The sequence below is a fragment of the Coffea eugenioides genome, chromosome 2, assembly GCF_003713205.1.
Source record: "Coffea eugenioides isolate CCC68of chromosome 2, Ceug_1.0, whole genome shotgun sequence".
Taxonomy (NCBI): domain Eukaryota; kingdom Viridiplantae; phylum Streptophyta; class Magnoliopsida; order Gentianales; family Rubiaceae; genus Coffea; species Coffea eugenioides.
This window is the reverse complement of record NC_040036.1, coordinates 38,882,197-38,954,285: the sequence shown is the minus strand read 5'-3', so window position 1 is coordinate 38,954,285 and position 72,089 is coordinate 38,882,197. Positions and strand designations below refer to the sequence as shown.

General features: G+C 34.8%; 2 protein-coding genes across 7 annotated transcripts; one reads left to right on the top strand and one right to left on the bottom strand.

Annotated features, from left to right (window-relative positions):
- Positions 1-34,368: 34,368 nt before the first annotated feature.
- LOC113762627 (beta-glucosidase 11-like) lies at positions 34,369-48,513 on the bottom strand. 2 transcript variants are annotated; one of them, XM_027306162.1, is made up of 14 exons: positions 48,223-48,513; positions 48,021-48,090; positions 47,699-47,754; positions 45,662-45,737; positions 45,499-45,570; positions 45,234-45,321; positions 44,851-45,106; positions 43,642-43,757; positions 43,281-43,501; positions 42,989-43,017; positions 42,822-42,909; positions 42,217-42,307; positions 41,654-41,909; positions 34,369-34,550 (listed from the first exon to the last, which is right to left on the bottom strand). In XM_027306162.1, exons 1-13 carry the CDS (start codon positions 48,397-48,399, stop codon positions 41,660-41,662), a joined length of 1,590 nt encoding a protein of 529 aa, XP_027161963.1. In that variant the 5' UTR covers positions 48,400-48,513; the 3' UTR covers positions 34,369-34,550; positions 41,654-41,659. The 2 variants fall into 2 exon arrangements, with proteins under 2 accessions (XP_027161963.1, XP_027161961.1); XM_027306160.1 differs by lacking the exon at positions 34,369-34,550 and having other exon boundaries at positions 41,381-41,909.
- LOC113762628 lies at positions 35,009-38,024 on the top strand. 5 transcript variants are annotated; one of them, XR_003467224.1, is made up of 6 exons: positions 35,009-35,180; positions 36,794-36,906; positions 37,118-37,331; positions 37,408-37,489; positions 37,593-37,705; positions 37,797-38,024. XR_003467224.1 is itself a non-coding variant. In XM_027306163.1 (5 exons), the coding sequence occupies exons 1-5, from the start codon at positions 35,160-35,162 to the stop codon at positions 37,622-37,624; spliced, it is 462 nt and encodes a 153-aa protein (XP_027161964.1). In that variant the 5' UTR covers positions 35,009-35,159; the 3' UTR covers positions 37,625-38,024. The 5 variants fall into 5 exon arrangements, 2 of the variants coding, with proteins under 2 accessions (XP_027161964.1, XP_027161965.1); XR_003467225.1 differs by having other exon boundaries at positions 36,794-36,910; XR_003467226.1 differs by lacking the exon at positions 37,408-37,489 and having other exon boundaries at positions 36,794-36,910.
- Positions 48,514-72,089: the final 23,576 nt, after the last annotated feature.

Sequence of the window (72,089 nt, the reverse complement as noted above, 5' to 3'; positions counted from 1 at the left end):
AGCACTCGGATCTTGATTGACACCCTTGCGTGCATCACCCAACATAAGCGGCAGGAATGAAGTGAAGTTCACCCCATACGAATCACATGCATTCGCGCAACATGTAGTTGAAACAAGCATAAAATCAGGTTGCAACTCTTTAGTCATAGTTGGAAAATTTTGGACAGCTTTACAACCTACAAAAACAAAATAACCGTCAACTTGAAACAATTCAGAAATTGGATAAAAAACTAATGGTACATTATTAACTAAATGGTAAGAAGGTATAGAACAAGATTTAAATGTGAAAACTCCCTTTGACACTTCAATATTTCTTCTACCAATTGATTCAACTTGAGGTTCCAGTACTAGTCCTTTACACTTCTCATCAAAATCTACACAAGAATAACAGGGGTTAGGGCTAGTAACATGCTCAAAATATGGCAAAAATGATGAATGAACCGCAGGTAAAGAATAAGAAATAGAATCTAGAATTTTCCTTTTATGATGAGCTCGAATGAATCCTCTAATGGCGCAGACAGGTTTGAATGGACATTGGTCCATGGATTGATACCAGAGAGATTTAGCTCCTAGGAGACAAACTCCATGGAAACTCGCAAAGTGTCCAAGTGACTTTGGAATGGAACATGCCATGACCAACTCTACTTGACTTTGTGTAATCTGCACAAAAGAAAAGATACTAAACAAAGCAAAGGTAGGTTCGTTAGAAAAATAATAGGCCCTCACATTGCTCAAAATCAGCCCACTTTCTCTCTTCTCTTCTTTTTTAGCACCCATCTCATTAGATTTGTCCATCTCTTTTTCTAGTTCAACAGCTGACCCTTTTATCTCATTGCTTTCAACTCCCTCGGATTTTACCTCTTCAGGATCGATTTCCTCATCTAGCTTTTTCTCCATCCTATAACGCTCAAGCTCCCTTTTCATGTATGCTAGATCAATACAAAGCTAGTCATAAGTAAGTGCTACAAGTACTAAACGACGACCATTAAATACGAAGGAATACTTATTAGTATGTCCGTCATATTTAACTTCTCGCCTCGACATCCATGCTTTGCCCAACAACACATGTGTCACTTGAATTGGGGCTACATCACAAACACCTCATCCACATATTTGTCGATTTGAATAGGTACAAGTGTGTGCTTAGTAACCCAAACATCACCATGAGTACTCTTCAACTTGTACGGTTGAAGATGATCAATGGTTAGAAGATTTAATTTCTCAACCATGATAGCGCTTGCAAGGTTGACTTCACAACTCCTATCAATAGCCAAGCTGCAGATTTTATCTTTGACACCACAACGAGTATAAAACCAACCAAGCAACTGAGATTTGACGATGTCCAATTGCTCATCTACGTCGCGTAATATCACTTCTTTGACTCCCTTAGGATAAGGAAGACAATGTTGTGAGTTAGTTTTTATGGGTCTTGTACTCGCCATGATATATGAGGGAACTTGCAAAAAATTAGCAAAGAAAAGGAATTTTCCTCCCACACACAAGCTCACGCCTATACACTTTTCTCTTGTGTATCACTCATCCTCGTATGTTCACTCAAAGCACTCTAATGATCTTACCAAAATTCCTTTACCTGACGAATTGGGTAGTTGAGAAATGCCGCACAAAGATCCAACAATTGTCACCAAACTTTTCCACAAGAGTAATCAAGAACAAGGACCAATTTGGAAACAATTTAGACACGATGGTATAGGGTTTTGGCAATTTCCTAAGGCGAACAGATTTGGAATACGCGAGAATGGAAAAAGGAAATAAGAAAACCCCTAGTTTCCTAATTCGAATGGACTTGGTAAAGTGGAAAAAGGAGAGTTGTCCAAGCTGTCCACTAGTTTCCTAAATGAATTTGGAAACAAGTTAGATTTTGGAAATCTTTTAGAAAACTTTTCTTCTTGAAACAATTTTTAGAAACTTCCAAATTCCCTCCAAGAAGGATTGAGCAAATCTGATTGGTTTAGGAAACCTATTGGAAAAATCCCTTTCCTTCTTGTAACAACCTTTAGAAGGTTCCAAATTCTACTCCAAGAAGGATTAACAAATCGGATTTGGTTCCAACAAACAACTCTTGCGCAAATCAGATTTGGTTCAAACACACTTCTTGCGCAAATCAGATTTTGTTCCCACCAACAAGTCACACAAGTCGGTTGCAAGAAGGAATGTTCAAATCAGGATTTTGTTTTCTTTCCAAAACAATTCGATTGCCTCTTTCTTTCTTTTTCTCTTGCTTTGTTTTCTTGCCAACCGATTCTTTCTTTCTTCCCTTTCTTTCGCTTCCTTTTTTTTTGGCTTATACGAACAACACAACACTACTTGGCCGAAAGAAACAAGTTCCAGATTTGGTTCGGCTATCACTCACAACAAGAAACTATCAAGATACTCATGATCCTTCAAGAACACCTACGTAGGCTATCAAGAACTTCAAGATTGTGACCAAGAAATTCAAGAAACCCTAAATTCTTGTAGATTTTCTTCAAGGTTCACAAATACCAACAAGTTTAACCAATATCAGATTTGGAAAACAAGAAAACAACTTGGATGACTCACAACAACATGGACAGATCGCAACTTGAGAAACCCTAGCAAGATAAGGAAACCCTAGCAGTCGTCACATTATTGTTCTTGCTGCCCAAGCGACAACCAACTAACGAGACAGATTTGGGAGCAACGTTGAAACACCAAGGATCAAAATTTTTGATGCAACAAACGACTCAATATCAAGAAATAATTTGTGGACAGAGTGGTCACAACAACAATGGACGAATGGGCAGAAATTGGACTCACGAAGACCAAACAAAATTCCAGACAGATTTGACACAACAAAGAAACATGCACGGCAGAATTGAAGACGCAGAACAAACACAAGTTCTAACAGATTTTCGAGCAACGACGTGGCACACCAACGGACAGAATTGGTGACACAACTAATGACTCAAACGCAAGAAACAAGTTGTGGATAGCAATTATTAACAAACTAGACACAAACACAAAGAAGATAACACACCAACAGATTTTGTGTTCGGATGAACAGTAACGTGAATAGTGTCGGTGAACAGTATCGATGAATAGTACAATGAACAGTGTTTGGTGAACAGTGATATTTGGTATAATGCAGCGGAAATAACACCAATCCTTATGACACAACTACGAAAAATAAGGATATAACGAAAGATACCTCCACCTAAGCTCTGATGCCAACTGATACGTTCCTCGATCAACACGTTTCGAGACACGTAGCATGTTGCCCAAAGATCTAGCGAAATTGTCCAACGCTTGGGTTGCGGAATCTAAAACCAACATGGATGACACGAATTGGTAGAAGGTGGTAGAACGATGACTCCAACAGAGGTGACTACTCTAATGGATAGGTCGGTAGAACAATCAAGGATCTTCGCGAAATTGCTCAAACACCCTTGCCAAAGCAAGTAAAGGAACGAAATTCTCACAATAAGAAAATGGAAAAGAACAATTTGATTAATCAATCGAGTCCCTCCTTAATGCTTACAAAGCAAGCCTTTATATAGGCAAACTAACGAAACCCTAATGCTAGTAAAAGGGTAATAAAGGTTCGGCCAGGCCTTGGATTAGGTGGGCCGATTCCATGACTCCGTAATAACTAATTCTAACCAACGACTTAAGATGCATGGCTATAAAGCCCCATACTTGGCCGGCTCTACTCAAGGACCTCGTGGGCTCCTCTTGGTTCCTCATGGGCTTGGAGCAGGGTGTAGATAACTTGGTTGTCACTTTCCAAACCTTCAATGGCCCGGTGGACTCCTTGTTGGTCTTGAATATTTCGCACAAGGGTTTGGAGTGACTCCTTGAATTGCTTAACCCGTACACGTGTGATTGGGCCCAATGGTACTCGAACTGGGTCATTGCGTGGGCCAAGATCCGTGCACACATCACTTGCCGGTTCGACTCAATTAACTAGCCACAAGATTTCTAGAATTCCAGACAAGATACAACTCATATGCATGTATATCAATTCAATTGAAATCAATGAACAAGAATATATCACATTAGGGCAAGTGCGATAAAGTACACTCTTGCCCTATCAATCCACTCATATATCATGCAATCACATTGGTCAAGTATTAAACACAAGTGTCAAGTTCAATCAGGTATTTGGAAGCACTCACCAAAGATGTAGTGCCTTTATGGATCACGTTCAAGTATTACTCCTTGTTTGGAGTCCAAATCTACGATAAAACATCATTTATGAGTTTTGAAAATCAACTAAGGTTCGAAACTTAAACGTTTCGTTTAACGAAAATCAAGTAATTGAAACTCATTTAGGGAATATTCGTAAAACTTATGCTCGCTCTTAAAATTTTGAAACTTTGAAGCGATTAAACTTTGAAATCCCCATTTGAGTCACAGAGATGAGGAAAACGTATTTCTATTAGTCGTTACTTTCATTTTTGCAAAGGTATAAGTTTCGGCCGAACTCTAGCTTATATACCTCTACGAAAGAGGACTCGAATAACCTAGACAATTCGAGTTCAATTCAACCTCAACTCTTTGCTCGAACCACAAGTACACACGTCTAGTCCTCAAGTGAAAATTTAAGCGGCATGCCCTTTGTATTTAGCTATTTTCCAGCCATTTATGGCTTCATTGTTTTCCTCAAATCAGCCCTAAAGTCACAGACAAGCAATGTTACCACAATAGCCTTTCAACTAGGTTTAATGTCATTCAATTACAAGACAATACTAGTAATGCGACCGGAAACCAAGTTTAAGGACAAACAACAAACCAGCGGTTTGACGTCTCTTGGTATTTCGGTCACAACTGAAGCTATGCCTATCGGTTTGGGGTATACTTTATACTGTATCGAAGCTAAGATGGAGACTACAACTCTCATGAAGACATTGACAGCCAATTCGTTCATTTTCAAGGTTAAAATGTGCAATCTCAAAGAAAACAGAAAACTGTCCGCAAAACAGTGCATTTGGCAGTCAGGGGTAATTTTGTCATTTCATATGCTACAATGCTTCAATTGAGCTGAAATTTTACAGGCAGCTATATAACTCCTTTCCCTACAACTTTTATTTTTTGACCTAGGCCTGATTCAGCCTCTAACATGGATGAATTAAACAGGTCAAAAGCAGGACAGATTCCTCTCCAAAGTTGAAAATTTAATGATTCAATGCTTACTAATCACATTCATGTCTTGAATCACTACCCAAATCCCTATCAAAGCTCCTCCACATCATATACTATGTAAACAACAATAAACACACTGAAAATCTCAAACCCTAGCTCAACAATCCAACATATCATGACAAACTAACAAATTAACGATCTCAAGCCTAGAATATAAGACTCTATCCAAACTTAAACAAGATTAAGGAAGAGAAAAAGGAAAGGTAAACAAGATACCTTCCAAAAAGTTCTTGTAGGTGAGAACCACACCCCTTTCTGCAACAACTTTTACCACACAAAGCTTCCTAAGTACTAAAATGAAAGTTTAATCGGTTTGGATTGGGTGATTTCTCTCAAACTAAGATGATTCAAGGTGGAAGTGGAGTTTTCTCACTTGGTTTCTTCTCTCCTCAAGCTTGGCCAAAATGTACAGAAATGAAGAGGAAATAAAGTGAATTTGGTGATAAAAATAAAGGAAATTAGTTGGTTAAACAACCCTTGGATGGTTGCCACTTGTCACTACAAGATTAAGTCTTAAAGTTTTCTTCTTTTTCCTTTATTTTTAGTCAACAATTTCGGCCCTCTCATGGCTGATGAAGAGCTGATATTTATGAAATAATAACAAGAGGATTAAGGTAATAAGGTAGTGGTCAAGTGGTGTGTTTAATCGGTAGCGAACGGTACACGTCGGTTTATACCATTTTTCCTTAACTCGCACGTACTAGGGTTTTCACTTACAATTCACTAACTTATTATTATTACTTCTAATCACACACTTTTTCTTATCTAAAACTCACTCTTAACCGCCAAATTTAGTACACACTCCATACCGAGTAATCACACTACCAAAAGACGTAAAAACCCTAGTTTATCTTAACGAAGAAAGTAAAGGCAAAACCCTTGGTTCTATGATTAATTGTAACTATTGAGGAAGTGAATGAGTAGTAAAGCTATTGTAAAGTAATAAATTCCAAATAAAAGGAAATTTAAGAAAAATATAAGGGATTTTACGAGTCCTCACAGACTACTACTCATTAACACCTGCACAATGAAAATTGAATTTATTGTTTTGTTATTATTATTTTGAAAAATTGAGATTCTGATTTATGTTGACTTGTTATGAACTAATGAGTGCTTGATCCACATACTGTTGCATTTGATTCACAAGTTAGTACCATTTTTCACATACTTGCTACTGCTATTTCATATGAACTAATGAGTGCTTCTATTCAGGGCACTGCTGATATACAGATGGGGGATCCTTCATCTGTTAGCCTATATGACCAGCCGGTAGGGGATTCTCAACCTCAAAATGCATGTCAGTTTGAAGTGTATAACCTTAGGTCTCGAGGAGTTGAGCAAAGTAAATTGTCAGATGTGGATGAAGGAAATGTGCCACCACAGAAATTGAAGCGGAAACGGGAAGCGCCAAAGAGATATACTCCTGAGGTATAGATTGGGTACATGTTTAGGACTATGTTTATAAAGCTAGAGCATACTATGTATATTTTAAAATTGGGCTTGTCTTATGCATAGAGCAAGCCAAAAAGAAAAATGTGAAAGCAAGAGGAAGATCAAGATCTAGACCTATCATTCTGAGGAAGCTTCACCAAACCCTTGCAAGCAGAGAAGCTTTCTTCTGAAGGGAGAGACACGCAAAAGTGGTGTGCTTTAGCCTGACACTTGGTGCGGGAACTCTTGTTCAGATTTTGGTACTATCATGTGCCTTAGTTCTGCTTTGTATACAAAGGGCAATCGCCGAGTTTATTTATGCATGATATAGAAATCTTGAAGTTGGAGGCTGTAGTCTATGATTCCTCCCCGTTTTACTGGTTTAAAACAGTGAAAAGATGCAATTTGTAGAGAGAACTGTGATGGTATGGTTGATAAATGTTGTAAAGCAGCACTGATGGTGGTATTGGAGATGGTTTGCTTTTCCATTTAATTTGATCCAGAAATTTGTGAACAATACTCCTAATTATTCTGTTAGTCAATGTATGGTTTAATTAGAACAAAAAAATGACTAAATTCAGATGATTCCAATCTTGTTTGCCACGTCGAAAGCATCATAGTCTAGAGTCAACCGAACATATATTTTTTTGTCCCATCAGGTCCGATAAAAATATTCACTTTCTTGGTCTGGATGTCATACATCTTTTTCTCTACACGTTTGATTTTCTTCTTATCATCACGGATTAAACTATGAAAACAAAGATATTGTCATCTTCTATTTCATTGTCACAGTAGATTCAGTAGACAAAGGATATTTGAAAATCTGATAATGGTCTCATTTTAGAAAAATCATGCCCATAAAAAGCTGGTACGTTTTATTTGATAAAGAAAACCCATAAAGAGCTAGTATTTCATGAGGATTGAAGGGAGAGAGATGGAAGGGTTTGGAGTGTGTGATTGTGTGGAGATGAATTTGAAGTTTAAGTAAAGGATATTTGAAGTTTAACGACCATTATACAACTTTCAAAACAAACAAATAGGCGCTAAATTTTTTTTTTTTGGATAATTTCATAAACCAAATCGCGGTCACTTTCTGTAAAGTATCACTTTCCCATAAAAGACCAGTTCTTTATGGCTTTCCTCCATTATAAGAATAGAGTACCCATTCTCCCATAAACAAATTTATTTATCGGATAAAATAAAAATAAACCCGTTTTTCAATAAAACACCAATTCTTTATGACTTTCCTCCATTATAAGAACAGAGTACCCATTTTACCATGAATAAATTATTTATCGGATAGCATAAAAATAAACCCATTCTCTAATAAAACACCAGCTCTTTATGACTTTCCTCCATAAATTATTCCGTTTCCCATTTTTCCATAAGCTAATTTATTAGTTGCATAAAATCAGAATAAAATTAGGTTGAATGGCAAATTACCCTTTAGGATACAATGGAAAACAAGAAACTAACCTATACCAAGTTTAAACTCCATTTCCACTACAAAGATATGCAAGAAATTGTTTTTGCAAACTCAAGACACCTAATTTATAAGGTCTCAAGGAATCTTTAGAACCGTTACAAAAAGCAACTTATTCATTCTAAACTTTTGTTTGGGATAATTTCATAAACCTCCATGGAGGTTTCTAACAATTTTATTTGGCACTCACAAATATTGAAAAATGTCACTTGTTTCCCTTTTTTTTTTTGGGGTCTGAAACTCACTTGCCCCCCTTACTTTAAACTTTGAAAACAAAGCAACACAAATGTAACTTTCAAGCGATTTGGAACCCATCTATTTGTCTTCTGCTAGAACTTTCATGCGATTCAGGGAAGGAATATGTAGAGCAGATCATTTTTCTATGGTTGCAATCCATCACAGGACTTTTTGTGACATAATTGAGCAAGCCAATTATACCCGTTTTTCCATTTATTCTTTATAGAAATGCTACCAATTTACGGCTTTGCTGCATAAAGTGCCTATTTGCCCATAACATACCAGCTCTTTATGGCATTCCACCATATGAACAACGTATCCACTCTTTATGGGTATTTTACCTTTACATATTTAATTGATGTTAAATGCATAAGCCACTGGTTTGCCTTTCATAAATGTAGGATATCAATGGATAATAGTTAATACACGTAAAAAGCTGGTAGTTTGGCTATATAGTTAAGGAAGCCAGAAAGAGCTGGTCTATATCTGGATTACCCATTTTTCTACCATTAATATATTTTTCTACCATTTTTCTATACCTACATGCATGTGGATTAACCACGGATGCATAACCCACCAGTCTCCATTTCATAAGTAAAGGGTACCTAAGGATTAATAATTTATTTATCAAATAAAGTCAGAGTAAATGGCGAAGAGTGGTTAGCAAAGCCATAATACGATGAATATCATGCTCTTACAAGGGAATTAACCCATAAGAATTATTGCTTCAATTAGGAAAAAAAATTCCTCTACACTAAATAAGTTGAATTATTTCTGAAGAAAATTAGCACTATCATGTATCGAGATTCGAGACTATCCTTACCATTTGTGAAATGCGGCAAATAACAAATTAATTACCTTTTGAGCTCTAATAAGATGGTGACATGTCCAGATTCTTGATTTTATGTCTTGTGAGTATTATTTTTATGATATCTATCCATATATCTATTTACCAGTTGAGATATTTTTAAATTATTTTTGCGTGTGTCATTTTTTTAGATTATTGAATTATATTAAATTTTTAATAAATTTAAATGATGGGCCCTGGTGGTTATTGTTTGCCAAATTTAAATTCCAAATTCCAACATAACACGGGAACATAAATTTAAACGTCTAAAATATTACTTTATTTTAAAATTTTAAATTATTTTAAATTATTTGTAATTAGTGCAAAGCATGGAACATAAAACTAGTATTAACGAACCAGAAATCTTCTCTTAACTCTCGAGCACATGAGGATTTTGCTAGTGGTTATTTTGCCAAAGATATGGACTTTAGGTGGATTTGAGAGCTTAGAGCAGCTTATACCGGCCCATTTACTCATCCCAACATTGGCACAACATGTTGAATAAACAAAGTCGAATAATAATTAAACCTAAAAACAAGTATGCACAGGATCGACTTAGTCGAGAAACACACACAGAAGATTGCCAACACAAAGAAATTCAAATTCTATGAATTACTCAGTAAGGCAATCCAGAACAGCGAATGATGCATCCAAAATATTAGACTTGCTAGTGAGTATTAATGGAAATTCTGCGGTGGTACTGATTATCTTATCTCTCCTGCAACAGAGAAGGCTATGATCTTTTTTTTTCCCTTTTGTTTAGACTAATACTACTAGAGAACCAGTTGCAGTAATATTTATAAGCAGATTAGAGCGGAAAATTGAGTTAAATGTTGAACAACAAGTATGTGGAGAAGTAATCACTTGTCGGCGTCGGGTGTATGAGGCTCGTCGCAGTACTCGACCGTTTTCTCAGCACTATCGCTAACGTCATCAAGGTCACGAGCTGGATCAGAATTGTCCATGGCCACTCGAGCTCTCTAGAGCCAGGCTTTGAAAGCGAGCTCTATGGTCCGCCACCCCATGGCAAGGGCTCCCAACACTACCGCCGCCAACTTTGCTGGGTTCAAGTTCAACTTCGCCATTGATTAAATTGCTTTCCCTGCCTCTAATAGATATGATAGATACACACTAACCACTTGTCTTACTATTATAGTTTGTGGAATCTCTATCTCGCTCTTCTGGGTTTTGAGCTACGACAACTTGCATCCGAGTATATAGACACATAGATGCCCCTTTCGAGGGGATGGCGCTACCAATTGGCAAATTCCTACATACGCCTCATACTTGGGCCCAAAAGAAATTTGGATCCCATATAGCCAATCTCTCTCTCTCTCTCTCTCTCTCTCTCCACCTTCATCCATACTCACCTATACCCCAACTCCAAGCTCCTATGCATATTCGCTTTGCACATAATCTGATTACAGACAACGTTGGCATCATCCAGAACCAAACACAGTGCTAATTTGCGATGCTCTTGTTCTGAATTGTACTGCACCGATTCATTAGTTACTATCTTCATCGTTCATAACCAAAGACACTGGCTGTTAAAGCACACGACGCCATTCTATTTTCCTTACCTGTTTCCATTTCCAGCTTCCAATTCCAGTTGATAACATATCCATGTACTTCAGCATGAATAACCCATAATCCCACCTACATTACAAACCATAACCACAAATTTAGACACAACCCTTGATGAACTATGTAAAAACCTGCCAACCTATATACACTGAACTTTCACATTCCGTTGCTGTGGATATGTGGCTGTAGCTTTTATTTTGTACAACCAAAGGCATGACGAATATTGCTCTTTCAAATCATAAGTCAGCGCTGCTTCCAACCTTTCAATCTGAGGGCAATAGGAGTTAAACATAGGCAAATTCAAGTTTACTGGCACCAATTAAAAGGTGATGGTTGTGTTCATGAAATGTTTGACAAACCAAATATTTGTTATTGGTTACCATTGTCTCCAAAGACCCGCGCCTAATCATATCCGTTTGCCCGTGTCCTCTCATTGAATCATAAATTAATACTTCTTTGCTTATCATGTCCACCACACACATATACCAATGTTCATCGTGCCACATTGGCACGAATATTTGACAACAACAGCGCTTAGTTAGTCATCATTATGGGATTCTGTATCTATTCCATTATGCTACAAAACCAGGTGGCTTGTCGTACCTTCTCACACTTTTTGATATTACCTCCTACTTTAGATTCCTGCATATATGTACAATACAACTCGTCTGCTGATTTGTTGAGCTCCAAAATCTCTTGCTACAACAAAAAAATTAAATGTCATTTTTATATGAATGGAGGTACTTACATCCCCCAACTTTGGACGAACACTTGTACCTGAAACCAAGTTGGCATGAACCACCATTGAATTGACTCATCTACTGCACGCCTTTGCTGCCTTGCTATTTTCATTGCACAATAGCAATTTATTATCGACACCAAACTCACGTTAAATCATTTCGTCATGCATAAACACCACCTAATTTTAATCCCTCAATTTACTCACATCACATGCCATGGCTTTTTCCGGAAGCAAGGACTCCATTGCATTTCTAGTTGCTATCTGCCCCTTAATTGACACCAATACTTCCATGTTATTATAAAGTTACATTAAAATTTTTCACTATGTATATTAAGTTTTCATAATCTACAAATTTGATATCATCATTTTCAATAACTCGAGTAAACACGTTGGAATAGTTTCACTCTTCCTCATTAATACAACCATCAATTACGTTGAACTTTCTTAGGCTAACTCAATGAGCATAAGGGTCATGTGCGAAAAACATAAGTTGGTTAAGTACTATTATAGTTTATTATCATTCTAGCTCCATAGTCAATGTATTAAATACTCACCTTATATTGTATATGCAAGCATCTTACCTACACTTGCTATTTATATAAGGAAGCATGATTGACAGTACACAAATTGTAAATTTGCCGCTTACTTGTAAAACAAATTTAACTATTTCCAAAATTTTCGTTCCCATGCCCCCTCCCCTGTGGGGATAATCATAGTACCTATTTAATCAAACTTATAATTGCAACTACTTTTGTTTCCCCTTTGTTATTGGAATTTAAAATAAAGGATCAAACAAAATACAACTAATGATTTACCAAATCCATGATCCAATACATACGCTTGCGAGAGTTGAATGTCAAATAAGAACTTCAGTATTTTTGCTCGTCCTTCACTCAATTTTTCGCCGACAGATGCCAGCCTAGTTTCCTGCTTACCAGAAAAATATGTCATCTTTCATAGTCTACAGTTCTTTCCTTTAGTAATTATGGAATGTTGGAATACTCAGCTTTGCCAATAAAACAACCATCTTCATTTGGCACTCGTTTATCCCACTATTATCCATCTGTACATAAAAGTAAAATTTATATTTTACTTTTGTAATGCTACAAAATACCTTGGCAATTGCTCACATACCTTTATTCTTTTACCTTGCCTTCTGTTTTGTTTGTCTTCCTATACAGGCTTCTCTGTATTGTCCATCCTTAGTCTCTTTCTACATCTCCACTTTCTAATTTTTGATGCAATCTTTTCATCCATTATTGTAGTATTCCTAGTTACTCTAGCATTTTCACTCCTGTTTTTGGATGTAACACCTGATTTTTTAGGACTAAATTTATGTACTTCACCGCTACTTCTAATAATACCACACCAATCGTCCTTCTGCCCACCCTCCACAGCAAGTGGCCGATTTTTTTGCACACCTTTCCACTTTCATGCATGCTCCTTAGTGTTTCAAAACGAGAATCAATCATTGCTTCTATTCTACCAATACTGTCATTCACATCTTTATTACCATATTCAATTTCAATCAGTCTTCTATCAATGTCTTCTTTATAGGTTACATTATTGTAAAACTGCACATTGCTCTGTCAATACAACCCTTCAGTTTTGTACTACTAGTAACGTCACAAAATGCAATTGCAATTTCAACAACAATTCACACAAAACCATTTTACATTACCTGTTCCTCCTCAAATATACGATTCCTCCTCAATATTCGCACACTTTCATTAATCTCGTACTTTTTTCAAAATCTTATCCTCGGCTCTCTTGGCTGGAACTTGCGAAACTCGTTCTCACCTTCGATATAGAATCGTTCCAGATAATAAATCTGCACGAACAAAAATTCCATTTATCATTTACAGGTCCTTTATATCAAAGTTAAATTTAATTATTCCAGCAATTTCTAGCTCTATTGTAAAAGGTACGTCTTCATATACCATCAAGAAAAGTGCACATCCCACTATTCTGTTGCCATCTTTTTTACGGATACTCTTCACCAAATTGTTTAGTATGAATTTTGACCAATTCAAATTATCCATATTCTCTCATTTACCCACTGCAGCCACAAGATCCCTGCTCACTGTATCATCCAGAGTTGGTGCTAACACCCTACCAACAACAAACAGTACGAACTTCACTTTGAATTTTAAGCCTTCGTTATGCAAACTACATAGACTATCCCTTAATTCCTCCATTACAATTTTTTCGCTATTTAATCTGGTATTCAATTCTCTTTCCAACTCTGTATCCATCTCTTGCCTTCACTTTTTGCTTTCAATATCTTTCACATGGCTGCTCAAGCCAAATACACATTCTACATCCTCGGTCGTCACGTGTAGACAGTACCCATGAACGTTCAGTGTCCTCCGATCTACATCAAAGTTATCCACCAGCCAGTTGAACATCTCTTCGTCAACCTCAACTCCCTTCACATTCAGAATTGACACGAACCCAAACTCTTTAATAGCCTGCTGTTGCTCATCCAAAAAGCAATCCATCATATTCTTCACGGGATGAGTTGAATGGCTTACCATTGTTTACGCCGTCCACCGAAACAGCTTCCTTTCACTGCTGCAACTTTTATAATTCGTTGCTATTCCACTTTTATGCATCAGCGAGGCCAGATTTTCGCTTTCTCCTTCACTATCCCACTACATATCCGAAGCATCTATTTCAGCCGCCAGCTCCAAAACAAATCCTATCTTTTGCTATTCTTCTTGGTCCGGTTTTGTGCTTCTTCATTTTATATGCCTACAGTGTTTAGCTTCTCCGCCAAGTTTCGTGCCTTTTTGCTGCCCTTACTTTCGCTTACGACCCTCTCACTTTGGCAGTTACTTATTTTAGGCACTTCATACTTCACATTTATACTTTGGAATCCCCTCAACTTTTCCTATCCTTTTTTCGCTTAACTTCAATGTCCAACAAGTCTTCAAGTTTCAGGTCACAAAAGACCTTTACACGTGCCCATCCAACACACTTTCCCTACTATTTGTGGCTACAATCACTTACTCCTCTTGTTCCCCCATCTTTCCACACCTCTTCTTTGACTACTAAACATATCGCAGCAACATCCCAATATTGATATTGTAGATGTTTCTCAAGACACCAAAATCTATAATAATAATTTATTTAAATCCTTGATTATACCGTTATGACATGTGATAGCACTCACTCGGTGAGAGCACAAGTAGTCATATACCACTTAAATATCAATTTGGTAGTGAAAGCACTCACTTTGGGGTGATAGGATGTTCATGAAAATGGAATCGTGTGAGGAGAAGCGTGTCCTCTTGTCCTTATCCGGTGTGGTCTGTGGTCTTGTATCTTCTTTAGGCTGTCGAAAGTGGAAAACATCCCTATTAGTTCTAAACATATCACTGTGCAATTCATATCAATGCATCGTCTATGGTTTTAGTGGTATATCGTTACAGTTCTGTCTCCCACATTTCTTTCTGATATTTCTTTTTGCTCCGCTTATCAATCCAACTTTGTATTTTCTTTTTTCTTTTACTGATGATGCACTTCTTTATGCCCTTTTCTTTGATGCACAGAGTAAAACATTTTCAGCATTGTTACCATTCTCAGTAGCATTATATGATGTTGTTGTGACACCTTCAGCTATACTCGTGCAGGACAACAAAATGTGTTCAATCTTCTTATTGAGTTCGACAATACCATTGATAAGTAGTGCTGTTACCTTAGAATAGCTTATTGCTTTTGTAGCAACCTTGACCATGTTTGGGCATAATAATCTGTATTGCTCTAACATTTTCAACTCTGGTTCTTTATGACTTTCTAGTCCCTTACCATCGATTTGCATGCCATTGCTAACACGGCGTGTCCATCTTATAAGAATGCATACATTTGAGATTTCCTTCACATCCATGGTATGGAAGGCTTTGAGACTATGGAAACAAAAAATGCCAATCGATTGGAACTTGTTGCAGTTATAAAACAGGTCATAAGTAGAAGAGTTGTATGTTACTAACCAATAACATTCCCCTTTGTACTTGCTAACTGAGTACACAACACCCTCTTTACTCATTGCTTTTTGCTCAGCAACTAAAGCGCTTGACACGTCGTATTCATTACGAAACTCAACAAACATGTCTACAGTGTAAATGGATGCAGCCTGTTTCAACATCGGTGACCTTTTCAAGCCAAGTGTTGGCAACTTCTATCTTGCCTCATACTCTGCACTGGCCTCCTTCTGTCACCTCTTCTCCATCACATTGTTAAAGTGAGTGAAGAACTTTAGGAGATCATGGTTAGCTTTCAAATGGGTTTTAATTTCAGCATTGGAATTCTCAGGAATTCTCACTAGCTATGTGTTTCGCATTCCTGCAATCTACTCTTTCATTGTATAGCACTTTGCCCATTTTTCTTTCAAATCAAACAAACCCATTAGCCAACTATTGTGCCCAACCTTGTGCTCAGCAAGCATAGTATACCATGCACTGCTGAATTCATCTTCATCTTCTATCCTATGCATGTAGTCCATGAACCGTTTCAAAGCGGCAACTCGGTTTTGAAGTGATTTCCTAGGTGTTTCACAAAATTCTACCGAATATGGAAGGTACACAGTCCATGATGGGTTTTTTGCATAACTTGTGCAATGGCTGCAACAATGCCAGGGCCTTGATCTGTAAGTATCGTCCTCAGATGATTAAGAGTGTCTCCAACAACCATGTGAATGACTCTATAGTCTTATCATATAAGAGGGCCACAGCAAAAACAACCATGTGGTGATGATGGTTGAAGCTAGTAAACACTCTGAGTGGCCTATAGTTCTTATTATTCCTATAGGTTGTGTCAAATGTAATGACGTCCCCGAAGCATGAATAATCAACTCTCATCCTTGCATCTATCTAGAATACATTTATCACAACTTCCTCACAATCCATTTGCAAGAAATATACAAATGAAGGATTCTGGGCAAGCTCCTGTGTGAAATACCATGTCAAACTCCCTGTCTTACCTTACCATAGTTTAGGCTCCTTTGCATCGTAATCCTTAAGTGCTTCTTGATATCCTCCTTCATGCATACAAGGTTCTGTGTTCCATTAGATTTTTTTCGAGCCTCTCTTGTCTAGTCACCTGCTGCCTTCCTTTGTGCAGGTGAATCATCTTGAAGTAATAAAGCCATTCTTGTCTTTGTTGTCATATTCTTTTCACACACTAAACCCTGTCATTGCAGCATAAGAATTATAGTAATTGTAGGCATCAAGTTCGGAGTCAAGCTCCATTCCAACACTCGAAATGCTATAGTTGAAGATCTACTGCCCATTATCCTCCACAAGCTCCATCTCCTTGAATTTCATATAAAAAATACTATTACATTCGTAATAGTTTTACAATATGTCTTAAAATTCAGCAATCTCTTCAGCAAGAATGCTACTACATTAGATTTCACATAATTGTTTGCAACACTTCAAATCAGTTACAGACACCAAATGTTTCTTTATGCCAATGCATAACATAATGCAAACTTACTAATTTGGCCTTTTATTAATGCCATAACAAACAAAACTCATCCCAAGATTCACAACTTACGCATTAGTTGAACCACCATTATCATTCATTAGGTTTTTGCCTGTACAAGAGTTACTTCGTCTTGGTTACCTATGTTTTGTATTATGACGAATTTTCTATGTAAGTACATCCACATGTGCACACGCCGCGGCTTCTATATTTTGAGTTTTTCCCTGACTTTTAAGACAATGACAGTAAGTGAAGGCTTTTCTTGTTGAGTGAACAGAGTCCTTATCATTCACAATTAAGAGATGTACTGGCATGGTCAATCCCACATGATTGTTCAATATATTTGTGTATTTAATGACCCCAACCTAGAAATTTTATGTTTTCATGTAAAGCTCTCTACTTAACTACTATCAAGGTGAATCTTGCATTGTACAAAAAATAAGCTAGAGATGTTCCCCACCAACATTTGTTCTTATTGTTACAAACTCTTCAATGTCGGTGTTCAACATATTAAGGGATTCAATGCCTACCTTTGTTTTCAGTGTTGGATCCTTAATCCAACGTTGGACTTATATATGAATAATTATGGGTTGCAAACTGTCAAATAAGGTTAAATCCAATTAAAGTGATCAAATATGGTTTGGACTTGATGTATCTAATAGAATACGGGCCTTTAATGTGTAGAGACTTAAGGGCTCCTATTTTTATGATGGACTGAAATAGGGTTCTAAAAAATAACAGGAATGTTACCTATAAATAGGGTTATGGTCCCCAGGTCACACGTATCATTCTATTTGTCGTATTTTCTAGTACCACAAAATATAGCTCTTCCCTGATGTCCCATTGTTAGGAAAGATACCAGAGAGAAACTAAAGGATTCTCTTAAGGATCGGTAAATACGTGTTGACCTGGAAGGCCGCCCTAAAATCTTCAAGGATTCAAGTGCCAGTTTGTCAACATGACTACAAGTACGCTTCCACATTTATATTACAGTTATATTCAAATATCTGATATTGGGATCCTGAAAATTTTACAAGTGGTATTAGATTTTCCCCAATATCAAAATTTGAATTTTTAAGGTGGTAATTAATTTGGTCTTATTCATGAGTACACGGATTCCTCGTTGATTCTAATATGGGCAATTGTATTCGATTTTGACTATTCAATGGTTACTGTACTCATGAATGGTTGTGTTTGATTTTGACTATGAATCTGTGGTCCCCCCGCATGATATGAATCCAGTCATGACGTAGTTTTGTAAATTATGTTCTTGACTAATTGCAAAAGTCATTATAGGCCAGATGGTACATGTTTTCTATAGTCATTTTTTTTTTGGTTTTCATGTTTCGGCTTCCGTTTTGGTTTCTCACATGGCAGACATGGGGTTTCTTTTAATTTCTCTATTTTTTAAGGATCAAAATTGATAAGAAAGAATGCACGAATGTAATTCTGTGAAACTCTCAATCGGATAGCATAATGTTTGTGGGATCCGCATGATGATGTAAGCTAATTTGTTTTCTGGCTTCAGGAAGTCATTTGTCATTTTCTCCACTTTAAGGATTAAAATTGACAAGAAAACATCCTCAGTTTCAATGTTCTGTCCATGAAATTAATTTGATTAATACTTGAATTATTTGACCTATTTTCTTAGGAAATAGAGCTAATGTGCATATATTTATGTTAAGGAAATTAGGGTTTCTTTAATTTGAATAAATCCTAATAAAGTTAAATAAGACATTCAAGCCTATGAAGTTCATATGTTTGCCCACTAAATATATAGTTTTATAAGACATTATGAACTTCAAGAAAATTTTGGGCTTGCATGATAAATTTGGGTCAAATTATGGATATGGACTTTTAGTCCAATAAGTCTTTGATCCAATTGACTAGTTTGACTAGATTTAACTGGTTTGACCAGAATTGATCAAAGTTGACTTTGATCAAAATTTTTGTTTAATTTGTATAATTTTAAATTTGAATATTAATATGATTATATATATTTTGGAATAAATTAATTGAAATAATATGCCACCAAAGTGACCTCTATTATAGAAATTAATTTATTTAAAAATATAACTAATTAGGTACTTGTAATTTTATAAATATTGATCGGCCCAAAGGAATGCCAATATTTAATAAAATTATATGTGCACTTGTGGTAATAAATACATGATAATTATTTGGATTTTTACATGTGATTTATAAATTGACCCAAAGAAAAATTTATTTTTTGACATGTTATTATTATCAGTTTTTATTATTGCACCAAAATATCATTTAGAAGTTAATATTTTTGTCCAAAGACAAAATATTAATGGAATACTGGTATCTTGAGATGGGACTACCATTATTTAAATTTATTATTATTTTGGTTTATGTGAACTTGTTTTAATTATTTAATATTTTCTGTTCAGTTGCAAATGATCTTACGAATATTACTACCAACATCAATAATATTCTTATGTTGAATGGCACAAATTTCAAGTCTTGGAAAGAAAATCTCTTGATAATACTTGGAGTAATAGATCTCAACCTTGCATTAAGAAATGATTCTCCTCCACCTCTTACAGATCAGAGTATATCTGATGAAAAGAGGGATAAGGAAAGGTGGGAGAGATCAAATCGCTTGTGTCTGATGATCATTAAGAAGGCTGTTCCAGAAGCATTCAGAAGAACAATGTTAGAAACAAAAGTAACCGTTAAAGAATTCTTTCAAGACATTAAAAAAAGGGTTTGTCAAGAACGAAAAGAGTGAAATTAGTACGCTATTGACACGCCTTGTTTCAATGAAATATAGTGGTAAAGGCAATATCAGATAATACATTATTGAAATGTCTCATCTTATTTCAAAATTAAATGCACTTAAACTGACACTCTCTGAAGAGTTACTAATGTATTTGATTTTAATATTTCTTCTTACACAGTTTAGCCAGTTTAAGGTGAGTTACAACTATCAAAAGGAGACCTGATCTCTAAATGAACTTATCTCGCACTGTGTAGAGAAAGAGAAAAGGTTAAAACAAGATCAGACAGAAAGTACCTATCTGGTGTCAACCACTAATAATAAAAGTAAGGGATTTAAAAGAAAGAAGGAAAAAGGAGCTGCAGGTACAACACCACAAAAGAAACAACAAAAGAAATCAGATGATCAGGGAAAGAATAGTTGATTCTTCTGTGGAACTGAAGGGCATAAAAAGAAGAATTGCACCAATTATCATGCTTGGCGTGCTAAGAAAGGTATGCTTCTTAATTTGGTTTGTTCTGAAATTAATTTAACTTCGGTACCTAGACACATATGGTGGTTAGATTCTGGTCCAACAACTCACATTAGTGTGTCTATGCAGGGTTGTCTGAATTGCCGAAAGCCTAATGATAATGAAAGATATATCTACGTGGGTGATGTGGCGACCCCACTTCCCCCTAAGGCGAACCAGAGGGTTGGCGGGTCGTTTGCCCAACTCTCGCCAGGACTCACGCAAGCACACTAACTTAGATCCTTTAGAAGAATGACCTCATCCATTCCATAACGATTCTCCCGAAATAGACAGTTACTAAATCCACATTTACTTCAGAGATAGCGGTAATTTAAGATAGCCAATCGACGGCTCTTAAACGTCCCAGGTGCTACCTACCAAGGTATAAAGTCGTACAATACCGGATAAATAATTTCATACATCACTAGTACAAACTTACAAGCCAAGCACTCGAATTAGGGTTTACACATTTTCTAGCTTCAAGTGGCAATTCCAAAATAAGAGGTACATCATTCAAGTCTGGAATACAATACAACCCACAAAAGAAGTCCTAGAATTCACTTATATCCAAAAATAAACACGGACACGTTCTAAGGCTTTCAATTGCCAGAACCTGTCAAGAAAAACAAATAAACGTGGGGTGAGCTAAAGCTCAGTGGTGCCCAAAAACATGCAATTAAATAAAACAACTAACACGTATTGATTTCAACTGAAGTAAACAACTAGGAAAGCGTATAACAGCACAAGGTAGGATACAGGGGCTCTCAGGAGCCATTTGCCTCACTTGATCAAAAGTTATCGTAGTTGACCCTCCGTCAACTCTCACTACTTACGGTCCATGTAGATTCTCTTATTTTTCTTACTCCGGCCACCAGACATACCCCAGCTCCGGGCCCGCACGACAAGATAAAGGAAGCAGTATATTCGAGATATACCCTTAGAAAATTGGGAGCAGTATACTTGAGTATACCCTCAGGAAATTAGTCGAGGGATTCACCCAACGACGTTACTGCAGTTGGATTCACGAGTCGAGGGATTCACCCAACGACGCAACTACATTTAGATTCACGAAAAAAAATGTTTCACGCAAGTCACCACTCGAAAGGCTAGTGCGATAAAGTACACACTGCTCACTTCGATGGATCAGAAACCATTTTTTTTTGCTATTATCACATATCAAGTCAAGAAAGCACTTAAATCAGGTAGGAATAGAATAAACAGGGACACTCACCAAGAGTGAAGTTACTGATCAAGCTGATAATCAAAGTCTGCGTTCTCGCTAAATCCTAAAATGCCAAATTTTAAAACTATAAGTTGGCTATACTAGTTCTGGGATTACGTAGGAAAAATTATTCGTAGTATAGCTAGTTTATTTTCTTGGAATAAGTCAACAAACCATGTAGTATTAAAACTAGTAAAATACTTTGTAAAGTTTCTTTAATATTAGCTTTCTCGTAAAGGTGTTGCTAAAACTAATTTTACGTGAAATAATGTTTCTTGCCGAACAAGTTTTCTGAACGTTTAGTTAAAATCGCTAAAATCTCGTATTTTGGAAATTTTCCTCTAGAAAATTAGTCAGGAACAATTTTTAACGAAAGAAAAGGAATTAAAGCAAGACTTGAGTTTTTAAATCGGGTGAAATCATTTCCTAAAAGTAGTAAGGCTAAATTAAGCTTTAAGTAGTAAACGTCGAGTCGGCAAGGTTTAGAAAATCCTTACGTAAGAGAATTTTTAACTTAAACGTACGATACTGAGTTTTATCGTTTAATGCTAAGCACAACTATATTTAGATAATTTACTTAAAACATTCTCGAGTTCACAGGGTCGAAACGAATTTCACAATTTCGATTCCACTTCGAAACCACATTATAACTCAAATTTGCCAACGCATCAGATTCACATTTCAATAGCAAGTCACTAGGGCTTCGTCAATCATTAGCCCTAGGTTTCAATAAATTCATTTTTGATAAAAAATAAAATAAATGACCAAGGTTTCGTCAATCATTAGCACTTGGTTTTGGCAAGCTCATATCACATTTCAACTTAATCAAAATAAACATAAGGCCTCCAAGCAATTCCAGCAATTTAATTTCATCAAACTTTAACACATGTATAAAATCATTCAAATGGCCAAGGGCTTCATCAATCATTAGCCCTTGGCACCCAACAATTATTTATTATTGCAATAAAGCCAAAATTTCGAACGTTTGGAATCACTAACAGGTATATGAACGTAAGGCAAGATTTTGCAACCATATTTTGTCCAAGATTTCAACCAAAATCTCATTCTTGTAGCCATGATAAAAATCAAATGGTCACCCCAAAAATTCACAGGCACGGCCCTCTTAATATGCTCTAGAGTGAGGTCAATAAGCATGAAATATTTTACAGCTCAAAACAGCATTTTTAGAACTAAAATTCGCCAAAAGAAATCTGAAAAATTCCTTTACTTCCTCTATCAACTCACTTGAAAATTTTCCAGGTCTACCCTTCAACATTTTTGATTAAATCCTCCAAAATATCAAAGGTTTCATAGCTAAACAACTTACACAGCTTAAAATACATATTTTTCATACATTTCTGAACCATTTTCTTCCAAGGAAAAATTCCAGAAACCAATTAAAATTTTCAGCTCGAAATTAAATTTAAACAGCTGTTATAATCCTCAAAATTTCCAGGTTCAAACTCACAGCAGTTCACAAAAATTTTCCAGCAATTGTATGTTCTTAATCCAGCTTTTTCCTTGGCTAAATCAGTATTGTAGGGACTCAAATTCAACATGCAACTGCTTAACCACTTGATTGACATTTCTAGTTCAACATCGGATTCATTTAACACTACAAACATCGCTAAAATCCAGAAATTATCTCAACCAGTCTCGGATGGTCATGCATGAAACAATTTTTCTGTTTTCATTTTATTTTCTTGGTTAGCCGAACTACTTGTCCTCATGCAAGCTTCAATTATCATGTTGTTAACTAGCTAATTGCAATTATCAACTCAAATCATCACCATATGGCAGATTAAGAACTACATTTACAATTCAAGTTCTCGGAAATTTTCACAAAATTATTATTTTTTTTTCCAGCTTACTGAATTTCCATTTCATCAAAACAGAATTTCTTATGCTCCTTAATTCATCATCCGAATGCACCAAATTTAACATGCAAAGCCATAGCCAGGTTAATCACCTAGTGATTAGTCGAATAACCACCAATACAAGCTCAGATTATTAAATTTAAGCAGATTACAACTGCATTTCAGATTTCCGGTTCACAAAAATTCCATTTCACTAAATCAGAATTTTCCCAAGTTCCTAATTTCATCGTCCAATCGCATAACTTGACATGCATGTCCTTAAACATTTTATCTTCACTTGGATAATTAAGATTATAACCTCAGGTTGTCGAAATTAAACAAATTAAGCACAGCATTTCTTAATCAGTCTCGGCAGACCCACATTCAGCGCACATCAGGTTTCTTTTCTTTTCTAGATCATCATCCAACGCATAAATTCAACATGCATGCTCCTAATTAGCTCAATCAACCTCAAATCAGGTGTTCTAGATCCGAAATTTACCTCAACAGCAGGCTTAGCTTACGCACAAGGGAACTGAAAATTTTTTTTTTTCCTCGCTCACGGCTCGCGTGCGACTAGGGGTTTGGTTCGCTTGGCTGTGGCAGACGGTGGAGCTGGTGGTTGTTGCGGCTGGAAAATTGAATGCAGCTGGTAGAAATGGAAGTGCAGAATGGGTGGGACTTACGCACAGCTTTTCCTTTCCTTCCTCAGACTTACGGACAGCAGCAGAGTTGCTGCAACTCACGGATTTCAGCTCTCGGATGAATCTGCTGCTCACTCTCCCGCTCACTCTCTCTCTCTCTATCGATACTCATGGTGAAGGTGGGGTACGGTGGTGGTTTGTGATGCAGAAATGAAGAGGAAGAAGGATGGATGCCGCGGTTTTGAGAGGGAGGTTGAGTGTTTGGGAAGGTTGAGTGTTAAGATGGTGAAGTTGTGCATTGGCCGAAGAAGTGGTGAGGAATGATGTTGTCCGGAAATTGGTTCTTGTGTTGCATGGTAGTTTTTGTAAGGTTGTGAGGGTAGTTTAGTCTTTTCACTTTTCCTTCTAATGACCACTTAAATCCTCAACTCTAACTTAACTCCAAAAATTTATTCCACTCAAGTGATGTTAAATTAGCGTAATGGAAACTAAGTACTTTAACATTTTATGTCAAAGCGATAAAATTATCCTAACTCCAGAGGTATTAGTTTAGTCTAGCAAAACCAAGAAATTTCATGACTTAGAAAAATTATATTATTTTTCCCATGAAAATTGTTTTTACACACTTATTTGAAAACAAGTGAAAGTAATGCTAAGATTTATTAAAGAATTAGAAGTGCAATGGAAATATGCAATGATATTTGTATATATATTTTCAGGGTTCTCACAGGTGATGGCAAAACAGTTCAAGTTAAGACAATTGGAGTTTTTAGATTATTGTTAAAGACCGGATTTTATTTGGATCTCAATGAGACATTTGTTGCACCGTCTTTTAGACGGAATTTAATTTCTATTTCTATTTTGAATAAATTTGATTATTTTTGTTCATTTGAAAATAGAAAATTTGAATTGTTTCATGATTTAAAATTGGTTGGTTCTGGTTCTTTAATGCACTACGATAATCTATATTTAATGGATACAATTGTCTCATTTAATGAATCTCTGCATTTGAGTACCAGAGGAGTAAAGAGAAAATTAACCAATGAGAGTTCAGCCGCATTATGGCACAAGAGATTAGGACATATCTCCAAACGGAGAATAGAAAGACTTGTGTCAAATGAAATTCTCTACCCCTTGAATTTCACAGATTTTGATGATTGTATTAACTGTATAAAGGGAAAACAAACCAATTAAAGGAGATTTGAAGCCAATAGATCCTTAGACGTCTTAGAACTTATACATACAGATATCTGTGGGCCATTTTCTACATCTGCTTGGAATGGTCAATAATATTTTATAACGTTCATAAACGATTTTTCAAGATATGGCTACATATATCTCATTTCTGAAAAGTCACAGTCACTGGATGTGTTCAAAAATTTTAAGGCTGAAATTGAGAATCAACTCAATAAAAGAATTAAAAGCTTCAGATCTGACCGTGGTGGTGAGTACTGTGGTAAATATGACGGTTCAGGTGAACAACGTCCAGGACCATTTGCTAAATATCTAGAGGAATGCAGTATTGTCCCACAGTACATTATGCCGGGTTCACCCACTATAAATGGTGTAACTGAAAGATGAAATAGAATGCTTAAAGATATGTTAAGAAATATGATATGTCATTCTACCTTATCAGAGTTACTATGGGGAGAAACACTTAAGACTGCAGCATATATTCTTAACAGAGTTCCAACTAAAGCAACTATCAAAACCCCTTATGAGTTTTGGACAGGGAAAAAACGCAGTTTAAAACATTTACATATTTGGGGATGTCCAGTTGAGACAAGGTCTTATAGGCCAAATGAAAAGAAACTAGATTCAAAAACGATTAGTTGTTATTTTATTGGATATTTTGAAATATCCAGAGATTACAAGTTTTATGATCCCATAACTAAATCAATTTTTGAGACAGGAAATGCCCCGTTCTTTGAGGATATCGAGTTTGGGGGAGAAAATACAGTAAGGGATATTATCTTTAAAGAAGAATACATTAATATTCCCACAGGTGTCATTGATTTTGTTCAGGATCCTATTCCTGATCAAGATCATGACATGACAAATCAAGACAATGTCGAAAAATAAACTGTTATAAAAGAACAAACTCTTTCTCTCCAAGAACCAGTGCCATTAAGAAGATCCATTAGAGAAAGGAGAAGTACAGTGTTAAATGATTACATTGTTTTTCTCCAAGAATATGAGGATGACTCTGGATTGATGGAAAATGATCCAATCAACTTCCGTCAAGCCATGAAAAGTTCAAATTCTCAAAAGTGGATCGATGCCATAAATGAGGAGATTAAATCCATGAAAGACAATGATGTTTGGGATCTTGTCCCATTGCCAGAAGGACGAAACCCATTGGTTGTAAATGGATATTTAAAATCAAGAGGGATTCGAAAGGCAATGTGAAAAGATACAAAACTCGTCTTGTCGCTGAGAGATTTACACAAAAAGAAGGTGTCGACTATAAAGAAACCTTCTCTTCGGTCTCTTCAAAGGATTCTTTTAGAATTATCATGGCATTAGTGGCGCATTTCGATCTTGAATTACACCAGATGGATGTAAAGACAACGTTTCTCAATGGTAACATTAATGAGACAATTTATATGGTGTAATCAGAAAACTTTGTATCAGGAAATCCAAAAAATATGGTTTGCAAATTTAAAAAATCCATCTATGGGCTCAAACAAGCGTCTCGACAATGGTATTTCAAATTTCATCAAGTGATCATTTCATTTGATTTTGAGATGAATTTAGTAGATGATTGCATATAGTATAAGTTCTGTGGGAGCAAATATATTTTTCTAGTATTGTATGTTGATGACATTTTGCTTGCCAGCAATGATATTGGTCTATTGCACGAAACCAAGAAATTTCTAACTAAGAATTTTGAGATGAAAGATCTTGGTGATGCATCTTTTGTGTTAAGCATATAAATACATCGGGATTAATTTCAGGGTATTTTAGGACTATCACAAAAGTGCTATATCGAAAAGGTTCTCAAAAGATATGGCATACAAAATTGTAAATCAGGTGACACTCTCGTGGCTAAAGGAGTCAAATTTAGTCTTGAGCAGTGTCCTAAGAATGCTTTTGAGGAAAAAGAGATGCAAAAGATTCCTTATGCGTCAGTAGTAGGGAGTCTAATGTATGCTCAAATATGTACGCGTCTGGATATTGCGTGCATTACTGGAATGTTGAGTAGATATTTAAGCAATCCAGGATTAGATCATTGGAAAGTAACCAAAAGGGTCTTACGGTATTTACAGAAAATAAAAGATTACATGCTCACATATCGGAAATCAGATGAGTTAGAGATCATTCGGTATACTGATTTCGATTATGCTGGATACCAAGATACCATGAAGTCAACGTCAGGTTATATCTACTTGTTGGCTGGAGGTGTCATATCCTGAAAGAGTGTTAAACAGTCCCTGATAGCATTTTCTACTATGGCTGCAGAGTTTATTGCTTATTATGAGGCATCCAATCAAGGAATTTGGCTGCCAAACTTTGTCACAGGATTACGTGTAGTGGATAGTATTGAAAGATTACTCAAATTATTTTGTGATAATAAGTCAGCAGTCCTATATTCCAATAAAAACAAGAGCTTAACAAAATCTAAACATATAGATATCAAGTTTCTGTCTGTTAAAGAAAGAGTACAAAGTGAATAGTTATCGATAAAGCATATCGGGACAAATTCCATGGTTGCGGATCTGCTTACTAAGAGATTGCTACCCAAAATGTTTTATGAGTATACTGCTCGTATGGGTGTCATGTTATTAAATGATATACAGTTTTAGTGGGAGTTTGTTATTTCAAATGTTCTTACGATATTTTCAGTTATTAAGGATTTAAGGATATTTTATGCATAAATAAAGTTTGGATTTATTTATAATCTGACTTTGGTATGGTTTGATCTCACGAAAATTTAAGGTGGATTAGTTGGAAATAGGCATGTTTTGATCACATTATATAAAATTTTCATGCTACACATCCACATCATGATTCATGTCATTCAATTGTATCGATATATGTGACCATTGATGGGTCGAGTTACGAAATTGTAACAAAGGCCGCTTTGATCCTATATTGGTGTGATTGATGGATTGAATTGACTACAAATGTATTTTAGTAATGACAGTACATTTGAACTCATACGGTTTTTTTTTTTTTTTTTTTTTAAAAGGATACCATCCCTTAATATATTAAAAACCGAGAAAAAAATACATCAAATTAGAGGGGGGCCAAACCTGACCTCTGTTAAAGAAAAAGAAACATGTAATGATGGAAAATAAACACACATATAAAGGAATTGTAAAGACATAACAGATCAATCCAAAGAAATCATCCACACGAGGGTGCTCCACATTTGTGTGACTGCGAGTGAGCATTGGAATTTGGTTTGAGATCTTGACGTGTTTGCATTGTTTTACCTTTTTTTGAAAGCTGTTTCCTCGCTTTCTTTGAAATCACTTGGGTAAATTGCTGTTGTACTAGATTCTGGTCTTGATCTTTGTGTTTGTCGTGTTGTGAATCGTCTTCCTCTTCTTCTTTTTTGTCGTTATTGCATGTTATACTTGAACGAATAAAACTAATTTGATGTGGTCGGGGAAGTGTACCATGTAATTTTTCCCATTTAACCTCTTCGAACACATCTTTGAAAGCTGGCACTGGATTTTGAGGCACCGTGGTTTTCGTTTCTGTTCTTGTACTTGTACTTGGAACCACAAGGAGTGGTAAGGCAACGTCGGGGTCAGTGGTGTCGACCTTTTGATGATTATCGTCTCCCAAATTCTGCTTCTCAAAAGCTTGGGACCCATCACTTTTATTCCAATTAGAATTTTCAGCATTTTGATTTCTAATTGAAGTATTGTCGGCCATTTGCTGCTGACCATCTCCCAATATTTGCTCCACTAGAATATGGGACTCCTCACAATCATTTCCAGCAATGTGATCGCATGGTCCCTCCCTTTGGTCATCAACAACGAACTTTGCTTTTCCATGCTTGACAGCTTTTTCGTTGCAGTTTTGCCCTGGCACAGCAGCCCCCTCTATGGGCTCCATCATGCCTGGGCCTGCTACCACGTTCAGCTCCACCAGCGCCAATTCTCCCGTATTAGCAGTCCCTTCCATCACTTCCTCTGGTTCGCCAATCACGCGGTCAGCCATAGCGTGAAGAATGGCATCAGCAGCAGCCTCTATCCCCTTCTCCACAAGCACAACCGTAGACCCTCCAAGCTGGTTCAGTAAGCACGATGCATCTCCCACAGCAGTAGTAGGGGTGTCAACGTGCAGTGACCCCTCGGAATGGCTCTTACCCGAATTCTGTGTCGCACCAGATTTCACCCCATCTCCTTCACTCACCCCCCTTCGCTCCTCATCCTCTGTACGCTGCGTGTTAGCTGGTGAGGAGCGAACCTTTGCGCCCATCACCCCTGTGACCAGATCCTCCTGCGTCTTGTGCAAGCGCAAATCAGGGTGCTTCACACGGCAATGATTCTCGCCATGCCCTTGACGATAGCAGTGGCTGCAATAATTAGGGAGGTTCTCAGGGATAAGAACCTGCCAAAAACCATCCCCATCTCCCATATCGACCCACACCCTCGACGGAATCGATTTGAGCAGATCCACCTCAACACATACCCGCGCCACATTCGGTCGCGAAAACGAAGACGTAGCCGCATCCACGAATAGCGGCGTACCCAAGCAGGAGACAAGATGAAATAGACATGGCTTAGCAAATAAGTGAATTGGGAGTTTGGGCAATCTAAACCAGACGGGAGCAAGGGAAGACTCTCTGTTCACATGGAACTTAGATGTCCACTTAAAAACCCTCATGGGGGATCCATTCACATACCACAAACTTCGTCCCCAAACGCGAAGGAAATCCGCTTCACACTGAAATTTCAGCAACACATGCCTATCATCTAACAATCCCACAGTCGCCGTAATCTTCAAATCAAGAGTCGACAAGAATTTCCTCAGGTCAGGCAGCAGCGGCCGCCCCTTAGAGAACTTCCCAACCAAAGTGTAGCGGAATGGAGCAGCAACCACTGCTATGTCAGCCGCACTGAAGACCACCGCAGGCTCTCCACGGTGTGTTGTCATCCTCGCTTGAACTTGCACTACCTCGGACGTCGGTTGTGGCTCAAACAATGCAGAGAAGGCCTTCTTCCTAAAGGGGGAGGAAGAGGCCGACAGCCCCCCACCCGGAGGAGGGGGGGCAGTCTCGGCTGCCATGGTTAAGAGAGAGTCACAGAGAAGAAGCCCTTAGCCATACAACTATTATATTTGAACTCATACGGTTAATTGCAAAACATAATTATAAGGTTACACATATAGTCCAAGTGGGAGATTGTTGGATCCTTAATCCAACGTTGGACTTTTATGTGAATAATTATGGGTTGCAAACTGTCAAATAAGGTTAAGTCCATTTACAGTGATCAAATATGGTTTGGACTTGATGTATCTAATAGGATGTGGGCCTTTAATGTGTAGAGACTTAAGTGCTCCTATTTTTATGATGGACTGAAATAGGGTTCCAAAAGGTAACAGGAATGTTACCTATAAATAGGATTATGATCCTCATGTCACACGTATCATTCTATTTGTCGTATTTTCCAGTACCACAAAATATAGCTCTTCCCTGATATCCCATCGTTAGGAAAGATACCAGAGAGAAATTAAAGGATTCTCTTAAGGATCGGTAAATACGTGTTGACCTGGAAAACCGCTCTAAAATCTTCAAGGATTCAAGTGCCAGTTTGTCAACATGACTACAGGTACGCTTCCACATTTATATTACAGTTATATTCAAATATTTGATATTGGGATCCTGAAAATCTTACATTCAGCACCACGTTTGTCGTTGAATCTCTGGAGATGAGTTGATTTCCTCACCGCTTTTTCGTTCAGCAAAACTTGTTTTTGGTGTGGCTGCTGCATCCTCCATCGGATACCCTTTGTTTGTGCAATTAGAATTTCGCCTTTTTTGCTGCAATTCTTCTACTTCTGAGGAAAGCAGCACATGAAAAAGAAGGGGTGAACACTTTTTTTGAAAACACGTTTTTTGTTAAAACACTTTTTTTGAACGGGCGCTAAAACACTTTTTTCGAAAACTTGAATTATTTTGTTATGGGTAAAAAACAAAAAAGTCCCCTGTGATAAACCTAATACACAGAAAAGCCCCCCATGGTTTCAAAATATACAACACGACCCCTCATGCTTTGAACTAAATTGTAAAGGTGACGGAATCCGTTAAACTTAACGGAAATGGTCAAAATGACCAAAATACCCTGATATAATTCAACAAAAAAACAGCTCAAAAAATCATTTATTTTATTTTCTAAGTAGAGAGAATTGAGAGTTAAGGGGTAGAATAGGTATATTTGATAAAAATTAGGTATAAAAAATTTTTTTTAGGTTCCAATATGTCATTTCCGTTAAGTTTAACGGATTCCGTCACCTTTACAATTTAGTTCAAAGCATGAGGGGTCGTGTTGTATATTTTGAAACCATGGGGGGCTTTTCTGTGTATTAGGTTTATCACAGGGGGCTTTTTTGTTTTTAACCCTTTTGTTATTCGTTCCAAAATCCGACAGTAGCATTTTTTGCTCTCGGCAAATTAAGAAATCCTTCACCTCCCAACTTAGATTGTTTAACGGAGATGAACTGATGGAGCTGGTCAAATTTGCAGCATTTTGTTTTTCTTTTTTTTTTTGGTCTCAAATGATGTTGTTGGTAAATCCAATTAAAACGCCATCATTTTGTTAAATTGCTCGAAATGGCACTTGCAAGACCCCGTGCGCTCTTACTTCCCGCTTAAGTTGCATGAAGACTAGCGGAGGTCATTTAATTAGGAGTGCAATTGGGCTTTTTGAGTCTAAGTTTTAGCAAGCTCAAGTTCGGCTCACAAATTATATGGGTTTTCGGGTTTCAGGCTAATAATATTAAAAGGTTCAATCTCTTTTCGCACTGTTATATGAGTTTTGGGTTCAAATTGGATTTGATCCAAACTCATAATTAAATACATAATTATATATGATATATATTTTATAGGGATAATTCATAAATCTCCCCTGCAGTTTAGGACAATTTCACTGAACTTCTTTAACATTTCAAAAATTATACTTACATCCCTTGATTTCACAATTTTTGTAACTAAAACTTAGACTTGACCAAAAATTTAAATGAACACTCTAAAATGCCCTAAGTTTATAAAGTTTATATTACTTTTCAAAATAATTATACAATATTTAGAACAAATATAAAGAAGAAGTATCACGTCTTCAATACCTATATTTATTATTTAATAAACAATTATTACAATAGTTTTTATCTCGTTGATAGACTACTGTCATGGTGCTTTGTTGGGGATATGTATTCTTTTTAAGTTGGAGAAGAAAGTATTGTGATAATTCTTTTAGACTCTCTCAATTTTAAAATTGTTGGAAAAGTTACTAGTTTACTAGTAGTTTTGGATAGTTTCTTTTTAAGTTATTCTTGCAAATGGAACTTAATAGCTAAAATGGATACAATTTTCATTGATTTACAAAATCAGAAACTTAGTTCATTAATTTATCATATGAATATACAAACTCACTTTTATTGTCCTCCGCATTTGGAAACTTTCCTAAATTAATTTTACTCTTACCAAAATATTAATACTTAAACCTATCTTAACAAGTATACCATATAAACAATTGTTTTGGAATATTAAATCTAGTTCAGAGATTTAATATTCTATGCATTAACCAAAAGTTGGATAAATTTTCAAACATTTGGAATTTTGGAAAGGAATTTTGGAAAGGCACTTGGGAAAAACAAAAATAGTGAAAAAAAAATCTCAAGAGTTGGGTTCAAACAACATCAAGTGTAAGAGCATCTTGGCACCTTTATTTTTTTTCTTATTTTGGTAGAACTTAGTACTTTAATGACAAACCTTGTCATTGTTATAACAAAAATTAATTGATTCTCCAATTTACATACCAAATTATATGAGTTCATCAATAATACCACCAAGAATAAACAAGATGACCATTTTACATTATAAAAACTTTTCATGGGAATATCCCATGTTTTCAACTAGAGCATCTAATTCTAGATCTTATTACTTTCTTAGGAGTGGGGAAATGGTGGGACTCGACAGTAATCTGTTTTTTTTAATAAGCGGAGATGGTTTAAGAGGACATGTGACACCTTTTTTTGGTAAAATTAGTGAAAGAATTTGTAACTTTCATTGCAAAAATGGTAACTTTTTGCAGTGAAGATGTAATTCTCATAAGATATTAAAGCCTACTGTTTTTAGGGCTAAATTTACCAATTTTATGGTCAAATTTATTACTATCTCCTTACCTTACTTTTTCTGGGACTTGGAAACCTGAATAACTGTAACAAAATGATCGCTTAAAGTACTAGTTTAGACTGCGAGGACCGTTTATAACCAATGCTTCTAGTATTTTATCATTAAAATATTCAAAAGTGTGGTGACGATGAGTCACTACAGTATTATCCTATTAAGTTACTGAATTGTTAAATACTAAATTTGATACATTTAAATGTATATCACATCAATTAAAAAGTGAATAATTTATCACTTATTTTTTGGAACAAGTTTTGTCTAAAAATTTTAGGGCCACTTAATTAATTCACATGTTCTAATTTTCATTCTCAAATACATTTGAACATGTTTAGATTTAAATTAATTAAGTTTAAATGTTGAATTGAATTATCAAATACAACTTAAGTTGGTCATTTTTAAAGGCCCACATGCCCTACACGTAACCAATTCCATAAGAATTTTTTAAATTTTCTGTTTTGAGTTCTAGATTGGCAAGAATGAGGGATTAAATTGGTAAAATTTATTGATAACAGACCACATTTGCCAAAACCCTAAAAATACGCACCAAGATGGTCGTTTTCCCAATTTCCTTTCTCTGCGACTTGTTTGCTGGTACATGATTGCATTCACAATAGTACCACCAACACTATTCCTTGGCAACGTAAATACGTAATTGAATTTCGAATGCTCGAGATAGAGAAGCTGCTTGTATCGATGGTTTTATTGCAAGCCATATGTCTTACCAGATTACCATAATCAGGCTAATGAAGATTTTTATGATATTTGGGAGATGTTTCAAGCTGGGGCCAAAACTTTGGCAGGGCAAACATTGTAAACAATAATTGACTTGAGGTAAGCTTTATGTGTATCAGTATAGTGGAAATACAAATCAAAGTTCAATGAAGTTATCTTCTTTTCGGGTGCGTGAGTTGCTCTATTCTTAAATGTAAACATGTAGTTGAGGATCTTGAATTTGAATTCCTGATCAGTAAAATTAGTGTTCTTGATCAGTTAAGCTGCCTAAAACGAAAGGCGATCTGTTCCAGCAAAAGAGAAATCCAAGACAATCCAGGGAAATTGTGTATTTCCAATACCAATTAATACCAATCACTTAGTAGGCCTCTGTCGAATGAGAAGGGTTTCCAGTTAGTTGACAGTACTGTATGCTGGGTAGGACAATTGACCCATATACCATAGCCTTTCAGGCTCTCAGTTTGAGTTGTACAAATTTGCATGTTCCTGTCGGACAGTGCTACAGTGCCTATAGTTATGGTAACGATATTAGGGAAACCTGCTATTATAGGTTTCTATTACCTTTAGTGACAGATCAAATCTTTTAGTGACTTTTTAAATATTATATTAAAATAATTAATATTAACTTTAGTAAGTTTTTAATTAAAACTAGTAAGTATATGCCTGAAAGATAAGATTTAGTCAGAAATAGAAATTTACACTTTGAGTAATTTAATTTACTTATTATTTGACAAAATTTACTTATGTTTAAATTAAACTTACCAATACTGAAAGTAAAAAATGTACATATTTAAGTAAAAAAACGGTTTTGGGTTCCTGAAAACGGTTTTGGGTATCACCTTTCTCTTTAAAGTTATCTACCTTCTTCTTATTCAGTTCCCAGTTCCAATGATACGATTGAATTCCCAAGCAAAGGTTTCCACTTTGATCCACACTTTCTCTTTGTTACAATTGAATAAATCTTCTCACTTCAAAATTTTCATCTTTAGTTCACACTTTGCTTCTATCCTTTCTCATCGTTCGGTTGGGTTTGAGTGCTGCCATATGCAAACACAACAAAAGGGTTAGCGACGGTGGTAGCCAGCCAAAGAGCATATGAAAAATAGCAGTGACGAGGTTAGATCATCATGTTCTCTTGAAATCGTTTGATTATATTGCTGTAATTTATTTATATTTCATTTGTTTTGTTTGTCAAGATTTTCTTGGGAAATCAAGGCTGAGAATTTGAAGATTTTATTGCAATTTTGGGGCCGAAAATGTCCGTTGAAACATCTAGGAAATGGTTGTAGTTTTGATTGTCTACGGGTAAAATATGTTTAATAGCCATGTGAAACATCTAGGAAAGGACTTGAGACCAGGCGTTTAAGTTAAATGTGATTAATTTGTGAATGCATATAAGATGTTTGGTGAAATGTCAAAGAGAAATTTGTATGTTGTGATTGCTACTCTGTGCGGGTGAGAATTACTAATATATTAGTAACTCAACATGAGCTTTATAACTTGAATTCTTCAGGCAAGAGAGGTTTCTCCCGTTTTGGAATTCTAAGTTGATACGCTTGATGGAGCATATGTTATTGAACTGAACTGATCTAGAATCATTGTTGCGAATCTGTTGTTTCTATGGAAATTTATTATCAGCCTCTTGAATTTTTTACTCCATTGTAACGTCTGCAATGCCACGGAAATTTGGCCATTATTACTCTTGTAAATCTGTGTTGCAGAAGCAATTCTTATTACCATCCTATGATACATGTAGATTTTGTAGAATCACATCTTCCCTCTTCTTCAGTCAGGAAAGGAGAGAAAATTCATAGAACAGTTTCCGACCATCAATCAATTATGGTGTTATACATACTTCATATTTTTGCATTTTTTTGTTTATTTTTCTTTTGAATGGTGTTGCATGGGGCAAACCTGCGGAATCCAGTGGTCTTTGAGCAAAGGATTGTCAAATGCTGGTTGTTGATACATATAGACACAATCAATTATATCACCGTCTTTGCTCTGTCATGAGAAAAAATTTTGAATTTCATTGTAAAGAGCCAAAGGCATTCAACATAATCTAATCTACCTACCCGCAAATTTGTGACTTTCATTGAACTAAGGATTAGATTATGCTGGTTGTTTCGATATTTTGGACATGTGAATAACTCATCTTCCTCCTAAAAAATTACTAATACGTAAACCCTTACCGGGAGAGTCAAAATAGCTTGTTAATGCCATTGCTATATCATAACGATTAGACTGGAACATAAATCTGTTGAATGGGTTGATTGGAACAAAATTCAGATGAATGGTTTATATGAGAATTGAGGTTTTCAATTAGTTTGATGATGGTTTGTAATATAGAGAGAATGGAGTTCTAATCATAAAATACCTAGAAAAGAAACGGGTTGCCAAGTCGAGAAGATAAGTAAGTTTTTAATTCAAACTAGTAAGTATATGCCTGAAAGATAAGTTTTAGTCAGAAATAGAAATTTACACTTTGAGTAATTTAATTTACTTATTATTTGACAAAATTTACTTATGTTTAAACTAAACTTACTAATACTAAAAGTAAAAAATTTACATATTTAAGTGAAAAAATCACCGGGTTTCTAAAAATGATTTTGGGTTGCTGAAAACGGTTTTGGGTTCCTGAAACACTTTCGGGTATCACCTATCTCTTTAAAGTCATCTGTCTTCTTCTTATTTAGTTCTCAATTCCAACGATACGATTGAATTCCCAGGCAAAGGTTTCCACTTTGGTCCATACTTTCTCTTGGTCCAATTGTTGTTGCTACAAAGGGACAAAAGGCAAAACAGTCCACTCACAAGCGAAAGCGAAGACGATGCAAAAATTGCAAGTAATCACCTACTCTTAAAATTGACTTATTCTACGGTTAGAATAGCTTTGCAAAACCAGATATGAATGAGCAATGCTAAATTTCATCCACTCATTGGCTTTATGTTAGAAGGCCAAAAATGTTAGTTATATATGTACACTTCATATACGCCTTTATAAATTCAATCTTATTGTTTATGGATTGTGCTTGGCAATTTTTTTCCCGCAGGTCATTTGGACATGATAGACGAAAATGTACTAAAGTGTGCACAGATGCATATGAAACTCACAATTATGATCATGTTGGGGCACCCAATAATGTTGAGAATGTAAATTTGAATCTGATAGGATCATCCGATGGCCTATTGCAATCAGATTCACAGCATGGATGCAATAAGGAATTAATGGATAGTAATTGGTTTCAGATCATTCCTCCTGGTCAGGTAATGTATAGCTTGCTTTTATTTATTTTTGTGTGAAGGCATGAAATATAATGGTGCTCTATTTGCATTTGTATAGGCATTAATGTGGGCATGCAATCCTTCATTAATCCAAAGTCATGTACAAAACACTAGCTTGTTAGGAGATGAAAAGTATTCAGGTACATTTTTCCTTCTTCACGCCTAAGTTTTATGTTATTTATTTGCTATGATTATGTGTTGTTGTGGCCTTTTTTTAATACAAATCTTGTGATGGTTTTGTAGTGAATGAACCAGATTTCAGCCAAGACCATTAAGGAATTTTATTCTTGAGAGAGTACAAATGTTTTTGCACGTCTTTGCTCAAAGCTTTTAGGATGATTTAAGTTTCTTCGAAGGTAGTTTAATGCGTTTTGATTGTAAATCTGAACATAATCTCCTTAGTTTGCAATTTCTGGTGTTTACTTGTTTTAATGTGAATAATTTCAGCTTGCTTGGAAAAAAGTTTGGTGATCAAATTTCAGATATTGTTAGCATCCAAGTGCTCTTGGGTTTGTAAACCAGAAATGTCAATCCAAACTGAAGCTTTTGATAGTGATATCAGAGCCCTTGATGCTGGTGATCAAATTCTCAAATCAAGTTACTAGCCTTTTGATTGCTTCAGATTTCTGAAGCCAAAGTCTTTGTGCTCTAAATTCAGTTCTTGGCCATGTAATCTTGTCATGTTTAGATAGCTATATCTAGTGTCCTGCCAGCTTAATTTTGATGCGTAAGTATCAATTATTAAAAGTTAGATTCATTCTGATGCTCAAAATGAGCCGTTTTCTCCTATTTTGAAATACCAATTTCATATCAAATGTCTTGTGCATGTAGATTTTGCTGTTTACTTCAAATTGGACTGGCTTACTTGATGAGCAGAACTCGAAAAGCAACTCAAATACTCATGTTATACAATACTCAGCACACGGTTTTTTAGGCTTTAAAACGTCATTAATGAAAGTTACCCATTCGGTTGTTTAGGAATGTTAGGAGATTCGTCAAATTCAAATGACGATGCCTGAAACTTGTACTTATCCCCAAATTTGTGTTGTAGTACAGTATCAAGATCTTGCACCTATTCCATTCACCTATAAAAATTATGATTATCATAAAATGACATTTTATAATAATTTACATACTATTTGCCAATTAAAAGCAAGTTTCATAAAAAATGTGCATGTAAATCCATATTGTGAATGATACGAAATATATTTGAAACTCACGAAACTTAATATATGGGTAAATTTACTATAATTTTAAAAGATTACGCTACATTAGATACGATCACTTTACCTTTTATACTTGTGACCTAGAAAATAAATTTATTAAAACACATAACATTTATAAATGATGCATACATTTATTAAAATGCTTAAAACGCAAAACATTTATGAATGAAACATACAATCATTATTATACATTTATGTTACCAACAACTACTAACTATAATATTAAGTTTCAACCATTAATAAAAAAATCTTAGCACTAGTTTAAATAAACTTCTTAATACTTGTTTCATATAAGTTTCTTTAAGTAATATAGTAAATTTATGCCACAAACTAGTAAGTTTTGATGATTAACCAAATTATTATTCTTTCAACAAGATTTACTATTAATCTATAAAAACTTACTATTACTTGAACTAAACTTACTCCCCACAAAACTAAGTTTCGAATGTAGAGTAGTAATTTAATTTTTAAAAAAAGTAACTTTCATTTTTATTTCGATTTACTTTTTGAAACATAAATAGGATAACACTTATATGACCATTTTCGATTTATTTTTTATTTACTTTTAGCGGCCATTTGATTATTTGATAGGCCTATCCACCTAAATAGGATAACACTTAAAAATAAGAAAGTAAGTTTTCCATCTAAAATAGCAAGTTAACAGTAATAAATTAGTAACTTTTATACTTCAAAATGTAAATTGGAATAAATATTAAACTTACTTTTTAAATAAATAAATTACTACTTTATATCCCAAACTTACTTTTTATAGTGTAAGTTTAATTCATGTAATAGTAAGTTTTAATACATAAATAGTAATTCTTACTGATAACATGGTAAAATTGATTAATAATCAAAATTTACTGATTTATGAGACACATGTACTATTTTACTTTAAAACATATTTCAAACTAGTGTTAGGGAATTTATTTGAAATAACGATAAGATGTTTTATTAATGATTAATTTTTAGTACCTTAGTTAGTAAGTACTCATAATATACCTGTATAATACAAGATTATAGTTAACATTTAAAAAAATTTATTTACATATTTTAAAATACTATGGAAAAAAGTTTGACTTTTCACATAATCTCGTAAAATATGTAATAAAATTTTGTCGTATTATAAGTTTTAAATTATTTTCAATTTTTGAAAAGTTTGAAAGTTTGGATAATAATAACAACAAATCTTCCTAGTTATATATAGAATATTACTTGTTTATATATCAAAATTTTTATAAATTAACACCTATGAATATAATAAGATGATAAAGTTTTAATAAATTTATATCTGAGACACAAGAAATAATAAGAGTAAAAGCCTAAACAAAATGAGAAATAATATAATAACAAAAATTATAAATTTAGTATAACAATTAATATAAGAAAATTAAATTAAATTTAGAAGGTAAATTAAATAACAATGTCAAGGTTAGAGGTCATGGTAAATGTTACAAATTTTAGGAGAAATTATGTACTGTAAAAATGGTTTAATAATTTTCTATTAAGCATAACTATTGCATACAAAAGGAAAAGATATTTGATTTTATTTTTCTTTGATTAGAAGAACTTGTACTAGTAATAAAAGAAATTTCAATTCAACAATCAACGTGTACATGATTACAGTAATTTTTTAGTCATTTAGACTAATATGTGTCATAAAGTAGTCAGATTTAGTCGTTTGTGAATTCATAATTTTAACAGTTTACATAAAATTCATCTATTAAAAATTATGATTATTATAAAATGCCCTTTTATAATAATTTACTTACCATTTGCCAATAAAAAAAGAGTTTGATAGAAAACATATGGATACAAATCCATAATGTAAATGATACAAAGTATGTTTGAAAGTCACAAAACTTAACATATGGGTAATTTTACTATAATTTTCAAAGATTATTCTATGTTAATACAACTTTAATTTTTATACTTGTGACCCAGAAAATAAATTTATTAAGATTTTACCATTTTATTAAATTCATAGGCATTAATATATGAAAATTGCGTACCATTTTATTATATTCATCGGTGTCCATATATGGAAATTGTGATGTATAGATAAGTGCAATTCTATATATAACTCAAAAGATTTTTTTTTACTGTCATCCAAACTTTTTAACCTTTTACAAATTCAAAAATAATTCAAAATTTATAATATGACAAATTATTCTTACATATTTTATAAGGTCATATGCAAAAAAAAAGTTTTCATAGTTTATTTAAAATGCTTAAAACATATAACATTTATAAATGATACGTACAATTGTGTATCATACATTTACATTACGAGTAATTACTAACTATAATACTAAGTTTCAATTATTAATAAAAAATCTTAGCATTATTTCAAATAAACTTCCTAATACTTGTTCCGTATAAGTTTCTTTAAGTAAAATAGTAAATTTATGCCATAAACTAGTAAGTTTTGATGATTAACCCAAATTTACTATTCTATCAACAATATTTACTATTAGTCTATAAAAACTTACTATTATTTGAACTAAACTTACTCTCCAAAAAGTAAGTTTTAGATATAGAGTAGTTATCTACTTCAAAAAAAAAGCAAGTTCCATATTTCTTCAAATTTACTTTTTGAGACATAAAAGTTACTAATTTCTTGAGTTAACTTACTATTTTTAATGTAAAACTTACTAACCATATTTTTAGGTACTATTTTATTTAGATGACCAGTATAACAGGTAATCAAATGGTCGCTAAAAGTGTTTTTACCTGTTATATCAGGTAAAAACAGTTTCGTTATCATAACGCTCGTTACTTCAGACTTTTCCTGTTCCTGTCATGTTTTAGTGCAACTGAAACCCTTGTCATATAAAGCTGCTTCAAAATAAATGATCCAATCCATATAGAATTTACTGGCATACTTAAAACAGATCCTAGCACTACCCTTTGGTGCAGTTCGTGCACAGTTACTAAATACATTGTGCATAACTTGAACAGAGAACCCCATAAGCGCAAAATGATCAAAGACAATGAGGCGTGGGAAGACGGAGGCGTGGGAAGACGAAGTCGTGCAAGTAAGAATCAGAAAAAGAAGAAATGATGCAAGGATTTTACTAGTCATCACTGATCAGAGGCTTTCGATGTCGAAGAGACAAAGATTTCATTTACAACTTCATTTATCTCATCAGGCTTGATGGTTCTTCCCTTGAGGAAATTGGAGTACCAGTGTGCTGAGAGCTTTGGGTATCTTTTCAATTGCTTGTCGTCCAAATCAACGTAGTACAGGCCGAAGCTGGTTGTATAGCCGCCTATTGGCTCGAAACCATCTAGCAAAGACCAGAGGAAGTACCCTTTTGTATTTGATCCATTTCTTCCCAACATTTCAAGATTCAAAAAAAAAAAGAGGAGGTCAGAAAAGTCGACATTTAAAATGGTGAGAAAAGTCATTTCAGAAATAATTTCAGTGATACAGTAACCTTATGCATTTAGTCTAAAAAGTTGAGCAGAACATTCCTTGCTGCATGGCTTCGATGACCAATTTTTGGCAGAATAATTTGTGAAATAGTTAATGAAGAAATTGAAATCTCAAAACATGGGGAATATGTAAAATTTAGCTCATACAAATAGCAGTCAACACACAGTTGAAGTGACCCTAATTCAATGTTGCACAGGCTTACTTTATAGCATCAAGCAAGGTCCTGATATATGAATACATATATTTCACCCTTGATGTGTCGTTTAGTGTTCCATTGCGCTCAGTTCCTTTACCTGTCAAAAACAGTCAAGCCACGAGAATCTGAAACTATTTGCAATCATATTGAACAAGAAAAGAGCAAGAGAAATAAGCTAGATAGTTGCAAACATCTGCTGATTATAAATTCATCAGATGAGAATGCATTTGTGGCAGAGCTCAGCCGGCCAAAAAAGTTGCACAAAGTACAAGAGCACCCTAAACTTAATGCTAGAAACTTAGAGAGCTAAAACCATGCATATATATCCACGAAGAGGAACAAATCCAAAAGGAAATGATAATTCTCAAGTAATATATTTTTAGTGGTGGTATAATTAGGTTCGCAGGTTAAGTGATCACTTCATTTCTCTTTTTTGGTGAAAAAACAGATGTAGTACCAATCATGTCTAGCGGAGGTACGCATTTGTCAGAATCAGGTCACTAGTACAGAAACATTTGGAAAATGACTAGAGAAGATGCAGGTTAATGCATCCAAGCAAAGGCAGATATGCGTGAGAGAGAGAGAGAGAGAGAGAGAGAGATAGAAAGAACCATTTTCATGGATATAAGTAGGCAAATTGGCATATACATTCCTGAGATACTCCAGAATTCCGGATAGACTGGATGATGTATCATCATTCTGTGCCAAACCGGATGGTAATTAACACAGGACCGAAATGAAGAGCAGGATATCTTGAAGTAAAACTGTTAATCCCAACCTGATTATCTGGTGCATCTTCTGGCTCAACTGAAGAAAAACAAAAAGACACAGTAATAAGTAAATTTAATCACAATATCTATAGGGAAACAAAAGTCAACATAGAGATATAGATTTTTGAAAGAAGGAGAAGCACTAAGAATTCTCAGATGAATCCAAGGTTGTAAACTAGTTCTCATAGAACTAATAAACAAGGCTTTGCAAAAGGATTTGATCAGTTGATTCACTCAGCAAAATCAAATCCAGCAAGGAATAAGTACAATGCAAGCTCACAGCACATGTGCGACACATACCCAGAGTGCTTAATCCCATATCAGCAACTATGTCCCTGATATTCACATTAAGGCTGCTAGGACTGTCCTTGACGTAGAGTGTTAAATAATGGTTCAGCCCTATAAAGTCGAATGAGCCCTTAAGTAGCCTAGATTCACGTGGAGTTAGCGCTGGAATCTTTGTGCCAGCATTCTTCTTTATGATGTCAGGATAGTCTCCAAACACCATTGGATGGAGAAACCTGCAGTCAAATTGTGGGTATACGATAAAGCAAGCTCATATTTTACTTAAAGCAGAAAAATGCAGAAAGCATCTTGCTGCTAACAAGAAATGATGAAATGCATAATTAAAGCACTTATCTACCAAAGATTGTCTACTCACCAACCAATGTAAAAATCAATGGCTCTTTGAGTTGCAATTATATCTTCTGTAGCATTAGAATATGGAGAAAACCAAGGAGCATAGATGTTTAGTCCCACAAAACCATGTTGAGTCGCCTGATATAGAGGTTCAACATCTGTTAATTGACTTACTTCACCTGATATGTTCCCAAATATGAAGATAAAAAAAAAACCACTTAAAAGAATTCTAAACAAAAGCATCAATGTCCTATTGTCTTATTCTTCCTTGGCAGATGCAAGGTGGGAACTCAATGATCAAACTGCATGATACTACACACATTAGTGGGAGTGGCAGAAGGTGCTTTATTACTGAATTGCCTTTCCATTTTCAGACCTATTAAGCTGCCCATTTTCCAATCCCGACAGGTGATCTGAAGCGTATTTGGTCTCTATTCCAAGCTATTTTTCTATTCTTCCAGCTAAACCAAGTCCCAGGAGCACTTGCAACCAATCGTTTTTTTTTTCCCTATGAGACAAATGTAAACTGACAGAATGTTGATAATTTACCTCAGAGTAAATTGTGATTTCCTTGATTAAAATCGAAGAGGTGACAGATGAGTTTAAGGACAGAATTCTTTCAATGTAAATGACTACACCAGAGCCAGCACATAGCTGAATGACTCCAATTAGCAAGTAGACAAGCATCTAAATATCTGCTTGGACACTTAAAGCCACAAGTATATACAATAAGTGGCAAAAATACGCTTACGTAAAAGATGCTTGTCTAAGTGATAATGAAACTGTGACACTTAAAGTACAAGAGCGCATTCCAGGTGCATCACTGGTTAGCATTAATTTAAATTCACAATGCTACAGAGTATCAATAATGTAGTAGCTTAACAAGGTTGGGATAACACAGTGTTCTGGACAAGATCCACCACATTTCCATCCCTATCTCTATAAAAGTGAATCGGAAGATTAACCTACTCTGTAAATTCATCTCTAGTATTTTCCAGTTAACACCACTAACTAATAATAGTTTCCATCTATGATTACTTATTAATCACAGTGCCACCTCTGTACATGCAGAGATGTATATGGTTGGACATGGACTATGAGTTTATCGAAAACGATAGTCCATTAGGATCAATGTGACAAAAATCATATTTCAATCGCAGTTGTAGAGCTTTCAAGATACTGATTGCTGTTTATGTGAAAAAAATTATGAAATAGGATATTATAGTAATACCTTATGCTTTTTGTAGTATAGCTTCACAGCAGATGAATGTGCCAGCAACATGTTGTGACCAGCAATATATGGCTCAGTTATGGAATTACCCTTGGAGCAGTTCAGTCCAAATGGAAAAGAGCAGCGCCCTGGGGGTGAGATTCCATTATCATAACCACCCATGGCAAATACATTACCCTCATTTATGGTAGTCCAATACAGAACCCTGTCTCCAAATTCCTTGAAGCACACATCAGCATAGGCGGTAAAGTCGTTCCTGAAATAATAAACAAATAAGTGTTTAGATCTGATACCATAAATAAGCATCTATGCTTTACAATATAAATCATATATAAAACAAGCTTAAATGTGAATGGATCAAAGTACAAATATTAAATACTTACACTATCTTCCGACTGAGCCATCCCCCATATTCATCTTCAAGAACTTGAGGGGTATCAAAGTGAAAAAGCGTGACATGTGGCTGAATTCCTATGCGTTGGTCCAACAGTAAAGTCGCATTAAGATGGAAAGAAATTTGAATAGATTGTACAGCATTTTGGAAGTTTATCTCCATGTTCTTGGGAAGATAAAGATTTGTCAATATGATGTCATTATCCATGAGCGGATTCCCTAGAAGTGCTTAATCATTGTACAGGATAAGCTTACCATGCATTAGGAGTTCATTAATAAGATTGTTATAATATTCTAAACCTTTGGGGTTGACACGGCCTCTTCCATCTGAAAAGAGAAATTATAAAACAAGGTATCAGAAGAAAGAAATAAAGTGTGCAGTGGTCTTGTATAGGTAGTACAGTAGAACTCAACATACCAGGAATAAGTCTTGACCAGGAAATAGAGAATCTGTAAGCCTCCAGACCTGTGTCTACCATGTGTTGAACATCTTCCTGAAACAGATATATTCCTAAAGTGAACTGCATCCTTATGTTAACAAGATAATGAATGATTTTATCACTTAATATCCACAAAAATTTTTATACCATTAAGAAGATTCAAGTAGCAGGCTACTGAGATCCACGTAACTAACAATGTAACACCTTTCAACCAGCAAATACATTTAAGTACCAGTCTAACGGGGCAGAATTCGGTAATACTGCAGGATGTTCGATATACATATGGATGGAATCAGGAATAGCCGAGGGTGAATTCTTAGTTTGCGAGCTCACTGAGAGCCAAGACAAGGAGGAAATCATGCAAATATTGAAAATACTTCATGCAAGATGGTTCGGCAGCAGGCTCGCGGCACAGCCTTTATGGTGTCTGATGTAGTTTCCTTTCATCCGACTGCAACTAATGACTTGAACAGTCAACACTTAGACTATAGTAATAAAAATTCTAAACATTTTCCATCTTTTAGCCGCAAAAATCCTTATGTTTAAGCACAAAACAAATTAGATGAAAGGATCATGCGAGCATCAAAGAACAGTTTTTTCTTCAACAACAATGCTTCTGCAAATTTCGATGCAGAAAAATCATGCAAAGCTTCAAACAAAACTAGTGAACCTATCACCCCAAATACCCCTTAACACTGAACACTTCAAATGAAACCAGGGTTATTGATTATAAACACAAATCTCAGCAGATCAGAACTTGCGGCCAAACAAAGACAACCAAACAGCAACTGAAGTAGATAAAGTTTCAAAGCCGCAAGTCTGAACCAGCAAACTAGGAGTTCATGCAAAGAAACATTAAATTAGAGCTCGCATTTGCGGAATGCGAGCTCAATAAGTAGAGCTCGCATTTCGCGAATGTGAGCTCTATTCTAACCTCGCATCCCTGAAATGCGAGCTCTACTGAGCTCGCATTTCACGAATGCGAAGATCCCCCAAACGGAATCCATTACCAAAATCACCCCTTTTGTAGAATTTTTTTAAAATTCATCACAAAATTAGAAATTTCTCGAATAGCCGAGGCATGAACATTTAGTGTGATAATAATGATGATAATGGTAGCAGGTTGTTTTGTTTTGCTTAACGAGTTTGTCTTTGGTTGAATAGAGCAACGTCCAGCTATGCTGCTGCTCACTGTTGCATTGCTTCTTAGTAAAACAACTATATAATGCCCTAAAAGAATTGTTATCAGAAAAGAGAACAGGTTGCATTTGTAATTGTACGTACAAACTACAAAGTTGACATTCAGATGCTTCATCTGCTTGGGATAATAGTGAATATAAAAGGACACTGTTCACCAACCAAGTCACAAAGTTGAGAACTACTTTAGATTCCTTTGTTCAGCTTTGGTAGGAAGAGGTGGAAAGAAGAGAGATAAGAATTTGATTCAATATCTGATATTATCAGCAATTAATTTTGGTGTATATGAAGCATAAAAGTATATCTCATTTTTTCTGGTTTTAAGTGTAACAATCTGCTGCCAATTAAAAAGTTTAAATAGCTTAACTTAAAGCTTCTATGCTCAAATATTAACCATTAGAAAAACGGATTTCATAGAAGACCAATTACTTTCCACTACTATAAAAAATCAAAAGATGGGCAGGCTAACAAACATCTAATCATCAACTAAGTCTCATATTTGGGGGATCAGATGCCACAGCCATTGGTCTTTCCAACTGCTCAGGACAATGTAGAAACTAACACAACAAAGGAAGTCGATACTAAGAAAACAAGTAAAGATACTAACTATAAACATGTACACCTGCACAATTCACCCATGTGTCTCTCAGCAATAGAATATTTTCAATCTCCACCTCACATAATTCATTTTAGGAGATAATTTCCACTAATTGTCAGCAGAGCTATTTAGGAACACCATTAGATGAAGTTAGATTTGCTATTGAAGTTCCAATGCCACCACTAGGCCAGAAAGCCTAAAACATGACTGAAATGTTTACCTTGTATTTGTGATACTGATCACAAGCTATGTCTCCGGAGGCTCCATGAGAAAGCCCTGAACATTTTATTGGTGATTAAAGCCTAAGTTACAAATTAACAAAACAATAAATAAACTTTAAAAAATACAAAATTTGAGTTTTTCTGATTAACTTCTGCCAACTCGTCTCAGTATACCTAATTTTCGTCCAACTCACCATTTGAAGCCCAGTCATTTCTCTTAACACTTAATTTTTTTCTTTTTCAAAAAAGCTAACACCTAAAACCTATGACTATTGGTACCCAATAGTCATACCCAAAAAATTTATTTTTCGACAAACTTACCCTTATTGGCATAAACGAAGGTATCCCAAATGCTAGGCGTCCTTCCATCTTCACGGGCAGCCCCCTCTACCTATACATATGCATATGATTATCATGTTACCGTATTCATGTTATTCATTATACACTATAACTACTAATCCTGTTCCAGAAAAAGAACTAGGTGTGAAGGAATTAAATCAAATGAAACGGAGAAACCACTGACTTGAAATGCTGAACTGCCGGCACCAAAGATAAAGTCAACTGGGAAGTCTGATCTTGTAAAATTCTCCACTCTGGCTATTGCCATTACAGCCAGAAGTTGCAACAGCATTAGCAACATTAGCAGTATAATCAGAGGAGCAGAAGAATCCATAAGACTCCTCTGTTTCTGTTTCCACATGGTGTCTAAGTTTACACTCCACAGAGCTAGTATGGAGGAGTTGTTACCTTGTCAACTCTCTGGTTTCTAAGAACTGAAGGAAAATATTTTAGTTGCACAAGCTCCCGGATCTGCATGGACACCAAGGAAACACGGTTCCTGTGCTCAGCTGCCCACTTAAATAGTTAAATTTTTGGAGATTTAACAAATTGGACGTGCCGCAAATTTTGAAGCTCTTTTTTTTTTTTTTTATGACAACTCAATAGTATGGGTGGGTTTAACTTTAATCACCGTTATGAGTCAAGATATTTGCCTCGAAATTCTATGTCATGTATAGAAATTTACACATGATTTTTTTGTAAGAAATTATTTCATTTTTATCAAGTAAATCAATTTGTGCTAGTTCAAATTTTAAATCTCTAAAACTGACGTAATATATAGTTGTTCTGCGGTGTGCCCCTTACTGCCCTTAGGGTGCATGATGGGGTAGGTAGTGCTTTGCCAACAAAAGTTTAAAATTTCTGACACGTAATTTGTAAGCAAAATACATTATCTCAATGTGGTTTCATCTGCGGTGGAAGCTGAGTCATCTGTCCATGGTGGGAAGAACAAAGGAAATGAGGACAACACATCACTGGAGCTAAACAAAGGGACAACATGAAAAAGAGATACCGGAGACCGGATAGAACAATGTGCCAATAATAATCAAAAAATAAGAGTGCATTTTGCTCGGAAGACAAATTGCAAAATCCACCTGTTGCCTAGCTGATCCCAGTTGTTGTCCGAGTTCAAATGTATGTTCATCTCCACTCCTCACCCGAGCTGCGCTGACCTATTAAAATTTACTTGTCTGAGACCATTTTTTAAATATTGCCTCCATACTCACTCCTGATCACCAATTTGGGAAATTTATTCAATATGCCTTTTGTTTTACACAAAAGAGTATTTAAATTTTTTTATTATTATTTCAAGTTACGGGGTGGTACTTATCCATTATAAATAAATTTTTCAAAATTAACGATTATGTATATCCAATAATGGAGTTCAATTATTTCTCAATCTATGCAATATTCAATAGAAGATTTTGGGGGACTAGTAGTTGCCGCTAGAGCTGTTAATCGAGCCGAGTCGAGCTGAGTATTTGGCTGCCGAGCTCGACTCGAGCTCATTAGGAAAACAAGCTTTAAAATGTGTTCGAACTCGGCTCGTTAAATGTACATGTGGCTCGAGTTTGACTCGTTTATCATAAACGAGTCGAGCTTTACGAGCTTGAGCTCGAGCTCGTGCAAATTAACCATAATAAAAACCTATAATTTTTAATTTTTATAATTTTGATTTCTAAAATGATAAATATGCCCTTCATTAACGAACTCTAACGAGCTATTTAAGTATCAAACGAGCCACTTGAGTATCAAACGAGCCGAGCTTACTCGGCTCGTTAACTAAACGAGCATGTTTCGAGCTCGAGCCTTACCGAGCCGAGCTCTAACGAGCTTTCGAGCTACTCGATTGACTTAACAGCTCTAGTTGCCGCCTTCTCAAATGAAAATTTGGAGTTTGGTAGTTGCGGGTTAGATCGAAATTTTTTTCTTTAAATGTTGACGCCTTTAGATTGAAAATTCGGACTCTAAACTGAAAATTTCGAATTTAAATGATAGCGCCTTTAAATTAAAACTTTGTATTCTAAATTCTAGAGCCTTAGGATTGTTTGACTTATCATCAGCATATGTATATACACACACACACTTGCTTATATATACATGTAAGTTTATCCTACTCTCGCATGACATTTTGTATATAAATCACATAATCTTAGAGAAATGGAAAATGAAATGAGAGAAGTAATTCATGAAGCCAAAAAGTTATTAATTGCATCAGGATTTCCAGATTCCCTCGACTAGGAAGACACGGTATATGAATAACTGACGAAAGCAATAAGTTGTTAGTATTATGAATAAATATTTAATTAGAAATTGGATGAAAATTAGATTTTGCTTATGCATGTAAGAGTTAAGTCCGTACATTTAAAAAAATTTAATAGGAAAGAGGTAGGATTTAAGAAATAGTGGGTGGGCAGAGGAATTTGAATCTAAGATCTGTAATTCTTGGGTCTCAACTTTATGGTCCTTATCTGCCTATTATGCATTTTATGATAAATTATCATACATGAACTACCATCTGATCTAAAAAGGAAAAAAAAAAAAAAAAAAAAGGTTCCCGTATATTGTTTAAACATAAGTAATAATATTTTATTAAAATAAAAAATTAAAGACATATTATTTTAGTAAATAAATTTTTTATCCAAATCAAAAAGAAAAGACCCAATGAAAATTTGTACCATAATATAAATGGTAATTGTGGCGAGTTTCAGTTGATGAAATATTACAAGAGTTAAAATGGATTTGTGTATTAACATGAGAAATCATTTACACAACAATTGAAAAGGTTTCTTATTTTTCAAAATAAGAAGAAAAAAAGAGAAGGGGAAAAGTAAAAGAAAACAAAGTAACAATAAATGTGTCTAACAAATTTTAAAAATACTTAGTGGATTTACTTAACCCCATGAATAGTTGAGTTTTAATATGCATTTAGATTTAAATGAGTCATTCGAATCCACTGACTCAAAACTCACTGAGATTAGAATTCAATTTAAATTTTGAACATGTGATACATGACATGTAATCTAAATTTGAATTTAATTTGAAAATTTGTACATGTGATGCATCCACGCGACTAGTATATCTATTATTAGCAGAGGAAAGATTTGACCATTTCTATACTATCTATATAAATTATAAAGTCAAAGGATGGAAGCATTATCGTGTCGTGTCAACACACATTTAATATTTTCTAAACTTTCATTTATATCCTTAGAGTATTTAATTATTTTCTCTCAAATACTAGGGATGTAATCGAGTCAAGTCAAGGTCGAGTATTGCTATACTCGAGCGCAACTCGACTCATATGTACCTAGGCTCGAGCTTGACCGAGTCCAAATAATCGATACTCGAGACTTGACTCAATGAACTCCCTTTAAACTCGAGACTCGACTCGATAAGGCTCGACTTTTATGCAAGCCTTATCAAGTCGAGTCTAATCAAGCTTTTTGACTTGACTTAAAAAATGTACACTTGTAAATTCAGTATAAATTATACCCATAAAGGTCATTTCATAATTATAATACATATATATTATTTAAATTATATATATTAATTAAATATATCCGGCTCAACTAGCTACTCGTCGAGCCACAAGCTGCAGATTCCTGACTCGAACTCGACTCGAAAGTATATTCGAGTGGCTCGAGACTGTGCTCGAACTCGATTTGACCGAGTTCAAGCCAAGTCGTTGACCGAGTTACTCGCATGGCTCGGCTCGCTTACATCCCTATTCAAGGGTGGCTTTGTTAATTAGTTGGTTACATACCCTTCTATTTTCTATTTTTAAATAAGAACTTAATTTATGTTAGTAATTATCCAATTGAAATCAAGTACCAAATAACAAAACACTATATAAAATTACCATATCATAAATATCCATTACAGAAACTAATTTTTATAAGAGTAAATCTTATATACACTGATCTTTAAAATGACCTTTAAAATTTTCACAAATGACCTTTAAAACCTCTATAAATTAGTACTCGATGAGTTAATAACTTCTATTAAATAATAAGTTTTTGATTTTGACTTGGTTAACGAGTTAAATTAATAATTTTGATAAAATAGTAAAATAATAATTTTTTGAAAATCCTATATAACCGTTTGATTCTATTCATATCATAAATTAATAATGACTCTTACTGTCCTGTTTGGGACATTCTTTATTCATTTGACTACCCAACCCAATTTATACTAGTATTTGCCGTTAGCCCCTTAAGATGAGCAAGCAACGATATCTAGACAAATGTCAATTACAATCTTGTGTTCAAATTAATATACATATCCAAACAAATACACTTGACGATAAAGTAAGAAGGTGAGACCCATTTAAAACACAGCCATTGTTTAGAGTAGTTACAGTAGTTATATTGGCAAAATGTGATTAAGTAGTCAAAGCAAAAATTAGTTTTTCTTTAAGGATAAAATAAAAAATTTTAAAAATGACATAAAAAAATTTACACTAACTGCGATCTCTCTAACTTTATATGTTGAATAGATAGTAACTTTTTAATTAGAATCAAAATTATAGATGATTTATTAGAAACATAATTAACACAGTACTTCAAGAAACTAGAATCATGACATAATTGACCAAGTAGATTTTAATTTAAATTTAGAAATTAGATAAGTAATCTTATATGTAACATGGTGACTTTTAAATTAATATCGAATTTGTAGATGAGTAATCATAAAGTTAATTAACATAGTACTTCAAGAAACTAGAATTGGGATTGTAGATAAAATAATCATAAATTTTAGAAGAAAATACTCTCCTCTTTGAATAATAAAAAATTTAGAGTGGCAAGTATTAATCTCTTTTTCCTTGGTAATTTTATTAATATTGAAAAATATATATAAAGATTAAAAGGGGGGAGAGGGAGTGAGAGAGAGAGAGAGAGAGGTCAATTTTTTTTCAAAAAATAAAAATAAGAAAGAATTAAGTATTTTTATTATTTTAAAATCATTTTATTTTTCTGTTTATCACTCAATTCTAATCCTAATACCGACAACTTTAAAGTAATACGATAATGTTAGAATCTTCTTTATTTTCTTTCTTTGCATATTAGCTCATTTAATCAGACTAAGAAACGACAAAATTGGGAACTGCAAATTGAACCCAAATTCCATCCCAAATCCGTCATTCAAATCTGCGGAGCAGCAACATCCATCAAGAAGAGGTACAAATTGGAGGGCAGGTCTGCAATTTTCTTTCATCCTACGGCCTCGGAAGCTCTTGCCAAAAATTTGAAGCGCCGAAAAGCTGCAAAACGGAGACCATTATGTTGATGGTACATGTATCATTCGGTGAATGAGGTAAGTTTTCTGATGCTTTTGTCCGGAGCTGAAAGAAGATGGCTTGGAGCCCGTAGTTATCTCCAAATGTTATTTTGATTTTTTCTTTTTCTGGTGAAAAAATTACCCATAGCAATGTATTTATAGAGGAATGACAGTGTTTTCCTATGGCTCATAGCAAAAATCCTATGGTTCATATTGAAAAAATCATTTAATACGTCTTTCATATTTTATAAAATAATTTTTTCGTTTCTCATTTTTTAAAATATAATTTTACGTCCCTTACAAATTCACATGATCAAATTTGGTCCCTACCTAGATTTTCGACTAGTTTTTTTTTTTTTATCGAAATCCACTATATGCCTAACATATGATCATTTTTCAGGGGCAATATTATTAAATTAAATTTTACATAATTCAATCTATAGTCCTTCACATTTCATAAAATAAATTATTTTGTTCCTCATATTTCACAAAATAAAATTTTTCATCCTTCATTAACTATGTGTTCGAATAGTTTATTTTTTTAAACCCATGTACATATCTATTTGATTTCACGTGAACAGTACAAATAGCATGTAATATATTTTTATTTGATTTCACCTAAATAACCTAACTGTATTTATACACATGCTATTTAATAGATATATACGTGGGTTTAAAACTAACAATTTTATTTTAAACCCCCCACATATATATCTATTTGATTTCACCATGTGAACCTATTCAATATTTGTGACCTTTTCTTTTTTGGTAATAATTCATTTATTGAGTTGTATGATAAGGTTACCTAACTCGAATTCAATAGTCATGCTAACAAATTGTAATTTAAATCTAAAGTTTCTACTCGCCACCTTTAAGACCAATAATTAAATTACTTGCCTTGTGATTGTTTTAAAATTTGAAAGTGCTAAACACTTACTTCTTTTTGTCATACTTTTCCTTTGTTTATTTTTTCTGTCCAAATTTAATTAGATATAAATACTCAATAATGTTTAGGATTAAATGTTTTCTTTGTTTACAATTTTTGAGTAAAAGAAAATGAATATGAGTGAAAATCTAACACTTCTTTTTAAACTCATATATACATCTATTTGATTTCGCCTAAACAGGTAAAATCAAATAGAGATATATTACATGCTATTCATATTGTTTAGGTAAAATCATAGATATATACGTGGGTTTAAAAAAGAAAGCTATTCATACATATGATTAATTAGGGATGAAAAAATTTATTTTGTAAAATGTGAGAGGCGAAAAAATACAATTTGTGAGATATTAGTGACGAAAAAATTTATTTTTTAAAAATATGAGAGATGAAAAAATTCATTTTATAAAATGTGAGAGACTATGGATCGGATTGTGTAAATTTTGATTTGATAATTTTGCCCTTATAAAATAATCACGTGCAATACACATGGTGGATTCCGACTAAAAACTAGTCGGAAACCTAAGTAGAGACCAAATTTAACCAATGTAAATTTGTAAGGGACGTAAAATAACACTTTTAAAAGTGAGGGACGAAAAAAATTATTTTACAAAATGTGAAGGATATTTTGAATGATTTTTCTGTTCATATTTACACCCCATCCAGTGTATTTACAGCGCAATTGTCCCCTCTATTCTTAGAGCCCGTATTTTCCTATGAACCAACTTACAAATGGGTCTTTGTTTTACATTTTTTTTATTTTTTTGAAGAAGAAGCCGGTTTGTTTTTGTTTCTGTGTTGGCCGATCAAAACTAGAGACTATGATGGTGACGAAATAGTGAAACTTTTACTTTACCTTTTTTTTTTTTTTTTTAGCTTCTAATGTTGCAAAGTATATTAGTTTGTCTAAGTTGAGAAGATTGACCCATCTGCTAATCCGAGAAGATCTACCATATAATTAAACAAATACAGGCATTTTAGCAGAATTTTCAGTTTTTAGCCTTGCAATCAACTCTTATAGCAAAGTAAGAGATCACAGTTTGCAGTGTTCTAAATTGTTGTGATTTGTTCAGTCACTGGTATAATGAGGAAGACATTAAGCATCTAGTCCCACTAGCAGTTTTTGTCGAAAACCAATAAATAGTTCTAGAATGTAGAATATTAATAGCAAGACCAGAGTCAATTTTTTGAATTTTCAAATGGATCCGAAAAGGAATTACACAATGTAATTCAATGGTTTAACATTCTCCTCTATCTTGCAAAGCTATTTTTTCTTGGAAATTATTTTAATCAATTAGTAGTAACCTACTTTTAGAATACTTATTCAAATAAACTGACATTGGCTCCAATTGTAACTCTCATCCAGACACCACACGTCATTGAAGTGTACTTTATATTTAGAACCACAAGCTTTTAAACAGTCCAACTCTCACTTTGCTGACTTCTCATTGTACCCATTAGTTCCTTATGAGTTGTTACTGGAGCATTTAGGGAATATTAACTTAAAGTAGCTTTCAAAATTCATGTGCTTGGATTAGTTGATAGGGAGTTTTAGCTCATTTATGGGGGAGACTGTCAAAATTTTTTCAAAAAAAGTACTAAATTGTTTAAAATGTTTTGACAAATTCATGTTGTGATTTATTTTTTTTTTATTTTTTTTTGGCTCGTCATTAACTCTGTCATGTTCATATAGGTGAGCACAAAGTTGGTGACACAAGTTTATCACTTGAAGAGACTTTGATTGGTACCAGTAGGATCAAATCAAATCCACAGAAGTGTATCTTTGAAATTTGAGACTAGTTATTAGACAAGTTTATAAGTTTACAACTTTAATAAGGTTACCTTCTGATGAGGGACCACCAAGGCTCCAAGTTGCGGATTCAAATGGCTCGAGTGAGGCCTTATATGCACCAACAATGAACCTTGGGCCAATGACTTGAGCAAGAGCAAGGAAGCTGCGAGAGTCATTTCAAGCATTCCTACAAGTAATTCACTCTCGCATAGGACGGATTCAAGAAACTCATCACACATTGGTGAATCTGATCCAAGCCAATGAGGAGATCACGGGTCCATAAGAGCAACATGGATAGCTTGCTAATTTTACTTGCTTTTGAAGTTAGTTAGTCGAATGGAAATAAGGTCGAATTAGCTCATGTTGAGCACTTAACTGATCAGTTATAGCCGTGAGGGGAGCTAGTAATTTTGGGTTTATTTTGAGTTAGTGAGGTTTTTCCAAGATAAGTTAGGAATAGAATTTGTGAAGCCTATAAATAAGGCTTGGCCGATTGTCACTTGACATCAAGTTATTATTATTATTTCAGAAATAAGGAGCGAGTTCTCTTAGTTTTGAATATCCTTTGAATATCTTAGATTGTTTCTAAGTATTCTACGTGGTTTATCAAGTAAGAATCACACTTGTTTGTGGCATCATTCTATCAAACACCACAGGTTCCTTTAATCACTTCTTGAGGGTTAAGAATCACTCTTAGTTCTCATCCAAGGGATTCTAAAGGGGTTTAGGGTTCCGCATATCCAAACCTTGGAGTCGCTTGTCTAGATCCTTCTTGTTGGAATACGAGCTCGCTAATCGTGATTGGGTCATATCATCCGGTAATCAGAGCTAGTTAACAACTGCCAAGTTATATCTTTCTTTTCTTTTGTTCGAGTCATATACTTTTGTTTCCAAGTCAGATTCGTGCATCAAAAAAAAATACATTGAGTCTCTAGTCTATTTATCTAGTTTCCTTACTGTCCGAATTCTAATTCTTGTTGCTGCTGTGTTTTCTTTACCTTAATTGTGTCTTGATTGTCTTGCCTTGAGTCTTGAAGCTGATCAAGTCAAAATATATAAATCTGGTCGCTACTTGTTCTTGAAATCTGAAGTTGGAATACGAGTTCGCCAATCATGGTTGGGTTCATATCACCTTCCTTTAGATTTATGATATTTGTCCAGATTTATGATATTTGTCCAACTATATGAACAAGTTCATTTGACTTGAACAAATAGGATTTATTTGGCTAATTGATTAGAATATAGGTGTAAAAAGAAAATGTCAGACACTTGCGGGTCTGACACAGCCTGGCACCTGACAACAAAATTTTTTTTTATAAAAGACACAGGGTGCCGGGCTGTATGACAAAGGTCTTTTTTTAAAAAATATGTCAGGTGCTGGGCTTTGTCAGCCGGGCACCTGACAAAGGCTTTTTTAAAAAAAATGGGTTGACCCATTTTACTACAGAAAAACATGCTGCTATAACAAGGATAAAACATGCCCGGCACCTGACCCATTTTACTAAAGAACAGCATGCTGCTATAACAAGGATATAATAATTAGAAAAACATCCATAAAATCATTTCCCAAATGCAAAAGCCAGAAACTTTCTTCTAATTTACCAGGCTGCATATTCCAACTCTAATACTTATGCCAACTTTGGACAAAATAAGCAGTAAAATGCACACACAGATACTTAAATTCTAAAATCCGTCTATTTGAGATATATCTATTTATAGATAACAAAACATGGATATGGGCTATGCTTAACTTCCCATAAAATAAATAAAAACTAAATAAATTTGATTACCTCTGCAGGTAGCAGTAATTCTACAGCCAAATTTGATGGGCGCTAAGCTCTTCAATAAATTCATCTCAACCGAGGCCTTTTCAGTTACCCATTGTGTTAAACCTGAATACTTGAGTGAAGACCCACCTCAAAACTGTTTGGATTTTCCAGAATTAACAAGATTCAAACCCGTGAAAATTATTTCAATAAGATGAAACAATAAGATAACACGGTACATGCTTAGTTGAATTAGTTTAGTAATAGAATTAGTATAAGTAATTTAATTAGTTGTTTAAATTTGTTTAATGGATAGATTTAAAGAGACTAATTAAATGAATGTAGATGTAATTTATGCAGTATTGAATTATGATTATGAAAACTTGTTAATTAGTTCGGGTCATTTAAGTAATTGAAAGAATTGACATATTTAATAAATTGAATACATAAAATTGATGTATTTAGCATAACTTAATTAACGATATTAGTGTTATTAGTTTAATACAATTAACTTTATTATGCAAATTAGTTGATAATTAGTTTATGTTATTTAGTGTATGATTAGTTTAATTAATTGTGGAATTAATTAATTTAAAGAGGTTCGATTAAATGAATTTAGATATATATGGCAAGGTTAATGAATTGAATGAATTAATTAATCGAATGAATTTTTGTATTGAGTTTCGATTAAGATAGCCAATTAGTGGGGGCAATTTAAGTATTTGAAATAATACCCATGCTAATAAAATAAATACATAAAATTAATGTAATTAGCATAGCTTAATTTCGAAACTAGTGATATTAGTTTAATGTAATTCACTTTATTTGTTAAGTTAGTTGATAATTAGTTTATGTTATTTAGTATATGATTAGTTTAATTAGCCAATAGGATATATTAGTTTAGGTAATTGAATGAATTAATTTTAAGAGATTTGATTAAATGAATTTAGATGTATTTGGCGAAGTTAATTAATTCAATGGATTAATTGAACGAATTTGTGCAATTGAGTTTTGATTAAGCTAGCCATTTAGTCGGGGCATTTTAAATATTTGAAATAATACCCATGCTAATAAAATAAATACATAAAATTAATGTAATTAGCATAGCTTAATTTCAAAACTAGTGATATTGTTTAATGCAATTCACTTTTTTTGTTAAGATAGTTGATAATTAGTTTACGTTATGTAGTATACAATTATTTTAATTAGTTTAGTGGATTAATTAGTTTAATTAATTGAATGAATTAATTTTAAGAGGTCTGATTAAATGAATTTAGATGTATTTGGCGAGGTTAATTAATTGAATGGATTAATTGAACGAATTTGTGCAATTGAGTTTTGATTAAGCTAGCCATTTAGTCAGGGCAATTTAAATATTTGAAATAATACCCATGCTAATAAAATAAATACATAAAATTAATGTAATTAGCATAGCTTAATTTCGAAACTAGTGATATTAGTTTAATGCAATTCACTTTATTTGTTAAGATAGTTGATAATTAGTTTACGTTATGTAGTATACAATTATTTTAATTAGTTTAGTGGATTAATTAGTTTAATTAATTGAATGAATTAATTTTAAGAGGTCTGATTAAATGAATTTAGATGTATTTGGCGAGGTTAATTAATTGAATGGATTAATTGAACGAATTTGTGCAATTGAGTTTTGATTAAGATAGCCATTTAGTCGGGGCAATTTAAGTATTTGAAATAATATCCATGCTAATAAAATAAATACATAAAATTAATGTAAATTTGCATAGCTTAATTTCAAAACTAGTGATATTAGTTTAAAGCAATTCACTTTATTTGTTAAGATAGTTGATAATTAGTTTACGTTTTTTAGTATACAATTATTTTAATTATTTTAGTGGATTAATTAGTTTAATTAATTGAATGAATTAATTTAAAGAGGTTTAATTAAATGTATTGAATTAAGGTGTTGGGCTGACCCAGTCCGGCACCTGACATCTTCTTTAAAAAAAAAGGCATCTGTCAGGTGCCAGGCTGACCCAGCCCGGCACCTGACATCTTTTTTTAAAAAAGGGAATCTGCCAGGTGCCGGGCTGATATCTTTTTTTAAAAAAAGGAACCTGTCTGTTTTTTTTTAAACCTGTCTGATTTTTCTTTTTTTTCACCTATATTCTAATCAATTAGCCACAGAAGAATGCATTTCTGACAATGTTCTTCCATCCACGAAATTAAAGTGGAGGTAAGAATTAAACATTGGTTACATTTCTATGGTGGAAAGTTCACTTTTCTGCGTACAATAAGCACAAGCAATGCAAATGTGGAGACGCATAAAGAAGTATATTGGACACTCGAAAAAACGAATTATGCATGGATGAAAAATATTATATATACTAAAATTATAATAAAAGTCTTTTTAAAAATTTATTCATTATTTACTGTTCAATACTTATATTTGGTAAATTAAAATAATTAATTAAATATTCTATTATATTATAAGTAACCATATATCGTTAAGTCGATTGAATAATATGTAAGCAGTTATTTTTTTTGGCATTTCAAGTAGTTGTCTATTAAGTTTTAATTGAAATAAAGATTTTATAATTATTTGAAATCATGCAATAAAAAAATCAATGTAAGATGAAAAAACAATGTAAGATGAACACAAATGTAAGCTGAACAAATTGTATGATTGAAATATTTGATTTAATATGCAAGAAAGACAAGAAGAAATGGCAAGAAGTTTTTTAAAAATTAATGCGAGTTCTTTATATTGGTAATCACCTTTATATGTTATTTTAATCATAATACCTGATTATAACCGATTATAATACATAATACTATTTACAACTAAAGTTACTATATACTCAAATTAAAATTTTCTTTTTCACTAAATTTTCTTTTATATATGATGCATGTTTTATCATTTGTTAAAACAAATTAAATGATAAAACAAATGATAAATTTTAACAAATTAAATGTTTTCAGAAACCCAAACCCCAAACCCCAAACCCTACCGAAGAATGCATTTCTGAACCCTAAACCCTAAACCCTAAAACCCAAAACCCTGAACCCTGAACCCTGAACCCTAAACCCTGAACCCTGAACCCTAAACCCTAGACTATACACAGCGTAGAAGTACATCATAATGTAACATCTATTATAATATAAGTAACTATATAGCATTAAGTCGATTGCATAATATGTAAGCTGTTATTTTTTTTGGCATTTCAAGTAGTTGTTTATTAAGTTTCACTTGAAATAAAGATTTTATAATTATTTGAAATTATGCAATAAAAAATCAATGTAAGAAGAAAAAATGTATAACATGACATTGTACAATCGTGAATTTAAAAATAGCGATAAGCATTATAATAATAAAAGATTAAATTAACGCTAAATCCCCATATTCAAATATTTGAAATTGTAAAACATGCAATTGAAATGATCATATCAACGGTCGGTACGCCTTTTGCCCTTGTCTTTATCACCTGGTGTTGTAGACGGACAGCAAAATCTTTTAGGCTTTCGTCTGCAACGATCACGAAGAGCATAGGGTCCTACGTCCTCCTCTTCATCTGACTCAACTGTCGTACTGCTATCACCATCGTGTTGAGAACGATACGTGACAAAATCCCCCGTCTGACCGTATGCAGTAGTAGATATCGGGTGGATGACGCAGGTACGGTCATAGTCTGTCCAAGACTGTAATAATCAGGAAGGTCTGAAATGGAAGGGACACCACCCGTTTCGTTCAGAAAATTGAATATTGGATGTAGCTTAGTAGTAGAAGATGAGGCCGCTGCAGTGGCAACGTATCCAAATGGAGGCTTATTTGACGAGGATGGAAAACATCCCCCAAATACAGGCAAATATGGAGAGGGCGTGGAATATACACCAAAAGGTGGAAACTGTGGCAAAGGCGTGGCATCTAGAGCAATATGCTGTGAGTGCGGGAACGATGTCACCTGAGGGGTAAAGGCCGATATATTCTGTCCAGGTGACACACCGTGGATGTCTGTCATCGGCAAAGGCACAGATGTGGTGAATTGATTACTAGTCGGGTTGTAATGCGACTGAGTGCCCCCCTCGGTCATTTGAATGCCCGTCTCCTCAATGACTTCGTCTTGCAACCCATGCCTATGGCGTCGACTTCTACTAGATGATGGTCCACCTTGTGCAGGGACACGTCGCACGCGAGGTTGGATAAGAATTTCTGGTGCCACAGGAGGATTATGATTGAAAGAATCATAATCACCAACAACCATGCGATCAAAGCGCTGGAGATATTGCATTGATCCATATGCTCCATCAGCAATTGTTGCAAAACGTGGATGAAATCGACTTCAGGGTCATCAAGTTCAAGTGCACCATCCGATTGCCGACCAATGCGCTGCATAGTATTCATCTGACATATACAAAATAGGAGAAAACATGATCATCCATTGTCCAAAAGTAAATAAATTAAATTTGGGAGATAGTAGTAACTTACTAAATACTCAAACTGGCCCGAAACTCCATGCAACATTTGTCCAACTTGTGCCTGCTGCTGGATAGGAGGCGTAATGTACAGAACGGTGTGATTGTGATACCACTCCAGATAATTATTGGAAGGCCTGAACGTGGTTGTAGACACACCAAGTACCTGTGCTTCTACACGCGCATTCCAAAATCCTATCCAACCCCGATGAAAATGAGCCCAATTTCTTCTAGGATAACCGAAAATCTCCAATTGGTGTAAACCTCCCCGTTTAGTGTCAACTGCTTCCGGAATTTCCTGCCTCATCCCAAATTGGCGCATGACACGATCTGGACAATGCATTTCGACGATGTGCCAGAAAATTAGAGGGACTCTTGCCCGCCATATGCGCTCCCCTCTTCTACAATAATCAGGTAGACTAGCCAGTACGCCATCGCTATATGGCATCCAAATAAACTGCTACCATAACCATAATTTAGATACGATCCAAAATTAAAAACGAGGGACTATAAAATATAATTTATTGATATATAGGACGTTATACCTGATCCAACCGCAATAAAGCTAGCTGCTCCCGATAATATGTGTTGGATCGGCTATAAGGGTCAACCCCAGTTCGTTCAGCGGCCCATTTACCACCTCTAGGAAAATCTCCAATTCCAGAATATGGGAGTACATCAGGACGAATCACGGGAATCCGCTCCCATGCCCAAAGCTGTACTAACAAGTACGAACCTCCAGATGTGATTGTAGAAACACGTGATGCGTGGCACAATCGTCGGTATAAACACGCCAATGTCGCAGATCCCCAGCTATACTAGCTCATGGCATCCAAATCACGAACATAGTCTAGCCAACTTAAACTGACGACGTTTTGACACGAATCTGCAAATAGCAATCCACCCAATAGAATTAGGATGTTCATCCGGGCATACTGGCGAACCATCTCATCAGAAGCATCTGCAGGCAGTGGCGTACTCAATCGTCGGGATATGGACGATAACTTCAGACGACCGTGGTTGAGCATGTTATCTTCTGGCCAATATCCCAAAAGGTCGTTAACCAACTGTTTGCGGTCTAATGGACTACGTTTCGTCTGTACTAATGTGACGGGTAGACCATCAACGCTTAAACCCCACAAAACCTCCACATCCTGCAGAGTCACAGTAGCCTCTCCCATAACTGGAAGGTGAAAAGTGTGTGTCTCTTGCCTCCAACGCTCCACAAGTACATTTATAAGACCATGATCTACTGTGAGATAAGCGGGAAACGTATGTTCATGAGCGACAACCGTCATTGGACTAATACCACACCTATAACACGCTGCCATAGCATGTGAACATAGGAAGCGTAGTTCTCTCCATTTTCCACATGTACAGGTGCGACTTCCAATGTCGACAGTCTGGGCATTACCTCCTTGTCGGCTTTGTCAATAAGCAGTTGTGATACAGTAAATGCCTCTCTAGTGATCGAACACTTGAACTGCATGTGCCCTCCCTTTTTTTCATTTTTTACATATTGATCCCAACATTTTTTTGGGAGCGCGTATACTTGATTCCATGCCACCTTGTGATTTTTGACAAACAGGTCAACTGTTTGGTTGAATGTGAACCGTATACATGCAGTAATTGGAAGCAACCGAGCGTCCCTCAATAAATTATTGAAACATTTAGCCATATTTGTGGATATGTGCCCCCAACAATATCCCCCATCTTTGCACAGAGCCCATTGCTCGGGTCGAACTGATCCACCCGTTAGCCATGTGTACGCCTCTGTATTCATGGAGTAAATCACATTCATGATGTCCTCATACTTGCGCGGCTGATTTGCCACACCAGCAGCGAACATCAGGCTTTTTAGTCTACCAGACAGCATAAAATATCGTCAGAATAAGTTTAATATATGTTTAATATGTTAGGGTGCGGTGAAAAAATATTTAAGGGTTCGGAGACAATTTACCTCTCATTCTTGAATTTTTGTGTGAAATTGCTCCGAATATGAATCAAACAGAATCGGTGCACCCCTAATGGCTCCTGCCACTCTTCGAGTGTACGCATTGCATTTATAATGCCGTGGTGATGATCAGAAATAATACATATATTTTCCACATCACCACACACGTGAATGCGTAACAGTCTCATGAACCAAGGCCAACTCCGATTATTCTCCTCATCAACTAGGGCATATGCCAAGGGAAATATTGAATTGTTAGCATCAAACCCTATGGCGACAAGAAGTTTTCCCCGATAAGACCCTTTTAAAAATGTACCATCCACGCATATCACCGGTTTTAGATAGCGGAAAGCTTGGATGGGTGAAGCAAATGCCCAAAATATATAATCAAAAATTATTGCAGAGGGGGTACTTAATGGATGATGATCCCACACAACTACCGTCCCTGGATTCGACCGTTGTAACTCCTCAATATATGTCGGCAGTTGCCATATGAATGTCGGCCAATCCCCATATAATATATCAATGGCACGGCGTCTAGCGTACCAATCCTTCTTATATGACACATCGCAATGAAACTCTTGTTTCACCGATGCCTGAATTTCCTTGATTTTGTACACCGGACCATTCATAATATGGGGAATAATGTGCTCGGCAATTATGTCACTACTCAATCCACGGTGATTGTTACTATAGCAAACACGGACGCAAGTATGTGCGTCAGCAAGTGTGACAATCATCCACATATTGTGCGAGCTCCGTAAGGTTACACGAAGCTGCCAATTACAAGGGGGGACGGAGTTACGAGCCCGACAATGGACATACCAAGTCGTTGGCGTGGTCTCACGAACTCTGAACTCCCTATTCTCCTTGATGGACCGCAACTTCACAGCTCGTTGGACATGCTCCTTTGATTCAAAAAGTTGGCCCAATTCTAAATCTCTGGTGTGTTCGTTCCACATTCTTAACTTCTCCACTCTCCCAGTATCAAGGGGGTCAAAATTCAATGCAGCATCAACACCAGCTTCATAACGCAGTTGTGGACCCTCACTATTTATCCTAGGAGCACCATGATCCATGTCATCATGGGCCATAGATGTGCCCTCTAGATGCCCTGCTTGACTGTCAGTACCATGTTCGTGGTTCTCATCATCGGAAGCACTAAGATTGGGCTCCGGTTCGGAGTCCATGTCAACATCTACAAACTGATCGTCAGTAGATGGCTGTGCATCAAATATTGGTGCCGATTCAATATCCGCACCTCGAGAATGAATGGTTGAGGTGTGAATTATCGGTTGAGCACCTGTACATGAAGGATCATTATTCGTCCGCCGACCAGTACCCTTTCTTCGCCCTCTATGCCTTTGTTCGACATCTGCTCCAGCTAGTTGGGTCATTTGACTCTCAAAATGGCCGACTGACTGGAATAAAGATATATGTTCGGAACTGCTACCGCCTCGCTCAAGATTACCACTTATAATTTGTAAACCATCGGTACCATGTTCTTCTAAACCCAATAGCTTCTCGACCTCCACATATATTTCGGTTGCAAGTCTACTACCAGATTGTAAGTAGTACAGACCAGCAACTCCATTGTCATTTACCAAAGGCATTGCACCAAACTTGCCATTTTGGAGACAACTCCGATATATCAAACTAATCTTATAGCTGTTCCGATCTAAACCCATACTAGTGTATATTCTGTCTACCAATTCATCATAACCCACCACCTCTGTCAGGAACAACACATTTTTCGGTATAGGAGGATCATATGAAATTGACCCCTTTTTGTATATAATTTTTCCTCCCCAATATAATTGTATCACCAGGCAATTATCACTTGACATGTTATACCTATTACGGACGAGTGTTGATAACATTGTAAAATCGCATTGATAAGCTTATTTGAATAATCAATTAATTGATCGAATCAAATATGTACAATTTATAACAAATAAATAAATAATTATGAGTCCATAATTGTAACAAATAATAACCAATAATATAACAAATAACAACAAAAAATGCATTATAATTAAATAATTAAACCATTTATCACAAATAAATGTATCATTTAATAAATAACAAAGTAAACCTAATTAACCACCTTAATTACTACATTTAGTTACAAAAATTTTTCCTTATGCTAAGTCTATCATGCACCTACATTTCATATTGGGTCAATTAAATAACCATTCTAATCAAATATCTTACTAATATTAAAAACCCTATTTTAAAATGATTTTATGCTAATTACATTATGTTTATGCATTTAATGTATTAAATGTAGCAAATTTTTCAAATACTTGAATTATCCCCACTAAATAGCTATCATAATCAAAACTCAATACATGCCTCGACAAATAAATCTAAGTTCATTTAATCGGCCTCTTAAAATTAATTAATTACAAAAGAGTGAGAGGTCCTAATTTAACTAATTAAACCACAAAACTACTTAATCTAATCAGATACTAAATAGCACAAGCTAATTATCAACTAACTTGCGCAACAAAGTGAATTGCATTAAACTAATACCCCTAATACTTAAATTATCCCCACTAAATAGCTATCATAATCAAAACTTAATACATGCCTCGACAAATACATCTAAATTCATTTAATCGAACCTATTAAATTTAATTCATTCAACTAATTAAAAAGCAACTAATTAATCTAATTAAATCCTAAAACTAATTAAACTAATCATATACTAAATACCGTGGACTAATTATCAACTAACTTGCATAATAAAGTGAATTGTATTGAACCAATAATACTAATTTCGATATTAAGCTATGCTAATGACATCAATTTTATGTACTGTATTTATTATAGATTTACATTCATTTAATCAATCACTTTAAATACATTTATTAAACAAATTTAAACAACTAATTAATGTACTTAAACTAATTCAATCACTAAACTAATTCAACTAAGCGTGTACCGTGCTTCACTAACTAATATTAGCAAACATACGTAAATTACATTATCTGTTTACAATTGCTTCAACAATAAATTAAATATTTAATTAATAACATATTATAACAATAACATAAAAAATATTTATCAACAATTCACTAACATAAAGTGACAAATTATAACAACTTTTATATAATACAAATCACTAACCTCTTTCGAATCCAAAAAATCGATTGCCTCGGGAGCACCGTGAGTAATGAGCCCGGCGACCTTAACAGAAGCACCGCAATTAATCAGCACGGCGATTAACAAAAACGCAGCACCAAGCGCCTGATGCCAATTCTGCATAAGAATAAGGTAATTATTAGAAACACCAAGCAGGACCACAAGCCAATTCTACTGCCAAACAAGGTAATAATCATTTGTTAAATAAGGAGGACTAAGCCAACAAACACTCACGATTAGGACCACACCACAGGACAGTTCTTTGCCCAACTCTGTCGAAATATCGATTAGTGCTCGCGTGAAAGTGTGAGACACTGAGAAATGTAAACTACGACTGAGAGCAAAGCGAGAAATGTAAACTCGGAGTGGGAGAAAGTGAGAGGTGCGGACGATGAGGAAGTTCCTCAGTGCTTATATAGAGCATCAGGTAAAATCTAGCCGTCCGTTTGGACGGCTAGATTACAAAGTTTCTTTGAAAAAAAAAAAATTATAACTATTGTTTCACAAGCTGCTAAACTCTAATGGAGCATAGTTTTTTTGTCCAGTTATCGTACGTAACTTTTTCTTTTGGTTCAGCTTTTTTTCGTTCACGGGAGTTGCCAGCCAATTTTTTTTTGTCCACAAGCCTGCCGCATTTTTTTTTTTTTTACAACTTCACTGGCTGCCGGCAGAGGCTTTTTTTTTTCAGACTTTATTTTTTCAGCCTGCCGAATTTTTTTTTTTTTAACAATTTCACTGGCTGCCGGGCTCTCTCTGCTCGGCAGCCAGCTTTTTTTAGATTTTGTCAGTCAGCCCGGCACCCATGTGTCTTTTATAAAAAAAAAAAATTTTTGGTGTCAGGTACCGGGCTGTGTCAGCCCGGCACCCATAGAAATATACAGGACCCCTGTCAGACCCGCAAGTGTCTGACTTTTCTTTTTTACACCTATATTCTAATCAATTTCCCGATTTATTTGACCCCTCCCACTGTCGCGAACATGACAAATCAAGAGATACATCTTTTGACGACCAAATTACTGGTGACTTGGAAATTTGGATTTTGTCCTAAGGAAAAGACAATGTAGCTTTCATTCTTGAAAATCTAGATATAATTGTTGTCGAATTTATGCTCTAGTTTTTTGAATTATTGTAGGTAGAAGAGGCTGTTTGAATATTTATGGATTTATAATGTAGCTTTTGTTCTTGAAAACCTAGATATAATTGCTGTCGAATTTATGCTCAATTTGACTAATTTAATTATTATATATATATACTAAGATCATCTAAACAAGATCTACTTTCAACTAAAAAAGAAAGCAACTTTCTCATCTGCAGTCAATCTCATATTATGCTTCACAAAGCATAATCCAAGCTAAGATATAAAAGAGTTGAACAACAGTCAAAACTGATCAAAGAAGTAAATCAAGATAACAACAAAGAATGGAACATTTACTTTGTGGAAGGCTTTGTAAGTTGCACTAACATTCCTATTTTTGAGTGACCTCAATGCGCAATGCCTTATCTCTTCAAATTTTTGGCCTTATTATTTTGTTTGAATGCTCTTTTATGCAGTTTTACTTTCGAATAATAAAATTTATGAATTTAAATTATTTGGTGGTTGTGGAAGTATTTGAAGGATGTATCCTAATCTTTTAGATGATTAATTCAAGTAGCTTTCAAAATTCATACATGTTTGGATTGGTTGGCAGGGAGTTTTAGCCCATTTATTGGGAAGACTCTGTCGAAATTTTTTCAAAAATTCTACTAATGAGTTTAATTGGTTTTGACAAATTCATGTTGCAATTAAAATTTTTTAATTCTTTTGGTTCTTCGTTATCTCCGTTGTGTTCACATAGGCGCATACAAAGTTGATGACTATCACTTGAAAAGGTTTAGATTGGTACCTCTATGATCAAATCCACAAAAGTGCATCTTTGGAATCTGAGACAAGTCATTGGGTAAGTTTATTAGTTTACAACTAAATATAATTGAAGTCAAATTAATGTTCTAGTTTTTTAAAGTTTTGTTAGTAGAAGAGGCCATTTGAATATTTTTGGATTTATTTTATGGTGACTTGATGAATTTAAAGTTAGGCCCTTTCTTGTAATGTATCTTTTAATTGCATGTATGTGAAGGACAGGGGACTATCCAGAAAATTATTGTAGTTTCACATTCTGCTATATACATGATATTATTATTGTCGTTTTTTGTTCAGCTATCTAAGAAATGGTAATGATTTACAATGCATTGATACTTAAAAAAATTTGGACTTGTTCATGGAGAGTTTTAGCTGATTGTTAGGGAAGATGCTATTGAAATTTTTTCAAATTTTGTTGGGTTTGGGTAAAAAACGATTAGAGTGTCCTAACCCAACAACTAGTTTGGATTCTTATACTACTAATTCTAATACTTTTTCCCCAAATTAGGGATATATATCACACATAAGTTTGTAGAAAGATCTCTGTGAATGTTTCTTTATTGGGGAGGTAAAATACATTACGAGAATAGATCAATTTGTTACTTACCTTGTACCTTCAATCGTATTGATGTGTGCACGGATGACGACCTTGAGTCAAGCCCGATTGATGATGCTCAAGTGAGAGCTGGAGACGGTTTTTAGATCATTAAATGCTTGGAGAATGAAGATTCAACAATATACAGCTTACTCCAACTTGAAAAATCAAATAAAGGATAGTTGCTTAGAAGATCAAGGGCAATTCAGTCATTTAGTCACTATCTTTGTTATTTAATTTTGTAATAAAGTTGGCCAACCATAAAACTTGTCTTGGCCAAACCTTAGTTAGTAGTTTACTTAGTAGAATCGGTCCACAGGCCTAGTTTAGCCGAAGTTAGGGTTTTCCAAACCACTTTAGGTTTAGTTAAGTGAATCCAATTCACTTTACGTTGTCAAGTGTATGGCTATATATAGCCAAAGCTAGGGAACCTTCAGTAGACACTTTGATAATGAAATTTCAGTTTGTTCTCTTATGATTTTGAGAGTTACATTCATACTTGCTTGGCAAGGATTTTTGAGCAATCTCGCGGGACATCTTTAATTGTTCGTCCGACCTATCTATTTGAGTAACCACCTCAATTGGAGTCGTCGTTTTACCGCCTTTTGCCAAGTTGAGTCGTCCCTCTTGGTTCTAGGTTCCGTCAATCCAAACGGCTGAGTAACCCCTCTAGATCCTTGAACAATCGTACTACGTGCCTCGAAACATGTTGATCGAGAAGCGTATCAGTTGGTTTCAGAGTTGGTTAAGGTATCAATTCATTATATCCTTTGTTCTTGTTCATCTAGTCCGTCTAGGGTTGTTATTTCCGCTGCATTGTTGAAAAAATAAAAATAAAAAAAATAATTCTGTCCAAAGTAGTGTCACCAATCTGTCTGAAAATTCACTTGCTAATTGCTTTGTCCGAACTTGGTTTCCTTTATGTTAAAATTCTGCCCGTAGTCTTGGTCTCATCGTTGCATTGAAAATCTGTCCGAAGTGTATTTTCCATTGGCGTAAAGTTTGTCCTTGTTCGTGTCGTTTCATGAGTCTTAAATTTCTGTCCATACTTGTGGCTTCGTGTGTCCTTGTTGCCTTGAGATTTCTACCCGCGAATTGTATTTATCGTTTGGCAAAAAATTTTGTTCGTAGTAGGCGTACAAACCTTTCAAACAAAATTCCATTGTTGTCGTGTGTTGCTGTCCAATCTTGTTCTTGAGTTATCCAACTTGTTTACTTGGTTTTCAAATATGAATTTTGGTGAAACTTGTTGGTAATTTGTGAATCTTTAGAGGACCCACAAGGATCTTGAGTTTCTTGAATTTCTTGACCACAATTTTGAAGTTCTTGAAGTTCTTGAAAACCTCCTTGAAAGTTCTTGAAGAATCTTGGAGTTCTTGAAGGTTTCTTGTTGTGTGAATTGGCCGAAACAAATCTGAAAAATTAATCCCATTCGGCCAGGCTTGTGTTGTGTTAGTTCATTGTAGGAAAAAAAAAGGAAACAAAACAGAATCGAAAGAGAGAAAAAAAAAGAGGAAGAATCGGTTGGCAAAACAAAGAGAGGACAACCGAATTGTATGGGAGGAAAATTCTGATTTGCGCAATACTACTTGGAGTAAAATTTGGAACCTTCTAAAAGTTGTTACAAGAAGGAAAGGGGTTTTTTTCCAAAAGGTTTTCCAAACCAATCAGATTTGCGCAATCCTTCTTGGAGGGAATTTGGAAGTTTATAAAAATTGTTTGACAGGTGTCGAACCTGTGCAATAATAATAAATAAAACCTAACTACCACCTGAAACAGTCAGTAATCAATTCGAGTACTGGAGCAGGGACTCTAGGTGTGCAATGGGTTACTTGATTCACCCTGTTCCCGAAGAGTTTGCTTAATCCGATATACCTGAATTAATTATTTAACTGAATTTCCTAACTAGTAGACAGTGGTAAGCAGGGTCGTCTCCTCAGGGACTGGAGAGATATTTGTTTCTTTTCAGATCAAGATTAATGGGGGGGGTGTTGATATCAAATGCCAACTGAACAAATCAAATGCAGAAAATAATTTATTAAAAGAAATAACTAAGAGAAACTCTAGCCAAGGGTGCACTTCAGAAATGGTTCATGCAACTGATCATCGATTCAAATATAATTCCAACATTTACTAATAGATTGGTTATAGTTGTCTCGCACGCGCTAAACAACCAACCCTTCCGTAATTTATCGATAGCTAAGGTACGACCGTTAGCTATTTCTCTA

Coding starts and splice junctions, on each gene's coding strand:
- LOC113762628 (XM_027306163.1), top strand. CDS start 35,160: ATGAAAAATAGCAGTGACGAG. Junction 35,181..36,793: donor TGAAAAATAGCAGTGACGAG/GTTAGATCATCA, acceptor TTGAATTCCCAG/GCAAAGGTTTCCACTTTGGT. Junction 37,490..37,592: donor AGGAGATGAAAAGTATTCAG/GTACATTTTTCC, acceptor ATGGTTTTGTAG/TGAATGAACCAGATTTCAGC.
- LOC113762627 (XM_027306162.1), bottom strand. CDS start 48,399: ATGTGGAAACAGAAACAGAGGAGTCTTATGGATTCTTCTGCTCCTCTG. Junction 45,738..47,698: donor ATCAGTATCACAAATACAAG/GTAAACATTTCA, acceptor TATCTGTTTCAG/GAAGATGTTCAACACATGGT. Junction 45,322..45,498: donor TAATGAACTCCTAATGCATG/GTAAGCTTATCC, acceptor ACCAACGCATAG/GAATTCAGCCACATGTCACG.